The following is a 72,089-nucleotide window of genomic DNA, read 5'->3' as shown; positions in this document are numbered from 1 at the left end:
TCAGCTTCAAGAGGTGAAGCATTTTCCAACTCTGCCATAACCAAAGAGCTTCCAACTGTTGTCTCAAACCATAGGGCATGCAATTCAAATCCTGCAACACATAACTCAGAAAATATGTATTCTGCACCACCAAAAGGATATGGAAAAATATGACAGTCTTCTTGTTTTGCATTTTTTTTAAAGTTGCAGTAAAACAAATCGTCCCATTTCCAAAGAATGGGTTATACTCTGCAATGTGCATTGATCAGAAAGCATGCGATCTAATTAACGAAAATTAACAAGTTCTAATGAGAGATGAAAAGCCAGATAAATGGTCCTCAGTTTGCATCAACAGAAGCTTCACATGAATGTTCTCACTTATAAATCAAGACCACATGTCCAAGGGCAGTAACATAAAACATGACCATTGTAGCAATTAACTATGAAAATATCTCAGATAAATTTACCCTTTATTGGGTCCTCAGCTGTGTACCACTCACTCCAAGGGCAATCATCATCCCACTGTGTTTTACTATGACTGTTGCTTTTGGGGCTCCCATCAGATCCCAGTACTTCAGCATCAACTTCTTGGATATCATCCTCATCATCGATGGGAAGTGATTTGTAGGTCAGCTTCATCTTGAAGTTCACTTTGAAAAGATGCATTGACAAGTCCACTAAATTGAAGGCCTTGAGCATAGAGTTTAGGAGCAAACAGGGCACAAAGAATGGTATATCGTCAATATTAATTTACATGCATATAAGCCAATAAATGTATCCACTAGAAAAAAGAACAGATGAAGACACAAGAAATGCATATACAATTCGGGACAAGTTAAGTGGAAATTGGAAAACATTATGGACACATGAAATCATGCAAAATTTTCGGACTGTCAACTGAGACTGCCTGGAAAAGAATTTCAGGCTCAGGTCTAACATAATCTCAACTTCATGCTAAGGCTAGTTTAGTCATTTTAGATGCCATATACAGAGCACACACTAATACACTTGCATATAGATTGTACACATATATCCATTTGAATTTTAGGTGTTATTTTGATAATGAATGATTGCAATTTAAGAGGTTTTTCTTTATTTTTATTATTTTTAATTTGACAAGAGTTTTGAGAAAAAGAAATGCATCTATTAGAAAGAATTATGTATTATTTCTTTTTTGAGCTGAGGGGTGACCCATCCTAAGTTCAGGTCATAGAGCCCAATTGTGACTACCAATTTATCTAACATAGCGGACATCTTTAGCAAAACTACAGATACAGTACAAGATATATGCTTAAAATAGCAAAGGAAGGATAGAGCTAGAGATTAGGCTGTTCATGACCATCATTTTAGAACCCCATAATTCAAAGTAGATAACAAAATGGACTGCTATCCAAATTCTTGCTACAAGTGAAAGGAAGAAAAGAATAGATCTCAGAAGGCCAGAGTGAAAAGGAGTTACCATGAAACAAAATAAATAAAGCATTAATATCATGATGAAGCCTCAGAAATGGAAGAATGCAACTTACTTTTTAAGTTCAACAACAAACCAAAAGTTTAAACCTAAAACCAATTTTAAATTTCAGAATGGAGAGCTACGTACAAATTTAGAAACAAATAGCTCAAATAATCCCTCCAAGTGCATAAGCTTCACAGGAACCTGACTACCAATACGATCAGCCTCAAATCTTCTTGTAAAGAGTGTACCCATATTCTGAATACCTATGTAAGCTTTACGTGATGGATCATGCACTGGAACAAAAGCGGGCCACAAACTGCATAGTACAACTGAAAAAATCATCTTCCTTATAAAATGTTACATTCTTGGAAAATATTCTTAAACTAAAGGTAAAGCATAAGTTAGAATTTGGCCTCCTTGAATTTCCCCCCAAACTAGGTAGCTCCCATTGGATATATATTGTGTTGAGAGCATAATTCATGTGATAAACAATTTTCTTTCTTCTATAATTCAGCTAATTTTTTCTTCTTTGCTTTTCTTTTGAGGGAGTTAAGAACCAGAGAAATTCAATTATATATAACAAGGAAGAAGATAAAGTGGTGAAACTCCATGAAGTAAGGTTTGTGACTGTGATGTTTAATGCTTATTTTCATCTTGAAAATTTGTATTTCTACAAACAAAAGAATAAATTTGCACCTGTAAAAGTTATTAGGACCTGAAAAATATTTTTTCCTTCTGGATATGTGGTCAAGTAAAGAAGATTGATTACCTTTGAGTATAGTCTCGACTCTCAAGTTCAAACCTTACGAATAGAGAACATGCATTGAGCCCCTTCCCCCTTCCCCCAACAAAAAAAATTAAAATAACAGTAATAAAGAGATCCCATAACAACACAACTGTAGATTTTTCGGAGCCCAATGTGGTTGCAAGATACTGGGGATTCACGGTACCCAAAAAAAAAAGACCCCAAACCTTACACACATCAAGTCATTCCACAGCAACCAACCTGGAACAGTTCGACAATGCAATAGCAACTGCACTTAATAGCTTGGTTGCCTCTGGTCTATCAAGAAGCACGCCACTTGCACTTTGTGGAGCAATCACCTGAAGATAGCATATCATTGCCTCCTTAAGTTCAAGAAATGACATGCAAAGAGTGAGTTTGGAGGTATGGATGAGAGAAGTTAAGACAGAGATACCAGAAAGTCTTTCACCCCAAAGGAGAGCTGCAAATCATGCAACTCATTAGTCCAATAACTCCAATCACTCATTTTTCCTGGACCAAGTCAAATTTAAGTGAAGATAGAAGAGCAGGAATGAAATCATTTGAGCTGGGTATCATAATGGAATGTGTTCATACCATCATTATTTGTTTCAAAATAGTACTCCATCAAATAGCCTTTACTAGCATACTTAAGGTCAGATTTGACCCTATAAAGGCCTTCAGGGGCATCCAAGCAGACAGCACCCTTCTTCTATTACAATGTAATAAAAAGAAAAAGGATAAACATAATAAATAGAAAAGAATAATGCATAAAAAAAAAATTTAAAAAAAAATAATAAAAATAAAAAAAAAAAACAACAACAACAACAGTAGCAACAACAACTAATCTAAGAAGTCTAACTTGAGCTATCAAAAATAAATACTCCGTATAAATTTAAAACATGCACCTTTGGAGTCAACAATTGCAAAGAAGATTCTATGAATAGGTTATTTTAAAAAGCTACACAAACTAAGCCATTAAAGGCATGGTAAAATCCTCTTACTTTATTTGTAAAGGTAATGTAATACTTCCTCCATATTTATACACACACATACATGGACTTCCCAAAATAATGATCTTTTTTTCTTAAAGCACAATATCTTATCATTCACTACACTTAGAATTTATGAAAACTATCTATACAACATAGAAATGGTTACACCGGGCCAACTTTTTCACTTCATGAATTCATTTGTACACTTGAGTCCTTATAAAAATTAAAATAAAATCAAATAAAATTAAAATTAAAAAAAAAATGGATGCAGTGTCAGGAAGTGCTCCTCCAGAAAAAAGGAAGAGAGTACCTTTATCTTAGTGGTATGTATAGACAAACTGAAATTCTGATGAGAAACTCTAAAAATGTTTTAGAACCTACGAACTAAATAAAAAGTCTAACAAACATTGTCAATTCAGAACTGCATCACATTAGCTAACCACCTTCGGCTTCACCAATGTGAAAAGAAGAAGAAACATTAAGTGATGAATTAAGAATTGTTCCAATGTTCCATATCAACTAAACTGTATCACTGTCAGTTAATAAAAAGGAGCAAAAAGAAAAACAAACTACTAAAATGCCATCAATATATATATTTTAAATGTTTGTAGAGTTGATTTAGATGATTATTACTCTGCAATTAACTGAACAAGTCTTTAATAAGCAGGCCCTGTGGAAAGGTCAAAAACATTAACTATAACAATCATACCAATAAATTTCTAGGGCCATCTGCCAACCATTGCCTGCAAACTGCCTCTATCTCAGATATAAACCTGTATCAAAGTAAAGTTGGATTCCTCAACACCTCACAACAGAACCAGACTCAGCACATTCCGCACTAAAAATTAGTAAATAATTTAAAGAAACACAATACCTTTCCCATGTAGAAGCCAAAGTAAAATCATCAAAATGCTCAAACTGCAAAATAATCGGTAAAATCATATTAACGACCATGATCGACTTGCACTCTATAATCAACTTCCCCCAACAACAACAGCAAATTATCACTTATTCCAGTGGACTCGCAGTCCTCTATATATGGTGACATGATAGTAAATTATTTAACGTTTCCGAGAACGAAATCCAGCTATCCTGAAGCATTCACTACTACAAATCAATGTATGAAGACAAATTGAAGCTTATATTTAACAATAAGAGAAAAAAATGGTAAAAAGAGAATTATCTACCTCCTCTTCCTGATTATCGTCCTCTGGAGGGGTCGGTCCTTTGCTTGTGGATGCCATGAAACCGCAGCGAAGCTCAAATTGAAACAATTGAAAGCAACAAATCGAACGATTCGGACATTACAGAATGCAGATATTTCTCGCGATCTGTGAATCTATCGGGAGAGTGTTAAAAGGCGAGAAACGTCGAAGATCATAGATGCGTTGAGTTCCGTCGACGGTGCGGTGACTGCGGTCTTAATGGGGCGGAAATGATGAGAAGTGAATAACGGAGTAATAATAACTAATAAACTTCCGAGTTCTAATCTCTGAAGCCTGAAGGTATATACTCCGTAATATAATTATAAAAAAAATTAAAACGTGAGCGGCAGGATTCGAACCTGCGCGGGCAGAGCCCACATGATTTCTAGTCATGCCCGATAACCACTCCGGCACGCCCACCAATCGATTGTGGAGGGCTGCAGCTATATTAAAATATATATAAGTTTTAAAAATTGTATTTAAATATTACAATACATATTAAAGTAGGCCGGACTAGACCAACATTTTAAAATTGTGGGCTGAGCCAACACAGCCTACATTGGATAATTATGCCATAGATCGAGTCCACCTTGCAAGGTAGATCTAGGTTATATTCATAATTTTTTAACTTTATATTCGTAATTAATAATTTTTTTTTAAATATTAAAGACAACTCAGCGAGTAAAGATTCAGTTATGAATTGTGAATATAAAGTTCAAAAATTATGAATATAAAGTTATATAATTGTGAATATTGAGTTCTGTAATTTTATGTATTAAGATCTAAAATTGTGAATATTCAGTTCTAAAATTGTGAATATAGAGTTCAAGAATTGTAAATATAGAGTTCAAAAATTTTGAATATAACCCGGATCCACCTTGCAAGGTGGACACAGGTCCACACCATAATTTGCCGCCTACATTAGTATCAGCTCATGTAGAGGTAAGGTGGGTTAGCACGACACAACCCACTTGTCATCACTACTTGAAGGAGTACACCAAAACAGAACACAAATTAAAAGCTTAGCATATACTCAAAAGAATTCTCTGTTGTCACAATACACCAAGTTCGTCTTCACACAAAGTTTGATAAATGTAGGAACGAGGGATTTTACCAAATACAACCCCAAAGTTAGCTAAGTATAGTATTTGCCACAAATTATTTTGTTGGATTCTACTCATTAAAAATGTCTTATTTGGACATTCTAATGCCTTACTAGTTTCCACTTTCATGTCTCTGCAATGTTACTAATGGAGTCACGAGGCTTGTCTTGCTCCCCTCAGCAATGCAATGACCTTCTCCAATAAACTATCAAATTCAATTTGACAATAACCATGTCCCTAAACAAGCTGATACCCATTAACAATAACCTAAATTTTAACTTCTGCTACTATACATGCCCCCAATATACAAAAGTCAAAAAACACGAACATAACCTTATTAGGTTACACAATAATTAAGAATGGAGTTAGGAACGCTAAGTCTAGACTAAATGAGAAACGACAAAAGTGTTCATCGGCAATAACTTGAAGTACAAATGAATTTGGATTTAATTACCTCAGTTATAGAGATTTTCTACATCGTCTAAATTTCTATATTTATCTTTCATATGTCTTTAATTTTGAGATTATGTTTATTGTCTTTATAAATAGAAATTTCTATTTCTATTTCTATGTATCATTATAGCGAAATCTTAAATAAAAAAAAAAAAAAAAAAAAAAAAAAAAAAAAAAAAAAACCTCCCCCTATGTTCTTGTACATCTCTCTACTATTATTTTTGTCTTTTTCATTTTATTCTATTATATTTATATTGCATCTCGAAACAAAAACGATGAAGGTCCAAATTAAATTATTAGATATGACCCTTATTTATAATGGAACGATCCTGAGTGCAATTTATTTTTTATGTGTGTTTTTGCAATTTATTACATAAGAGTGATGTTAACTTAGCGTATCCTTTAATAATGATCGGAGGTTTCCTGATTAGTCTCACCAAAAAAATGCAATAGTATTAACATGATACTGTCATCATATATCCCTCCTTAACCAAAGGTCAAGGGTTCGATCCTTGACTTTGGGAATGAAGCAACCTTAAATCTTCAGACTATTTGGCTATTTGTCCCACCCAAAAGAGGTGTCTACAATTTAGCGAGGAAATTAATCACTATGTTCGTGGTGAAAACTCTGAGCATACCCAACAAAAAAAAAAAGTAGACAAGCCAGCAGCTAAAACATGAACTAGATAAGCAACTAAAACATGAACTAGATAAGGAAAATAATGGACTTAGCTCAATGGTTTAGTTGCCCTATCATCATTAGCTTTGCTGTTCTTTGTTCATCACCACTCGTAGGTACTCATTTCCATTCATTTCGGTTTGAATGCAAAAATTTCATATCGTTGTGAGTGGTAAATCATATTTGAATTTTTAAAATGTATCAATAATTTCACTTGAACAAATCATATTTTTTGAATGCTACTGACTCTATTCACCTACTAAAACACAAACAGCTAATAACACCTTCACCGAAACTTGAACTCACAACCTTCCAAATGAAAATTCAACCCGCATACCATTAGACCATATAATATTGGTGAACCAATTATATTTAATTCCACTCAAAAGTAGTAATTGTTATATCATGGACTAGCTCCACATTACATCTTGAACGAACGCTAGTCTAAAAACTACATCTCTACAATTAACATATTATGTGTCTTTCATTTAATAAATTACGGAGTATATATCTTCCTATATATTAAAGCGAAAAGATTTCGGCCAATGAAATGGCTTCATTTTCCCGCTCAAACTATACTACGCCGTTTTGGCATTAGATCCATAGTTGGTGCAACCTTGGAGCTCATATGAAGAAGAGAGCTGAATGGTAAGTAACAAATTGCCTAAATGTAATCTGTAATTTCATAATTTTGTTTTCTTGATTTTAATTGGTTAGTTGTATAAGTGATCCGACATTGATATGGTAGTCCATCCCATATCCCTGCCTTTCAGTTAGGCAATTGTATAACTAATTGCCTTTCAGTTTTTCACTTTGAAACAAAGTACAAATCTGATGTGGTAGTCACTTAACATGACTATTTCAATTTTGAATTGAGTATTCAAAATATTGTTGAGTTTCTGCCTAGAATAGATTTCTATAATAGCTTAAAATTACATAAGTAGTCATGTACAAATTTACAATTGGTGAAATTTAGACAAAAATTTTATTAGTTGCTTCTTTCTGGCTAACATTTTGTATGTGACTATTCAGAGTAGAGTAAATAGATTATTACAAAAAAAAAAAAAAAAAAAAAAAAAAAAAAAAAAAAAAAAAAACAGATTAAATTAATTTATTAAAACAGAAAATAGATTATTTAGTATACAATTAGTTAGTATAATAAATAAACATATTACGGTTTTCAAAAAAAAAAAAACAGATTAGTATAAAGAATAAATAAATAAAAAGATTATTAACCAAATCACTGAAAACAGACTATTAACAATTCAAGAAACTGATTTCTTTAGAGTATCAATTTTTTTCTACATTGTGCAATCTATATACATATAAAGGAAGCCGCTTCTTATCAAAAAAAAAATATCAAAAACATTTTTCAGCCACAATATTCTACGGCGTCGTTTTCCTTTAGCTTATAATAAAGTCTGATTTCAAAAATTTTGTTTCTCCCGCCTATTTAGATTGTGATAAGATAGTTGTGATCTTACTCCTACAATTTAGAGTAGTGGGCTATTATCTACTACATATTGAGTGTTGTAGTCAGATTGGGTTGCGTGTAGAAGTAGTGTGGATGGTATGGGATTGCTTACAAGTACATGCACTCTATTATTATTTATACATTGCTCACGCTCACTTCCTCGGCTATAAATACATGCTTATTGTGAGTGTTGAGCTTCATTGCAAAAACAAAGCTAAGTGTGATAAATTACAAGGTTGAGATTGCTGATCCCTTATGCAATTCAAATAGAAATCTAAGCTGTCAAAGATCCTGTTTAATGCTCTGTTTTCTGCCTTGCAGTGTCATCATGTCTGGCCAGTTTATTGTGGGGAGTCAGCTTCATCCTCAGCAAACTTCAAAGGCTATAAGGTTGCGTTGTGTGCGTTCTTACGTTGTTATTGAAAACAAAGGTGAAAAGTTAATAAGAAGTCAAGAATGTATATTTCATGATCAAGAGGTTTGTCAATTATATATATAGATATCTACCATTGTTTGAATTCTTATTCTTATGTTTGGCACCTCTTATATTTTTAATATCTAACTTTGTTGTTTACCACTTTTGTTCTAAATACAGGGCCTGTTCATCCATGTCCATATACCTAAGGATGTTGTGGCAAAATATAAGAACATATTCAAGGAGGGTAAAGTGTATGGCATTAGAAACTTCCTATGCATCACTAACTTCTTCAAGTATAAAACAAGCCCTCATCGTTACATGATGAAGATCAAACATGATACACTTGTGAAGGAATATAAGCGTGTGAATTTCCCCAAAACAATGTTTCGCTTCAAGAGTTTTGAAGACATACTTTCAAAGCAGGGAATTGATGAGAAAGTCTTGATAGGTTATATTAAAAAAAAATATTCTAAAGTCAATATGATTTATTACCTCTATTGTGATGTTATGTTTTATTTAACTACTATGCTATTTTTTCTAAATTCAGATGTCCTTGGTCGTATTGTGGAGATATATTCTCCATTGGAGAAACTAATAGCAGGGAAGAAGGCTAGACTAATTGACTTTGTGCTTGAAGATTCTAGGTATGAATCCTAATTCTGATTTGTCTCTCTAATTTTGATTTGAAACTTCTATCTTATGCTTTTTCTGCTGGTTTTAAAATGGTATGTAGTCAGAGGCAGATTAAGTGTACATTGTGGGATGAGCATGTGGATCAACTAATTCCATACTTCAACTCAGTTGCTAAGGATCCAGTTATACTGTTGATTCAGCTCTGCAGAGCTAAATTCATGGACAGTGAGTTATATCTCTATTTACTTCTTCTATGTTTTTGGTTTATCCATTTCCCTCTATTTTACATTATTAGTAATAGTTATTAGTAATTACTAATGAGTAAACTAAATGAAAACTGGCTCTGAATATTTAAAAAAAAAAAAAAAAACAAGCACATGAGACTGTTGCAGTCATTAGTAAACAGCCATTAATAAACAGTGATACATAAGTAAACAGTCATTTATAATATGCCCAAAACAGTTGGAAATAAACAGTTTTGAATAAATAGGCAAAACCAGTCATTTTGCAGTCAAAATTATGTCCTATTCACTACTTTTAATTTTCAGATGGTGAAGTGCGCATTTGTAGTTCATTTGATGCTACTCAATTGTTTTTCACACACTCATGCAAAGAATTCCGTGAGTTAAGGAGCAGGTTAGTTTTTCTAATCTATTTTTAGTGTTCTGCTTAATAACTCAATTGTGTTACTAATTTTTATTTACATGTTCTCTATTATTAGCTTTACCAGTAATCATACACCTCTACGGTGTATAGATTCTGAAACCAGATTGTCTGATGGTAGTTTCGGCATTGCTGCGCATCCTAAAAATGTGTTGGTCAGTTCTATTCAAGATATATACTCCAAAAAACAGGTAATCTCTCTTTTTTTTTTTTTTTTCTTTTTGTATTCTCTACTGGCCTTTTTTTCCTACTTTATTTATTTAACTCAATCTTACTTGCAGCTAGGGGAGTATTGGGTGGTAGGTATAATTGTTGATGTAGAGAGTTTAAGTGACTGGTATTACATTTCTTGCAAGAGTAATTCTTGCAAGAAAAAGCTTGCTTCTGATGGTGGTATGATGTATTGTGCTGGGTGTAAGAGTTCTTGGCATGAGGGAGTTGTGAGGTATAGGCTTATTGTCCGTGTTGCTGATCATACGGGGGATGCTCCTATGCTGATGTGGGATCGTGAATGTGCGGAATTGGTTGGTTTGTCAGCTGGTGAATTAAAGGCTAAGTATGCAGTGGTAGGTATTTCTATGTCACATACCTATGTGCTTAAATGGTGAATTCACTAAATAGGTTGTGCATGTGTTTTCTGTTTTTAAAACTTTATAGGGGAATGGCTGTATTCCATCTGAGTTAGGGTGTTTGCGTGGCATGTCAATGTTGTTTCGGATTGCTATGAAGAAAGAGCAGGTTGAGAGTTACTATTCCGCATTCACAGTACTTAGGATTTGCAAGGATGAAACATCTCTTACACAGTACTGCTCGAGTCTATCAGCTGGCATTTCACAACCAACCATTGGTCCGTGTGATGTAGGTGGTTTTCTGGATGAGGATGAGGATGGTGATGTCAGTTCTGAGGTATATTCTTCTATCATTATTTGGTTAACTTTGCCAATATGGTCTTATTCATTGGCTCTAATGTTATTTCCTACAGGAAAGCTTTGGTACTGATAATGAAGAATGTGTTGAGGTGGATGGTGGTTCTCAAGGTGTCAAGGTGGACAAGTTTCGTGGCTTAGATGCCATTGAACCTGGTGTAGGTGTTAGTGGTGCTGTTTTGCCTCTTAAGAGGTCTTTATTTAAAGACTTTGTGGATGTTGGGGCTTCAAAGAAGGGTAAGGAAGTGGTGGTTAAGGAAGAAAAGTAATAGGTTATTCTATCTTTTTAAATGTAATGTTGAAGGACTAAGTGTTGACTGGCTGCTGTTTTTTGCTATTCCTTTTTGGTGTTTAAGGCTAGAAAACTGCTTAAGCTACAATGTACTCTTAGAAAATAGATATAGTCTATTTTCCTATTTTGTGATTGCTCTTTTGGAAGTTGTATTAGCAAGAGTACCTAATGTACTTATCCTTAGTAGCAGCCAGTAAGGTCTTTGTAATCTACTTAGTTTTCTAATATAAAATTACCTACTTATGATTAGAAGCGAATCATTGCAGTTAACTTATACAGTGAGAAGTATTCAAATAAATAATCCAAACACATAATGGAGCTTTGCATCAAAGTATACAAGTAATCGAATCTGGAAAGGGAAGAAGAATTGTAATGTTTTTTTAAAAAGAACTCTATAAAGAAAAAAACAATATTGGAAAATTATATATACATATAGTTGTTCACAAGTAATTGGGAAAAAAGTATCAAATACTCTTTTTTCGTATAAAATTTAATGTTTAATTTCAAATTGTTAGGAGTAGATTAAAAAAAAAAACAAAAAAAAAAACTTTTAAAATTTGTCTAGCATTAATTCCATTTGTCTAGAATCCAGAAATATATAATTCCATTTTTCTTGCTGCTGATTATACTGGGATGCTCCTATGCTTATGTGGGATCGTGAATGTGCGGAATTGGTTGGTTTGTCAGTTGGTGAATTAAAGGCTAAGTATGCAGTGGTAGGTATTTCTATGTAACATACCTATGTGCCTAAATGGTGAATTCACTAATTTAAATGCACATGTGTTTTCTGTTTTTAAATCTTTGTAGGGGAATGGATGTATTCCAACTGAGTTAGGGTGTTTGAGTGGCATGTCATTGCTGTTTCGTATTGCTATGAAGAAAGAGCAGGTTGAGAGTTACTATTCTGCATTCACAGTCCTTAGGATTTACAGGGATGAAGCAGCTCTTACACAGTACTCTTGAGTCTGTCGACTGGCATTTTACAACCAGCCATTGGTTCAGGTGATGTAGGTGTGGTTTTCTGGATGAGGATGAAGATGGTGATGTCGGTTCTGAGGTAGTGAGGTATATTTGTCTATCATTGTTTGGTTAATTTTGCAACTATGGTCTTACTTATTGGCTCTAATGTTATTTCCTTCAGGAATGCTATGGTACTGATGATGAAGAATGTGTTGAGGTGGATGGTGGTTCTCAAGGTGTCAAGGTGGACAAGTTTCGTGGCTTAGATGACACTAAAGATGATTTAGGTGTTAGTGGTTCTGTTTTGCCTCTTAAGAGGTCTCTATTTAAAGACTTTGTGGTTGTTGTGACATCAAAGAAGGCTAAGGAAGTGGTGGTTAAGGAAGAAAAGTAATAGGTTATTCTACGTTTTTAAATGGGATGTAGTACTAATAAGTGTTTACTGGTTGTTGTTTTTTTGTAGTGGTTTTTGGTGTTTAAGGCTAGAAAATTGCTTATGGTGCAATGTACTCCTAGAAAGTAGAAATGGTCTATTTTCCTATTTTGTGATTGATTTTTTGGAAGCTGTATTAGCAAGAGTACCTAATGTACTTATCCTTAGTAGCAGCCAGTAATGTCTTTGTAATCTACTTAGTTTTCTACTGTGAAATTATCTACTTATGATTAGAAGCTAATAATTCCAGTTAACATATACAGGGAAAAGCATCCAAATACATAATCCAAACACATAATGGAGCTATGCATCAAAGTATACAAGTACACGTATTTGAAAAGGGAAAAAGAATTGTAATATTTTTTAAAAAGAGGTCTATAAAGAAAAAAAAAAAAAAGGTGTGGAAAATTATATTTTCGTATCAAGTTCAATGTTTAATTTGAAATTGTTAGTAGGGGTAGATTGTAAAAAAATGCTTTTAAGATTTGTCTAGAAATAAAAAAGTTTAATTCCAGTTTCCAAAAAAAAAAAAAAAGTTTAATTCCAAATTCTGAATATCATGAAATAGTTGTAAATTTAAAAATAAATTAACAACTAATGCGTCTTAGTGTTGATTTAAGAAAATTTAAATTTGCAGTTACATTAAATGCTTCACATAATTTAGTGTACATTTAGAAAAAAACTAATGTCCTTCCAAAATAAATATCAGAAATTATATTTATAATCATAATCATATATATTTAATAAATGAACTTTGGAATAATTTTGACTGCAAATTCCTCATAAAATTACCTAAAATATATTAAGTAGTAGTATAAAAGAATTTAATTGTTGTCTTTATAAAACAATGGCATCAGATTCTTTTTTCATCATTTGCCTCTATTTTAAAGTATTAGTAATGGGTAAAATAAATGAAAACTGTCTCATAATATTAAAAAATAATAATAATAATAATAATAATAATAAAATAAAACAAACAAACAAACACATGAAAATTTTGCAGTCAAATTCAAGTTGCACAGTACTCAATACAGGTACAAATTCTTTTTAAATACACCTATAGCTTCTATCAAGCATTAATTGTTGATGGTAAGGTTTGACTAATGTGACTATTTGTTGATAGTGACTTCTTTTCATCTCTCTAACTCCCTAACTATATATACATAGCATTTAAACAACCAAATACATGCATTAAATTCATTCCCTACCAAAATTTTGCAGGTCTGCAACAAACAATTGGAAGAATAATGAAAAAGTTGAAAGGCTCAACTACCATATGTGGAAAAAGAAAATTGCAGGAAGAAAATAAAGGTAATATTTTATCATACCTGTTTTCCTTCACTGTAATTTTAGCAAATAAATACTTAAGAACTTTGAAAACTTTGCTTCAACTTTTCTACCTTTATGTTCCTATCTGCAATATAAATTGCCATAAGATTTAATATATATATATATATATATATATATATATATATATATATATATATATATATATATTAAATACTAAAAGCAATTAAGGGAAATATTACCATTTGAACAGAGTGTTGGCCGTGTGTGTTTGAATGTTCTGTGAGTATCCACAATTTGGAAGTCCAGTGCTATGGATTATTGACCAATCAAATGGCTACATCACTGTAAACAAATAATACAAAGCCCATATTAGTCATACCAGTGAAAGTTAAGTAATTAAAGAAACCATAAACCAAATTCCTCTTGGCTATGAATTCTTGGAATTTTTTACAAATGTGTTCAGATATATTTATTTATGAAGTGCTGCTTCATAGCATGTTTATTAAAAACAAAGTTTATTTCAATGTACATTAAAAAAAAAGTATTAAGAACATGGGCGTAATTACTATTTTTGCGAATCAAACAGTTTTTCAGACATTTTTAATTTCTTCATGTTTAAAAATTATGCATGTATACTAAATGGCTGATATTTGAAGCTAGGTTTTCGTAGATATTAAATAAAGTATGAAAAAAAAAGTAGAAAGTTGTTAAAAGTGCGTTTTATCATACGGATATTGTAGATCTATGGTAGATCGGTGCTGCTTCTTGCTTTGTGTGGTATGAATTTCGCCTTTGGTGTTTAGTATAGGAGAAGTCGACGGCTTGTAGATTAGGGTTTTTGTTTTTTGTAAATCTGGTCTGAATTTTCAACTGAGTAGTTTAAAGGCTGAAATTTCGTGTTTATGGAAGGTAGTATTGTAGAAGATGAGAGTAGGGGAACACAGATCGCGAAGCTTGGCCTATGTTGTACACTGTAAGTTTACATCTGAAACTAGAGTAATAGATGTTAAGTTTTTTGGCCATTTAATCGCTGGGTTATCGTCGACCATAACGATTTTATGGTGAAGAAGGAAAGCTTTGTTGATAATGGTGATGAGGAGTTAGATCTGGAACTGGAGTTTCTAGAATGAGAGTTTGTGGTAGAGAGAAGGGGGAAGAAAGAAGCAGACAACGTCGAATGGTCTTCCAGATCTAAGCTATTTGTTTTTTTTTTTTTTTAAATAATAATAATTCGTTGGGCTTTGTATTAGTTTTTGGACTTCATTTTAATCTGAGAAATGAATTTAGCAATGACCTTTTCTTAGTATATTTAAGTATATTTAAATTTAAATGGTGTTAGTGTGAAATTACATTTTGATTTATTTTTAATGTGTACATGACAAAATTATGTTTAGTGTTGTTGTTAATTGAATATATTGTATTTGAAATTTTGTTATTATATTGAAATGTATTTCTTATTTAATATTTGTAATAAATTGATGTGTGTGTTTTTGATTGAATTTGTATATATGATTTTGTGTATTTTATTGAATTCTAAAATCAAATTTTTTAAAGCTTTCCGTCTAAAATTATTTATATTAATGTAATCATATGTATGTGTTATATTGGATTCAATGTTTGGGCCCTTTAGTCGGTGGGTTCTGGCCGACGGTAAGGATTCAATGGTGGGAGACGGAAAGCTTGGTTGATAATGGTGATGGGGTGTTAGGTCTGAACTGGAGTTTCTAGAATGAGAGGTGCGATAGAGAGAAGGGAAGACGGAGGTGAATGGTGAACGCTTACCATCTACTTTCCATTTTAATTTTTTTATTTAAAATTATTTATTAATGACTGTTATAATTGTTGGACTTTTTAATAAATACAATAATACCAATGGACAAGCTTATTTAAATATATTTAGCCATGACTTTTTCTTGGTGTATTTAAATGGTGTTATTGTGCAATTAAATTTAGATTTATTTGTAATGTGTTGATGTCAACATTATGTTGTTGCAAATTAAATATATTTATTTCTGCGTGTTCTTTTTATTGAATATGTATATATGATTTTGTGTATTTTATTGAATTTTAAAATCAAAATTTTTTAAAGCTTTCCGTACATATTTTTTATATTACTGTAATCATATGTATCTGTAATAAATAGTAAAAAACTAAGTATTAGAATGATAATTAAACGAATTTAATTTAACACTTAGTTTATTATATCCACAAATGTTATGATTAAAATATTGTGACCATATATGTTAATATCTACTAATTTTGTGAAATTTATATTCTGGAAGTCTGATGTCAAAATTTTAAAGATTAAATTTAAATTATATACAAGATATATCATATATAATTTTAACATTTATGGGTCATAAATTTAATAGAGTCAAATTTAAATTAATAATTATGCAAAGTAATTTATTGTTTAAATTTGTTTCTATTGAGCTTTAAGTTTGTTAATATATATTGTTCATTTATATACTTATATATATATATATATATATATATATATATATATATATATATATATATATATATATATTTATTTATTTATTTATTTATTTATACGTGTGTGTGTCTGTGTGTATATGTGTGTGTGTGTCAGAGATTTTAAAATAAATGAATTTAATAATTTAGTTAAATTAGTTTAAAATATTTATTCTTTTAATGGGTCTAATCAATATTATATTATTAGGTGCTTATTTGGTTTTTTTTTTTTGTTCATTATTCTGTTGATTTGTATATCTTAATTATTTATTAATTGATTTATTCTATTGTAGAGTTGTATATTGACCTTGGAGATCCGGTTTTTAAGTGTACTCATTGTAGTGCATTTTTTTGGTTGGAAGAGAGATTGAAGAAGGTAAAAGTGGATGGTGGCCCAAGATTTTCAGTTTGTTGCTCTAATGGAAAAATTAAGTTGCCGATGTTAAATGTTCCACCAAAAACAATTCTTGACTTATTTTTCAAACCGTGTGCACGAAGCAAGCATTTTTTGCAGCATATAAGATCGTATAATAACATGTTTAGCTTCACATCTCTGGGAGGTCGTATTGACAAAGAAGTGAATACAGGGAGGGCACCTCCAATTTTTAGGTTGAATGGACAAAATTTTCATTTATTGGGTAGTTTGTTACCTATTGAAGGAAATCGACCTAAATTTGCACAATTATACATTCATGACCCTGAAAATGAGATGTGTAATCGATTGAACTCTGTCAGGTATATTATGTCTTATTAATGAATATTATTTCTTTTAATTATACATACATAATTATCAAGTGATATCAATATCTTTTGAATTTTAGGGGTAATAATGATCTCAACAAACTAGATGAAGATATTGTTTCTGAACTTCAATTAACATTGGATGAAAATAATGTTCTGGTAAAATCATTTCGGATGGCTCGCGATGCAATAGTTACCAATCCGACTATGGAAGTTAGGATGAAATTGATAGGGAAGCGTAGCCAAGATGCCAAAACATATAATTTGCCAACAGTGTCTGAGGTTGCAGCTATAATTGTTGGTGATCTGGATCCCACGTTGGGTCAGCGAGATATATTGATAGAGACAAGATCAGGTGTGCTAAAAAGAATTAGTGAGCTTAATCCAGCATATCTCCCTCTTCAGTATCCAATTCTGTTTCCATATGGTGAAGATGGTTATAGAGAAGATATTCCTTTTAATGTTGAACAAAATATTCATACAGGAAGAAGGCATAGTATTTCTCTTCGTGAATACCTATCATTTCGTATTCATGAACGATGTGGTGAGATTTCAACATTTTTGTTTGCGAAAAGATTGTTCCAACAATTTTTAGTCGATGGGTATACGATGGTGGAATCTGGGAGATTGTTGTATGTCCGTACGCATCAACAGAGTCTGCGTTGTGGATCTTATAGAGGTTTGTTTGATGCATTGACTCGTGGGGAAATTGAACCTGGAACTCAAGGTCGACGAATTGTTTTACCTTCTAGCTTTACGGGTGGTGCACGGTATATGGTTCAAAATTATCAAGATGCAATGGCAATTTGTGCTTGGATTGGTTATCCAAATTTATTCATTACATTTACATGTAATCCAAAATAGCTAGAAATACAACGCTTTTTAGAGCAAAGGCTATTAAAACCAGAAGACCGGCCCGATATTTTGTGCCGCGTTTTTAAAATGAAATTGGATTGCTTAATAAGAGAGCTTCGTTCGGGAACTGTTTTCGGTAAAATTTTGGCAGGTTTGTAATCTACAATCCGCTAGCGATGTATTAACTTTTCTAATCACTTTCTTATCTTTCTGCTTTTGTTTGCAGTGATTTATACTGTTGAATTTCAGAAGCGCGGGTTACCACATGCACACATACTATTGTTCCTTGATCGTGTTGATGCTAACGCGCTCAGTGATGATATCGATTCCATTATTTCAGCCGAGATTCCAAGTATGGATGATGATTTAGAATATTACCAAGCTGTTGAGGAGTTTATGATACACGGTCCATGTGGTGTTGCCAACAAAAAATCTCCGTGCATGGTTAAAGGCCGTTGTTCAAAACACTTCCCAAAGAAATTTATAAAATCTTCAGTTATTGATTCCAGTGGTTACCCTATTTACAGGCGTAAGGATGATGGCAGGACAATTCTGAAAAGTGGTGTTGAGCTGGATAATAGATTTGTTGTGCCCCACAATAGATATTTGCTGCTGAAGTATAGAGCACACATTAATGTTGAGTGGTGTAGTCAATCTCGGTCAATAAAATATTTGTTTAAATATGTCAACAAAGGCAACGACCGAGTTACTGCACAGTTTTATAAGAGCTCTAATTTTGAAGATAGTAGCGAAGTTATTGATGAGATTAATATGTATTATGATTGCCGATATATTTCTCCGTGTGAAGCTGTGTGGCGTTTGTTCAGCTATGACATCCAGTTCCGTAATCCCTCTGTAGAACGGTTAAGCTTCCATCTGCCGAATGAACAAAGCATTGTTTTTTATGATGACTTATCTATTGAGAATGTGCTTGAAAGACAAACAATTAAGAGTAGTATGTTTTTAGCATGGTTTGAAGCTAATAAGATGTATCCCCGAGCTAGGGAATTGACCTATAGAGAAATGCCTCATTGTTTTGTGTGGAAAAGAAAAGAACGCCAATGGCAACCAAGAAGATGTGGTTTTGCTATAGGCCGTATGTTTTATGTGCCACCTGGTACTGGTGAGATCTTCTATCTTAGGTGTTTATTGAATTTAGTTCGTGGTCTAATATCTTTTGAAGAGATTTGCAATGTTGATGGAATTCAATATTCATGTTTCCGTGATGCGTGTTATGCTCGTGGTTTGATTTGTGATGAGAAGGAATATGTTGATGCAATACTTGAAGCAAACCATTGGTCCACTGCCTCAGCTCTTCGTCATTTATTTGTGACTTTGTTAACGTCTAATTGTTTATGCCAACCTGAAAAAATTTGGGATGTTGTTTGGCCACTTCTGTGTGATGATGCAGAGTTCAATCAGCGACGAGAGTTACAAAATCCAGGTAAATTTGTATTCACGAAATGCCTAATTAAAGTATCTATTGTATGATATAATTATTGATTATAACATTTTTTATACTACTAAACATTAATATTAGTTTTTTTCAATATTATATATAGATTTATTATTATCAGACGATGTGAAGAAGGAATATGGTCTGCTTGAATTAGAGAAACTTTTGTCGACATGGAGTAAGAGTTTGGGTGATTACCCGTGTATGCCCGTTCCTGAATTGTCTAGCTTGGCTAATTCTCATAATCGATTATTGTTAGAAGAATTGTCATATGATTGTGCATTGCTAAGTAATGAACATGATGACATGGTAGCAAAGCTAACTACCGAGCAGAGAGATGTTTATGACACAGTTATCGGAGCTGTTTCTGGTACAATAGGTGGTTTGTTTTTTGTTTACGGTTATGGAGGTACTGGGAAGACATTTGTGTGGCGCACTTTGTCGGCTGCACTTCGATCACAGCGCAAGATAGTTCTAAATGTGGCATCCAGTGGTATTGCATCATTATTAATGACTGGAGGGCGCACTGCGCATTCACGATTTGCAATACCGATTGTTGTGAATGAGGATTCCACGTGTAATATATCACAGGGGAGTGATTTAGCTGAACTGATCATCAAATGTAGTTTAATTATTTGGGATGAAGCTCCTATGATGCATAAACACTGTTTTGAAGCGTTAGATAGAACGATGCGAGATTTGTTACGATTTACAAATCCATTGTGTCCTAATTTACCATTTGGAGGGAAGACTGTTGTACTAGGAGGTGATTTTCGCCAAATATTGCCAGTGATACCAAGGGGTGGTAGACAGGATATTGTTGGTGCTGCTATTAATTCTTCGTATTTGTGGGCTCATTGTACGGTTTTGAGATTGACACAGAATTTGAGATTGCAGAGTGTTGGTACTGATGATGAAAGGCAAGAGTTATCTACTTTTGCTAATTGGATTGCTTCAATCGGTGATGGTGAAGCTGGTGGACCAAATGATGGTGACGTAGAGGTTCCCATTCCACATGAGAATTTGTTGCATACAAATGGTGATCCAATCCAAGGAATTGTGGAAAGTACATTTCCTATGTTTCGAGAACAACAACATGACGCTGATTATTTAATTAGTTGAGCAATTTTGGCCCCAACTCTTGAAGTTGTAGACGAAGTTAATGCGTACATGACCAACTTGAATGTTGCCGATTGTAGGACCTATTTTAGTTCTGATTCGGTCTGCCCCACTGAGAGTACCTTTGATGTTGTGGCTGGGTTACACACTCCGGAGTTATTGAACGGGCTAAAATGTTCTGGGTTACCAAATCATTGCTTAACATTGAAGATTGGGTCTCCTGCTATGTTGTTGCGAAATATTGACCCTTCAGCTGGGTTGTGTAATGGTACACGATTAATTATTACAAGATTAGCAGACCACGTTGTTGAAGCAAAGCTCTTATTTGGCAATGCAGCAGGCTCCAAAGTTCTGATCCCGCATCTGTCCCTAACACCATCTGACAATACATTGCCCTTCAAATTTCAAAGGAGGCAGTTCCCGCTTATGCTGTCCTATGCAATGACAATAAATAAAAGTCAAGGACAAACGCTTTCTACTGTTGGCCTACTTCTGAGAAAACCTGTTTTTGTACATGGCCAGCTATATGTTGCATTGTCTAGAGTCAGTTCACCAAGAGGGCTTAAGTTACTCATTTGCAACGAAGATGGAAAGTGTGCTTCTTCAACGATGAATGTTGTGTACAAAGAAGTGTTTAATAATTTATAACAACTACATATTATTAAATCTTTGTTATAAATTGCATGTTATTTTGGTGACCTTAGTACTTATTTACTATTTTTGCAATCTTATATGTACAATTATGTGTAACTATATAACTGTCTATGTGTGTGTGTGTGTGTGTGTATATATATATATATATATATATATATATATATATATATATATATATATATATATATATATATATATATAAACTATTTATGAATTTCTTTATTTATTTTCATACCGTGCAACGCACGGGTGGAGTACTAGTTCAATATAATAGAAAACTAAAATGAATACATGATATATATTGAGTGTCCCCTTGCTATTGAAACCCTTCAGAAAAGGATTTCTATACTGTATAAATATTAAAAATGAAGGAAGTTCATATAGTAAAACTTATACTGCATAAATATTAAAAATGGAGGAAGTTCATATAGTAAAAGTTTTACAATTATTTCAATTCTTCATGAAATAAAGCTGCTTTAAAATGATATAAAAGAAAATAATGATAATCACCTCCTGTTTGTGGATCTTTCTTTTGAGCTTCAATGTAGATGTAGAGGAAAAATTGAGAAATTTCAAATTTGAAAAAAAAATAACTTTCAGGTACCGTAGATATTCATTTTGAATCTTGAGTTCATTTGAGATGCAAGCACAAATTGCTCAACATAAAGGCATGCAAAACTGCTGATTGTAGCATCAACAACAAAATTAATAGGTACTCTAGGTTACATGCCACTTTTCATCATCCTCTTTGAAGAATTTCTGCAAACATTTTCCAAATTAGAGATTATATTCCATTTAAAACAATAACAATTAATTATAGATTAGAATTATATTTAGTTAGAAACCTTACATCATCAGTGTCATGTTGATCTTCTGGCTGTAGGATCTTTGAGCAGTAGATCCCTACTTTGGGAATTAGGCAATTCTGAACAGTGAATTGCAAGTAATGAGGAATGTAGATGTCCTCAATGAGGAATGCAGGTTTGTAAAGAAAACATTACCTCAATGGCGTAAAGGACACATTCTTGACTCTTATTCAGATTTGTAAAGAAAACATTACCTCAATGGCGTAAAGGACACATTCTTGACTCTTTATGGCAGGCACAATACATGTTTTTAACCTAATAGCTTTCTTATATGTAGTTGGGCAGATGTCTTTTCGAAAGATGCATAGTGGAGCCATTTTTTGGTTATATCAGGTGGATGGCATAATCTAAGCTGAGAAGAACAAACACGTTGAGGATTAATGCAAATTGTGAATTGTTTGTGTATAGAAGGATTTATAGAAGAGGTTGAAGGCTCTAGAGTTCCAAAAATAATCAGCTTCCAAGGATTTAGAGTTCCAAGCAGCACTGGATACTGAAACGTCCGCCCAGAGTTTATATCTTCTAGATTTTTAATTTATTTGAATTTACAGTGATGTATTTATTAATGCAAACGGTTGCCAGCAAATTTAAAATTATGTGGAACAACTTCCCACAAAATGGGGAAACCAAAAAGGTGGCTGAGCATAAATGTAGTATTTTTATGTATTTAATTAATAATAATACAAAATTAATAAATAATCTTTGACTGTAATCTTCTATCTTCTAATGCCAAAACGGTGTAGTATAGTTTGAGTGGGAAAATGAAGCCATTTCATTGGCCGAAATCTTATGGCATTAATATATAGGAAGATTTGTAGATATGAAAATCGTTGCATGTGTAAAATCTTCTTAAAATCAAAATAAAGAAATCTGTCAAAACAATTTTATACACATAAATGCAAAATTATAAAATTGTAGTTTTACCTGCCGCTACCAGAATATTTTGCTGACTGCAAATCTACACCGCCAAACGCACTGCGGGAAAGTTGAGGTTTTCCGTCTCTTCATTGTTGGTTTCCGCACGACGAAGAACCGCAGCACCAACGCCGGAATCTAACGTAGCTTGGAATGAGGTTTGTTCTGAATGATTTGGCTTGGTTTCTATTCCTGTTGAGGGGACGAGGGTTTTTGGGCAGCAGAGCGAAGAAGCCGACGCGAAAATGGGGGAGGGAGTTTGGGTTGAGTCGGGTGGGTTTGGTATTTATATGGGGGATGGTTGGGTCGGGTTTGGGCTCTGGTTTTGGGCCATTGTTGTGGGATATATATAAATAAATATATATATATATATATATATATATATATATATATATATATATATTTTTTTTTTTTAATATGATATAAATGTTGGGTTAAGAAAATTTTATTAAAGATTTGTTTTAATGTAATTTTACTTTTTAAAGATTTATATTTCATTTTATTGTATTGAGTTATAATATTACATTTGTTCTGTAATTTATATTATTATTTAATATTTTATTTTATTGTATTGAGTTGTAATATTACATTTGTATTCATTCAAGTGATAAATAAATAGTTAGAATGTTTTAAGACGTGTTCAAATAATTATATATTTATTATTTACATATAATAAAATCTTTTATAAAAGTCAAATGGTGATCCAATACAAGCTATTGTTGATAATTCTATGTTTTGAAGTGGAGAATTTGATTGTAACAATTTAATTGGTAAAGATATTTTGGAACATTGATGTTGTTGATGAAATTAATGAATGCATGAATAGTTTGAATGTATTCGGGGGTAAAATGTATTTAAGCTCTAATGTTGATTGTGAGTCATATTATAATACTGTGAATAGTTTTTCAAGCTTGGTTAGGTATTTAGAATATAGAATTTAGAAGCTTTACTATGAGGTTAGGAATTTAGAATTTAGAAGTTTTTTTTTTTTTTTTTTTTTTTTTTTTTTTTTTACAAGCTCTACTCAATCTTAAATTGTATATTAGTCTAATTACTTATGTTTTGTGGACTATAGTTTTAAATTTACTACAAATGCATTATTGATTTAATTACTTATGTTTTGTGGACTATAGTTTTAAATTTACTAAAAATGCATTATTTTTAGTCAAATTATTATTTTTTACTTACATATTTAAGTTGTATATTGGTCTAATTACTTATGTTTTGTGGACTATAGTTTTAAATTTACTAAAAATGTATTATTTTATAATATAAATAAATACCATAATAAACTTTTATTATGGCAATAATGTAAATTCATTATATTAATAGTGTATACTTTATTCATGGTTCACAAATATATGTATCTTTAGTTAATGTAATAATGATTAACTTCTGTAAGATCATGCTAAATTATTATTTCTTAATAATTTTAGTTATATATGTTTTGTATTAAGATTATAATTAAAAGTCCATAAAATCATCCTTTTACCATTTTTTCGCATAAACTTTCGTAGTAAAGCTTATTTGGTAAGTAAATGTCATATTGAAATTAATTTACAAAGAAATCTTTAATAATGTATAATTGTTTTGTTTAGTTAACAATAAAATATTATATTTTGTGTATTTGTGACGCCTATAACCTTATTGACCATATATCACGAATAAAACAATTTTTAATATATTTCGCCATAATAACATGGCCGTGCATCGCACGGGTGCAACTACTAGTTTGTAAGTAAATTGAAGACATATAATATGTTAAAGTGTAGAAACATAATATATTAGTTGCATATTATGTGCATTGTGCATGTAATTAACATATTATGTGTATTCAATTTATTTTACAAACACATAATTTGTTAACGATAAATATATAATTTGAATATTATTTTTGGATCAGGATTCACAATGCAAAGTGGATTATGGTTAATGGTATAATTTCGCAAATTATGCTGTGCAACCGAATGCACCTTGCAAGGTGCATACGGTTGCAAAACGGCGCCGTTTTGGTTAAAAAAACGCGCGTCCCACTTAAAGAAGAAACCAGGTTCGATTCCCGGCAATAACATTTTTATATATCCAGAAATTCATAACTATATAACCACAATTTCATAACTATATATCCACAATTTCATAACTATATATCCACAGTGAATGAATGAAGTAAAAATCCACAATGAATGAATGAATGAAGTAAAAATCCACAATGAATGAACTAAATATCCACAATATATGATTGAACTAAATATCCACAATGAATGAACTAAATATCCATAAATCATAACTATATAACCACAATTTCATAACTATATATCCACAATTTCATAACTATATATCCACAGTGAATGAATGAAGTAAAAATCCACAATGAATGAATGAATGAAGTAAAAATCCACAATGAATGAATGAATGAAGTAAAAATCCACAATGAATGAACTAAATATCCACAATATATGATTGAACTAAATATCCATAATGAATGAACTAAATATCCATAAATTCATAACTATATGACCACAATTTCATGACTATATATCCACAATTTCATAATTATATATCCACAATAATGCTGGGACGCGCGTTTTTAATCAAAACGACGTTGTTTTGAACCGTATGCACCATGCGGTGCGCATGGTACATTCGGTTGCACTGCATAACTATTGGTATAATTTGCTCAAAGTTCAGTGTTGGGCTTTCTTTATTGTGGGCTTAAAAAGATGAACCCTGTTAAGAACAGTTCATTTTGATCGTGTTAGGTTCGGAGCCCAATGAGCAGCCCATGTTGATAAGCCCAATATTTGAGAAATTTGATGAACGAAGAACCAAGAACATATGAAACAAGTTTGAGAGATTTTTTTTTAGACAATTCCAATTAAGTTGATTGAACAATTGACTTGGTAATCACAAGATTTTGAAGGTGTTAGGTAAATAGCTGTTAGCTAATTGGTTAGTGGGTTTGATTAGTTAATTGTAAAAAAGTGTTTTGTAAATTGGTTGTTAGATGATAGCTGATTATGTAGGAACCGTTGGTAGAAAAACAAATAATAATAAAAAAATAAGATTATTATTTTCTGAAAAGAAAGGGAATGAAAAATGGAGAAAATTTGGCTCGTGTTTGGTGTTGGGTTTTTGCAAGAGTCAAGTGAGCACTCTTTCCTTAAAACCTTATTTGACACCTCCCAAAGATGCTAGGAGCGTTGTGGCCCAGACTTCCCAGGATAAAACTTGCTAGTGATTCAATGTTTGAGCACTCAAACAAGGAATCTAGCGAGCAAGACACGGTTATGAACACAGTAAGGCTTGAAGAAGGAGTAGAAGCAGAGAAGTTTTGAGGCTAAAAATGATGAACTTTCGTGTTCTATTTTTCTGTGTGTCAAACTCTACTGGCTCTACCCTCTCTTATATAGGGTTGAAGGAGCCAATAGCCTTTATTATGGCAATTAAAAAATGACATTAAAGCTGCCTTCCAACAGCAGGCCACTACCTGGGAATAGGGGTGTGCATCGGACGGTTCGGGCGGGTTCGGGTAGCGGGAATGGGAATCCGTTCGGTTCTCGGATTACCGATATTGAATCCTATCCGTGTAATTTCTAAGTACAAACTTTTCGGATATGTAAATCTCGGATATCGGGCGGTTTTCCTCGGATTACGGGCTAAATCGGATATGAAATAAAAATTAATAAAAACAACAAATTAACTACTGAATGAGTAAATCAACACTAAATAACTAAATAAGTTGTAACTTGTTAACTTCTAAGTAGTTAACAATTTACAACTTCAAAATTACAAGTTCACAAATCACAAGTACAAACTAGCTTGTTACAAGTTAATGAAGCTAACAACTTTACAGCTTTGTACTTACAAATTACAATTCAAAAACAGTTTATAGATTCAATTTCTCCAAAAAAAAAAACTGTTAAAAGTGTTAAGGCACCATTCAAAAACCAAATGCAGCAACATCCAACAGCAATCACTCCAACCAGCAACTCAGGCATCATCAGCATTCCTCATCTTCCTGCTTAAGTTGCAAATTTAAATAGCAAATAACAAAAACAAAAAAAAATGGAAAGAATAACAGTTTAATATTATTTGCTAAAAAATCCAAAATAGGCTCAGATTGTTGTTGTTTCATATCATTAAGATTTGAGGGAAATTGCTTCTAAAGTTTTGGAACTAAATCCAAATCTTGAGCAACATACCAACCCCAAGTCCTTTGATTCAGACAAAGGTGGAAGCATCATCATAGCCCATACTACTACACATACCTGTAACCTGATGTTCAAATGTTCAATCAAGTGGAACTGTGGATAGGGGCTGAGGCACTAAAATGCAATTACATAATTGAATTCATAAGCTATAAATAAAAACAGAATGGTAATCTAATTTTCTAAGAGAACAGAATAAGTGAATAACAACTAAATATAAAGCTGAGAGCAGAATGAATGAACATTACTACAATGGTTGGTAGGGAAGTTCCAGCAGTCCTAATTCCAGTTGGCAACTCTGCAAAAAAAAAAAAAAAAAACACGTTAATTATCATACAAATAATGAAATAAATACACAATAATGAAAGTATTTAAGTAAACTACTATTACCTTTCTCAAGCCTTTCACAATCATCAATATTTTCTTCAATTTGAATAGGTTGATTTGGTAATCTCAACCAATCCTGTGTACAAATTAAAGCTTCCACAATCTTAGGAGTTAAGGAACTCCTAAATGGATCCAACACTCTACCACTGGTTGAAAAAGCACTTTCAGAAGCCACAGTGGATATTGGAACTGCAAGAATATCCCTTGCCATTTTAGAGAGAATTGGCAGTCTTTCAGAGTTCACCTTCCACCATTTGAGGATATCAAAATCAACCTTATCTTCCACAATGGCCTCACTCAAATATATTTGCAGGTCAGTCTGTTTTAGGCTTCCACCACTCTCCATCCTTTGCCTTTTCAATTGAGATTTCAGCTTACCTTGTGGCCTACCAACAGTTACAGCACTAGGCTGCACACTCACAGAGACAGTTTGAGAAGGTTGGCCAACAGCAGCTGGTTCAGGGTTCACATCCACAGAGTAAGTGGCAGCATAATCATTGTACAGCTCAAGAAGTGCAGATTGGATCTTCTCAAAACAGGATTTTCCTTTTTCATCACCATATAGTTGAGTTAACTGGGCAGACATGTACTCAACCTTATCTCTAGGATCCAAAATAGTGCCAAAGAAGATCACACAGTTCATTTTTTCAGGGTCCCCCCAATATTTCAAAAACTTAGTTTTCATTTGGGTGCCCATTACCTGTAAATAAACAAATAAATAACATTAGTTAATAATTTAATATACACATTTGTTAAGCATTAAACATTTTATTTAAGGGATGTAATTTACCTTTTTAGGACCAGCTTCATCACAAGTCATGTCATCTAACATGCAACTAAGATCAGAGATCTCACTGAAGAAAGTGTTAGATGTAACATATAAAGAACCAGAGATTCTCACAGTCATGTCATAGAAAGTTTTTAGCAGAGTTACCAAACTTTTCACATTAAACCAATCCATAAAAGTAGGCACAGAGGCACCCAGGTCATCAGAAAATGAGGGATCATTTCCCAGATAGGCATCAAAGACTGCCTGGTACTGGATTGCAGTGTTCAACATCATATATGTGCTATTCCATCTTGTAGGAACATCCAACTGCAAAGCTGATTTGGCTTCCACCCCAATAAGTTCAGCAAGATCTCTAAATTTTTTTAGCCTTGCAGGGGAATTCCTAACCCATCTAACTGCTTCCCTAACCCTCTTAACTGAAGTATCAGCAAACTTCAACCCATCTTGCACCACTAGATTCAGAATGTGGGCTATACACCTCATGTGCATGTACTTAGACCTTACAGAAGTGGTACCCCAAGACATCAACTTACTCTTAAAAAATCCCATGGCAGTATCATTGGAAGAGGCATTGTCAACTGTGACAGTAAAAACATTTTTAATACCCCACTCAACCAGACAAGTCTCCAAGGCCTTGGCTATATACTCTCCCCTATGAGATGAAACAGGGACAAAGGCTATGATTTTTTTGTTCAGCTTCCACTGATCATCAATGAAATGTGCAGTAATGCACATGTAGTTTATCCTCTGTACAGAGGTCCATGTGTCAGTGGTTAAGCTCACTCTTTGGGAGCAACCCTTAAAGATTTGTTTAAGGACTGATCTCTCATCTATGTATCTTTGGAAAATATCCCTTGAAACTGTCCACCTAGAAGGAATTTGGAACCTTGGGCAGGCAACTAGAATAAATCTCCTAAACCCTATCCCATCAACAAACCTAAAGGGCAACTCATCTATTATAATCATCTCACACAAAGCCCTCCTAATGGCTTCCTGATTAAACACCCATGTGCCTAATTCCCCCATTACCCCTTCAGAACCCCCTGGTGCAGAAGATGAGACAGCATTGAAAGTCAGAAGTGACTGCCTTGTATCCTTCGAGTGAGGATTTTTAAGACAGGCCTTCATATGATTTCTTAAAGATGAAGTGCCATGTTTTTTTGGCTCAGCACAAAAGATCTTAGCACAATAATTGCACCTCCCCTCAATCACATTATGCTCTTCATCATATATCTTTACAAAGTGCAACCACACCCTGGATCTGGACTCAACCTCTTTTCTCTTTTTCTTTGGAACTACAGGAGTCACCTGAGGCTGCTGAGGTATCTCAGTGCCTTGGGGTTGTCCTTGTCCCTCTTGAGTTGAAGGTTGGGGTCCAGAACTAGGTTGACTGATGCTCTCCATCTAAAAAGATGGGCATCAACATTCATATTTCAAACAATTGTTTGTCATACAGATTAACAGACCAAGCATTCAAGCATTGAAAGAAATCCAGATTCAGACACTTCTTTGTGTCATCATCTATCAAGATTTCATATATAACTATATAACATTACATTTACATATTTACATTATGCACAAACAGTTGAGAACATTTAAGGGTCATACATCCATAAACAAATTCACAAACAAATCCAGATTCAGACACTTCTTCCAGTTCATCACTATCTGGATTTCAGTTAAGGGCTTCCACCTTTCACATTTAAGCCTTTAACTGTTTAAGGGTCATCAGAATTCAGATTCCAACAAAATACATCAGCATATATCACATAAATCACAAATATAGAACTAGGGTTTGGGATTAAAACAGCTTCCACTGAAATACATCAGCATATATCACATAAATCACAAATATAGAACTAGGGTTTGGGATTAAAACAGCTTCCACCGAAATACATCAGCATATATCACATAAATCACAAATATAGAACTAGGGTTTGGGTTTAAACAGCTTCCACCAAAATACATCAGCATATATCACTGTAAGCACAAATATAGAACTAGGGTTTGGGTTTAAAACAGCTTTCACCAAAATACATCATCATATATCACATAAATCACAAATATAGAACTAGGGTTTGGGTTTAAAATAGCTTTCACCAAAATAGATCACACTATAACACATATATCATCATATAACACAAATACAGTGAATAATCATAAATATAAACACTAGGGTTAGCGATTTACTTGTTTTCCCCAAATACTCCCCGGAGAACAAGGGTCTCTAACCAGTAATCACCAGAGAGAAGGGCTTCCACCACTGTAAGCCTCCAACGGTCACCGGAGAATTAGACACAGCCGGACAGTGCACAGGTCTCAACGACTCAACGAGTAAGTGAGTCACTGAGAATCTGAGATTAGAGAAGAAGAGAGGACTCTGAGAGACTGAGATTCTCAGAGATTGAGAGATTGAGACTTGAGAGTATGAGAGTCTCACAGAGTCACAGAGAGAATCGGAGATTCGGAGACATCGGAGTAGAGAGAAGTCAGAGAGAATGAGAGGTTGAGAGAATTAATGCGAAGGGTCTCAGCGAGGAGTGGAGCGTATGGCTGCGCAGTACGCAAAGGGATGCATATATAACAGCCTAATACGACGTCGTACCATACTAAGCTTTAGTAAACCCTAGGAAAGATCGGATATTTCGGGCGGGTCGGATGTGGTTTTTGTCTACCCTATCCGACCCCGTAATCCGGCGTCGTTTCAGGACCCGGATCGAATTTCTGATGTCGGTTTCGGCCCGGGTTCGGAAACGTTGCATCGGATCTCGGGTCGGGCGGGTATTTCGGATGGGGTCGGTTTTGCACAGCCCTACCTGGGAATTGAATTCAGAATTCAAAAATTGGAGTTAATAGGATATTAATTCTGTAACAGATGAGTTCAATCCCCATAACAGTCAGAACTTTCGACCTTACCCAGTTTCGGCCCTTGCACCTTTCGTGGTCTCTGTTGCACGAGAGTTGTGCTCTCGGTGCACCACAACCTCCAGACGACATTCGTGCCCCCAGGTGCCGGCGCACACGAGCTCGGGCTTGAATCAAGCCTTTTTCCAATCTCATCTAGTTGGAATTTGATTTGCACCCCCCCCCCCCCTCCGCGCGAGAGAGCCTCTATGCTATACAATTCTACAAGCTTCAAAAGAGCTCTTGTATATAAGGGGGGAAAATCTTCATTCCAAAGCAATGTGGGACAAAAAGCTCACTTTTTCCCTTCATTTTCCAACTCAAATGGGTCTACTTTGAGAATCAATATCTCATTCACCCATTATCCGTTTTGAGCGTACAATATATCGATCTCTTCGTCTCACTACGAAGAATCCGAATCCACTTTGACCCGACCCAAATCGGAAGTGGACCCTACTGATACCACAAAATAGCCACTTAACATGCCATTTTATGCCATTTTAAGCTATTTTTTCTAACAGATTACATGCAAAATGACTTTCTCAAAAAGTTGATTGAAAAAACTGATTTGAGCAACTTTTTGAATTTTAGCATTTTGGAGCAATAAATCGTTACAAAAAACTAATTAATCAAATACTCATATTGATTTTTTAATCAAGTCAAATAGTTAATAGTGATCAAATAAGTCAAAATTAGGTGATAAAGCTAATTATGTTACCAAATATGGCCTTTAAGTATTCATCATGAAAACTATTTATTGATTTTCTTAGTTTAAGGTGGCCATTTATGATTAATTTATACTGATTTATCACATTGTGATCTTTTAGTGGCTAGGGTTATAAGGTTAGCTTCACTTAAAATGCATTTTAAATTGAGAGTGCATAATTTCCTATAAATCAAAGTTTCAAAAATTTTTTTTTAGACAGTCATAATTGGTCGAATTGATAACCATAATTTTTAAAGTTTAACTATTTATAAGAATAACCTTTTGACTGATACACAAACTAAGCTGATTTAGGTAACAATTGAGAACCTTTCCTAAATGTTTCAGAGACTTTTTTTATTATTATTTTTTTTGAAAGAACTATTTATTTATTTATGCAGTTGAATCACATGTATCATTTTTTCTAGAACCTACTCGCCTTTTGTAGAATGAATTATTTGATTTTTTTTTTCCCCAACAAACACGTACTTACCAGTTACCAAATTGTGTGTAACCCCTTCACTAGTGATGCAATGTTTTATTTATATAAGCTATGGGTTCCAACAATGTTACCTGGTCCACTACAATCATGATAAGTATACTTTTTTGAACACTCATGATAAGTATACAAATATAAGCAGTTTGATAGATTTGGCCATCTACCTTAAAATTAGTGATAATGTTTTTTTATGATCCGTTGATAAAAAATTGAACACTTAGTCAATTGATACAATTCTAAAATTCTGGTCTCGATATGGTACTAGTAAATAATAACATTTAATCTTCTTTGTATTGATACATTTGATCTCTTTGGATCTGCTTCAATAGGTCAAAAGTAATAACTCTACAAATAATATTCACAAGTATATGGTCTTAAACCAACTCATCCAAACACAATTTAAAATATGAATATACACAAATAAGAAAATGGCACTTTCATCCTTAAGTTATAGCGGTATATCTTATTCCCTCCCTCAATTACAGGTACATTCACTCCCTCCCCTTCCGGCCTTCCCTCAATTATCTTCAAAGTGGTTACTTTTACCTAAATTCACTACCTATTCACAGTAAACTTTCAAAATCCAAAAAAAAAAAAAAAAAAAAAAAAAGAGAGGTTTTCTTCTTTTATTTATTTATTTATTATTATTATTAGGAATAAGGTTCAAATTGGTCACTGAACGTAACCTTAAAATGCAATTAGGCCATTGAACGAAAAAAAAGTGCAATTAGGCCACAGAACACTCCAAACCCGTGCAATTAGGCCACTAAGCACTCCAAATGTATGTAATTTTACCGGATAGCAAGTTACCATCAATTAAAGGTTACTTGCTTACGTGGCAGTTGAGTTGACATTTTTAAATAATTTTTAATAAATTTTAATAATAAATTTTTAAAAAATTAAAATAAATAAATAAATAAAAATAAATAAAAGGACAGGGTGGTCGTCCTCCTTTTTTTTTTGTAATATTTTTTTAAATTATTATTAAAATTTATTAAAAAATATTAAAAATGCCAACTCAACTGTCACGTAAGCAGGTAACCTGCTAAAATTGATGTTAACCTGCTATCAGGTGAAATTGCATACATTTGAAATGTTCAGTGGCCTAATTGCACTTTTTTTCTCGTTCAGTGGCCTAATTGCATTTTCTTGTTACGTTCAGTGACCAATTTGAACCTTATTATCATCACCACCACCACCACCACCACCACCACCACCACCACCACAACCACCACCACCACCACCACCACCATCATCACCATCATTAATATTATAGGAATATCATTAAATATGTTAATGTCATTGTTCTTTTAATTCAAGTGCATGTACATGATAAATAAGTTATATATATTTAGGTGACAAGGAAAACCCGCGATCACTACTCAATATATGTTCTAAATAAATCATATTTATGTGTAATAAATCATAAACCACAGAAGAGGATTAAACTTTACTCATATGTAAATTATATATATATTTGCATCTTCACTTTAGTATAGGCATCACACTCAACCTATAATATGAACAAAGGAAGAAAGAATGGGCAAAAGCAAAGGAACTAGACAACAACAAACCCCACGCCCGAGTGGTATCAATTCATGCCTTTTTGTGAGAGGTTGCTAACTGGCAACTGCAATCCGATAAAAGAAGGAAACAATATATTATAAAAGTACAAAATTACAATAAAATATTTGTAAGACACTAAGAAAAAAAATAAAGAAACAGGAGAGTGGATGTCACGTGGAACATACTTACAATGCTTCAAGTCATTAAAAATAAGACAACTATTATATAATGTTACACTTTTCGCCATCAAAACACTCTCTAGTTTGTTGTTGTTGTTGTTTTTTGTTTTCTTTATTTCTTTTTAGTGTATAAACCTCAAAAAAAAAAAAAAAAAAAACTTTATAATGATATCACATTAGACAAATTTGAACTCCAACTTTAAGGTTCTCCACTGCTTTGGTCTTAATTAAAGACTAATGGAGGATATAAAATTGTGAAATGTATCTCAACTAGAAGAGCACATGAGATATTTACCAAAACTAGTAGAGAAGGTCATTGAGCGAACCCCACATTAGCCTCGAAGATGCTTTGATTAGTGTCTATAATGATAGCTTAAACTAGAAGTCGTAAATTTGAATTTTGATTCCTATTGTTACTGATTGTGTTCAAATTGGTACAATATTTAGTTACAAAGTGAAAGAAAAGTCGGTACCTACCTTATTGTGGTTAATTAATTAATGTTAGATGTACTATTTTTTTAAAAGCGTATAATATAATTAGTGTTTATTATAAATTGTTATACATATTTTTATTATTTATTATTACTCTAAAACTAAATCTTTATGAATAAAATTAGTACAAGTTGAATTAAATGTTGAAATTATAGATTATTATAATATTGATCCAACTATTTATCAAGTCATATTCTAAGTACTAGTTTTTATGGCACATATGACTATTAGTGCTCTCACACAACCGGCATGGGGTAGGGTTCTTTTCATGGCTGTAGCCACTAGGTGGTGGGTCAATCATTGTTAAATTGTAGCCCTAAGAATATGGATTAATATATTGAATTGTCATCCATGCCCAAAAAAGTTGTCGAATATCATATTTAAAGATTATGAATTTAATTTAAATTTATTGAGAGATGATGAATTTAATTTTCTAGAATGTCATTTTGTAAATAATTATCACTCTATTCAAAAAAATGTTATTATTCTTTTAAATCATGTAGATATAGTGAATTATACCAGTTATCATATAATCTATATTAAAATACCTGATACAACCTGTTATACTTGTATGGTTTTACCAAGTACAACACAGCACTAATACTGTTATGTATGGTAGAAGTTTTTAATAATTAGACTAAGATGAAATTTGTGGCCGGACTGTTACATATGAGCAAATTTAGAGTTGTTATACCATAGATCAGGAAGGTGTACCCTAATAATAAATGACGTATAAATTGTATATTTTTAGTATTAGAATTGTGTACTTCTAGAATATAAATTGTGTTTCTAAGTTAAAACATATAACATTGTAGAATGGAATTTGTGAATACAATACAGGGTAATCAAATCCTAATATGTTAATATTGTGTAACTGCAGTATTTGAAAGGAACTTATGAATACAAAATAAGGTAATCAATTACATATATGTTAACATTGTGTGTTTGTAGTATACAAATTGTGAATGAATTTTTAAAAGGTAAATTGTGAACATTTGATAGTAGCGGTGTGTTTTTATGGTGAATAAAAAGAAATTGGGGGTGTTTTTATAAATTATAACAAATAGAAGAGAGAGAAATCTGCAGCACCGTAGTTTAGCAGTTGGCATTTCCATATTCCACTTTTCTCTTCTTTTCGTTTTTATGTTTTCTCTGATTTTTCATTTTTCTTTTCCTCTCCCACCATTAATATGAAGAAGGGATAATAAAAGGAAAGAATCGCTGACTTCATATACACTCACCGCGTTTGCAGCGTCTTTTCTCTCTTTCCCCATCGTCTCTGTTCTTCCGCCATTAATTCTGTTAAAGAAACAGCAAAAAAAAAAAAAAAAAGTTTTGGATTTCTGGGATTTCTTGGATTTCCTCGATTGGGTCGTGTTCTTTCTCGCCGGAAAATTCCTGGGTATTGGATTTCTGAACCCATGTGGCTAACTCGAACCAAATCAAAGACCGGGATTCATCGAACCACCTCCGCCAATTTCTCCTGTTCTTCCTTCAAAGATATTCAGACCCTCTGCGCCGACGAGCCCGTATCGGATAATCAGACCCCGACCCAGACCCAGACCAAGAAATCTACTAATATCTTCCATCGGGTCCGCCGAGCAAACTCCGTTCTCCGCGTTTTCTCGGGGTCCGATTCTCAGCCCAAGCCGCAACCCGGACCCGGACCCGAACCCGAACCGAAACCGCAATCTTTGCCGGTACAGGTACAGAAGTATGTCGCCGATAAACCGGAGCCGTCGATCTCTCTCCCGGGATCTGAGAATCGAATAGTGGTGTACCTGACGAGCCTGCGCGTGGTGCGCCGGACGTTCGAGGACTGCAAGGACGTCCAGGCCATCCTGCGGAGCTTCCGGGTGTCGATCGACGAGCGGGATCTGTCGATGGACTGTAGGTTCATGGACGAGCTACGGGCGATCATGGGCGTCCGGGAAAAGCGGAAACTGACATTGCCGCGGGTTTTCATCGGCGGGAGGTACATTGGCGGCGCGGAAGAGATCAGGCAGATGCACGAGGCCGGCGAGCTGAAGCCGTACGTGGAAGGGCTACCGCCGGCGAAGCCCGGCATTTGCGAGGTCTGCGGCGGTCACAGATTCATCCTCTGCACCGACTGCGACGGCAGCCGGAAATACTACAGCGAAAAAAGCGGCTTCCGGGTCTGCAAGACGTGCAACGAGAATGGCCTCATCAGGTGCTCTACTTGCTCCGTTGAGCCCGCGCCCCCCCTTTGAACCGTTTTAGATTCTTAGCGAATTTCTATCCATGGCGACTATAATTAGAAGAAGACGAGGACTCCATGAATTAGAAGATGAAGAAAATTTTTACACTTTGTTTTTTTTTTTTTTTTTTTTTTTTTTTTTTTTTGGGTTTTTTTTTTTTTTTTTTTTTTTCCTTTCTTTTTTCCTATATGACAGCTTTGTAACTCCCAAAAATGCTATCTTTTTTGGTTCCACTGAGTGAGTGATCTTTCATTGGCAGGGAGAAAATGGCAGTTCTGAGTTAGATGCAAATGCAAGAAACTCTGTGCCACTCTTATTTTTTCTTGAAGTTTAACATAGCTGTGTAAATTAGTGAATGAAATCCTGAGAAAGTAGGAGAATAGCACTCTGGGTTTTTGCTTCTGGTGGTCAATGGTCATCAATGAAATTAATTGCCAAGAAAGCAAGCTTATATAAGTTTCAATTCCCACTTTCTTGATATTTTCTTTGTCATTTTGCTTGGCCTCTCATTTTCCATTGATTTTGTTTGAAATATTTGCTAAATCTGTTTCTGTGACTGGAAATTTGAAGGGCTAAAACTAGATTGTGAATTGTCTTTGAAGATATGAAAAGCAACAGTTTCTTGTTTTAGGGAAGAAAAGGAAGAATGTCTACCATCTTCTCTTTTTTGGGAGGCATGAATGGGAAGGTGAGGGATTGGAGGTCTAATTTGATAGTGTTGAATTAGAAGCCACTGGGAAGGGTTGTAGGAATGTATGAATTAATAATTGGTGATTTGTTGGCTGACATTATGTTGATCCTCTTTGAGATTTGTGGTGATTAAGAAAAGAGTGAGATGTTATGTTCTTCTTTCTTCAAAAAAGAAAAGAGTGAGATGTTATGTTCTTCTTTCTTCTTTCTTCAAAAAAGAAAAGAGTGAGATGTTAATAAAGTATGGTTGTTGTATGATATAGATCAGTTTGGGTTACATACATTATTGAAACTGCATGAATGTCAGAAAGTGAAACATGTGTATTCTGTAAATCTGTATCTGTACAGAAAGGTATAGCTTGGGCAGTAAGGCGTTTTGGTGTACCCAAAATTCTACTGAAATCTTTGGTGTGAGGTAAAAAAAAAAAAATGTACTGTGATCTGTGGTTGATCTGAGCACTGCAGTGATGTGCATTGAGCCACTGCTTACACGTGAAGTCCTTCTGGGAAATTTATGTGAACTCCAGGTTCTCTCTTTCTTCAGCATGAATTCTTTCCAATGATGGAGTCAGGGCTGGTCCGAGTGGGAATTGACATAAAGGATTGAGTGGTTGTTCGTTGAGGCCAAGTGATGTGTGTCTGTCTTTGGTAAATACTTCATTGTATCCTTACTGTTAATGCTTAATAGTAATAATAATGAATGATGCAAACTGCTGGAAATGCCTTGGCATGTGCACTTTTTGTTTAGATCTGGGTGAAAGGGTGCTGTCATTTCCTGAAAATGATCAGCTACAAAGACTTAAAGTTGATGGTAGAAGATGGGAACATGAACATAGTCAACAGTAATCTGTAGCATGTGGGGTGTTGCAACAATTTGTGTTGTTTAAACTTTTCTTCATTGTTGTGGTTGAGTATCAAACACAAGAAGTTTAGGGAAACTAAAGGCAGCCACAGAACATATGGTCTACACTCTACTAGTCTAGAATATTAGAGAGTACAAATTTCATTTCAATACTACGTTGCCAACTGTTTTAACAAGTTGATTGACTCATTGCCTATGAGGAAATATTAACCAGCAGCAGCTACAACTGGATACATTGGATGGGGTAGGTAGGTTGATGGTCCATCATATCATGCAGCGCCATTACTGTTGAGGAGCATCTGATCGAAATGCCAAACACCTGAGAATTCACAATTCAAACATGAGGGAGTTAGAAGAAATAAATCAAATTAATAACAATGAGGGTTGGAAAAAAAAAAAAAAAAAAAAAAAAAAAAAAAAAAAAAAAAAGTTCCCCATATACCATGGCCATTGCCCACTCGACGCAGCTGGGCTACATATTCAGAAATCTTCTTGATGGATTCCACCTACAAATCAAAACCATTTTGTTGTGTGAACAATCACTACTCTAAATGCAGATTAAACAACTCATTTCAGGAAGGGAAGGAGGGAAAAAAAAAAAAAAAAGTATAAAATGCTTTTACCTGCCCAGCCAAGAATTCCTCTTCAACAAAGTCCGTCAGTTGTGCATCATTGTGCTCATCAGCAACCTAAGGATCATATATATAATGCATTACAAACTCCATATATTATTTCAGTCCCATTTCTAGGAAGGATAGTATTGGAGGGCACGAGGCATGCATGACTACTATGAGAATAGGAGGCAGCTACCTTGTGCAAGTTCAACAGTTTTTCATTTGTTAACTTTTCAAGTGACAGAGCAAGCTCCATTGCTGAAATTGAGGAGCAAACAAGTAGTATCACTAAACCTTGTTATAATGGAAAAAAAAAAAAAAAAAAAGTAGACTACAAGATAGAAACTCCTGAATATTAAATTAATATCATTAGAGGAAAAAACAAAACAAATAAATAAATAAATTCAAGTAGCTCAACATACTCATAGAATTCAAATATAAGAAAATTCTAAGGTAGAGATCTACCAATTTGCATCGAGTACAATAAAAAAGTAAGTACAATGTTCACATACTATTTGGTGTAACCAAAAACTTTTTAGTGCGAATTGGCATAGTGCAATAGCGTTTCCTTATAAATGTACACCATAAATTAGCTAAACACCATAAGTGTAAGCAACATGCCACCGCAAGATTGCCTTAGTTACACGAGAAATGGGATATTGAATTACGTTTCCTGCAATTAGCCCATAGCTTTGCACAGTCATTATAAGAATTAACATCATTTGCTTTGACAAGAGTCCATGTCTATTATATTCCAATGTGACAACAATAATTGAAGGCATGTAGATTGTAGAATAGATGCTGAAAGTAGCCAAGAAATGGACATCTAATTATTGTGCAAGCATAACCTAGAACAATATGATAGAAAACAGAACAATTGACCATTGATGCAATAACAACTTCTCTAATAGAATTTAGAGACATTATTATCAATAGAAATGGGATGTTAGACCTACCATATAATGCATCTCCTTTCTCCTGATGGTCAAAATCAGAGTCAGGCATCAGTATAGTATGCAGCACAACTTTTCCACCTCGCATATTCTGATTATTAACAAGAGAAAGCAGAATTTAAGTAATAGAGGCCAACTGTTTATCTTACTTAGACATTGACATGAGCAAAGCTAAACCAGACCAAAATATTGCAAATCACCTGATAATCCATCAATTTCTCAGCGTGTTGCCTCTCCTCTTCACTTGAGTCCTTGAAAAACCTGTTTGCAACCCGATATTTAGTAATGGTGTAAAACAGAACGAGTAAAAAAATGAAATAATCTGAAAAGACAGCCCATCAATACGTTGCCTACTTTGCAATGCCTTTGAGAGCAATATTGTCCCTGTCGAAGTAGGCATACATTGCATGATACACGTAGGAAATGTTGTACTCCACACTGCAATTCATTAAGTGGAACAGAACATCAATGAATCAGAATCTCAACCAGCAATAGAAAATGAGAAGAAACGAATAGTATATATCATGTTGTTTTTCTAATCCACACATGACGAAACACATTATTTTTATCTCTTTGCTATGTATACACAGCGCAATGTACATTAAAAAGAAGAAGAAGAAGAAGAAGAAGAAATCATATTCTCTACGAAAATCTGACGGAAATTGGAATATCTTGTGTTAGGAAACTCGTTATACTCAAACTAATTTATGCCACGAGATTCATACAGAAAAAGTACTAGCTTAGCATGCATTTCACAAGCACAACCTCACATAAACATAAATGCTTATAAAATAACAGATATGGAAGGAATGATACTTGATCTGTTCATTGATGGCTTCCTCGCAGGCATCCTTGAAGTGGTGGCGAGCGAGCGACGCATGAGAATCGGTGGAGACGAGGCCGGGGAACTCCTTCACTTCTTCAAACGGATTGAAAGGAACTGCATGGAGAGGATCCTGCTTCGATGCATTGACGATCACCAAACCACCACCACCGCCGACGGCGGCGCCAGGTCCAGCGCGCCTCTCCAGGAACCTCGCGGGCGCAGCGTTGAAGCTCCTCCGCAAATCGAAGGAAGCGAGGGAGTGAATGCGGCTAGCATTGTCAAACTTCAGGGCTTGGAGAGAGTTGGAAGGGGAGAATTTGAGCGACATTGTTGTTGGATTCAGTGAAGGCGATGATGGGATTGTAGTCTGTAGATTGTTTATAAATTCGGAAGGGGGTGGAGCTTAGCTGGAAGGTGGGAAAGGCACACGTGGACGGTCCAGATTGTTAGGGATGGAAGGGGCGTGTGTTGTGCTCGTGCTTCGTGCACGATATTCATGGTTGGTAGTTACGTTGCCGGTTTGGTTTCCCGGGAACTTCGGTATATTTATCTTTTTAAATTTCAAAATATTATTTGCTACAAAATTTGTAACCACTAATTTAGAAAGTGTGTAATGATTTACAAATTATATCAAAAGAGTAAGGGTTTATACGTTTAAACACCATGAATAAGAATTGAAATTATAATTAGTATTTGATTAACAATTTTTTTATAACACAACTAAAAAATTTGATTATTCCTTCAATTAAAAATCTCATTATCTAATTAAAAAAAGTGTATCATTTCATCTTATTGGTAATTTATTTTTTAAGTTTGGATTAATACTTTTAGATTTTTTATTTGATTTTTTTGTTCATATTGGTGTTTTTGATGCCATTATATTACGATTAATTGTATTGATTTTTAGTTTTTGTATTTTTAAAACATTTATTCCCATTATAGGGTCATACATAACCAAACATCAATTTGATAATCATTTCAATTCCACCATACTACCAAACATGTAAAATACTTTCACCAAAAAACTCACCACCATTACCGTGTATCTGATTTCAATTCCCATGTACAAACTAAACACACCCTAAATCCCATTAAAAATCATATACACCAAGCCAGATTGAGAATATATTGGTAAGATAGAATTTAATTCGTGACCGTGAGAGATAAATAAATATTATTCTTAATTTTGTGGTCTATTGACCCAAATATGGACCAATATAACTAACTAGCTGCAAAGAGATAGAGTGTGTGTATTTTTGTAAAATAATGAATTGCTTGCCTTTTGCAGGCCGGGTTTGTATATGTACTAGCAATACACGCAGGAAACTAATTTATTATAAAATTTTGCATCAAAATTGGTAAATATAAACCTTCATATATAACTAGTGCTTAGCTTTCTTAAATATAAGTCTTTTTAAACTCTTTCCCCAAATGCCTTTTTAAACTCAATTCACTATAATTGCTAGGGAAAAAGACAAAAATATGCGGTCAACAAGGATAAATTTCCAAAATGTGTCGTATTTTTTTTTGGACAAAAATATGCAAAACTCCATTCGTAGTTGCGTTTTTGATGTATTTCGTATTTTTCTTGTATTCGTGGAAAACGCAAGAGGCAATTGCGTTTACGTATTTGTATACGTAAAACGCAATAGGCTCTTGCGTTTTTGGGCAATACCGTATCCCACAAAACGCAACTATGTTTTGCGTTTTACGTATTATACGTAAAACGCAAAACGAAGTTGCGTTTTTGAGAAGTATTTGTACTCCTCGTCGCCGGCGAAGTCGAAGACCGGCGAGGCATACAAAACGCAATTCGCAAGTGAGTTTTTGGCGAATCGGTTAAACGCAAGTTGTTAATGCGTTTATGAAACGTTAAATTTTCCCGCCGGCGTTTTTGTACACTTTTCCGGCGACGTACGGAACTCGTTTTTGCGTTTTTGTACTCAAAAAACGCAACTCGTTTTACGAAGTACTAAAAAAACGCAACTCGTTTTTGCGTTTTTGTACACTTTTTCGGCGACGTACGGCGGTAAAAAAAACGCATTTGGGTCTTGCGTTTTACGTATTCACAGGTACAATACGTAAAACGCAAGACCCAAATGCGTTTTATCGTATTCCCTACGTATTTTGAAAACGCAACTGGTGGTTGCGTTTTTCGTATTGAATACGAAAAACGCAACCACCAGTTGCGTTTTCTGTATTTAACAAAAAAAAAAAAATACGGATGAAATACGTTCAAAAACGCAACTCTCAATAGAGTTTTGCATATTACTGTCAAAAAAAAAAGTCATTGCATATTTTGGCTAATTCCCAAGCTTTTCTACACATTTTTGTCTTTTTCCCTAATTGCTATATCCGTCTTCAAATTCCGGCGGCTCGCCCCGGAGCCTCAATGCACTTGGCGTTAGATAATTCCGACGCTCCATGAGTGCAAAGTGCAAAGCTTCGAATTATATAGGGATTCAAATTATATATTTGTAATTAATATGTTATATATCTCCAATTAACAGATTATGCATGCTACGTGCAATTATTGTGCAGTTAATTTATTATGTTTTTATTTTAATTTATTTAAATGTATATAATTTGGACAAAACTCATTTTTGTGAAAGATTAATGTTTTCCAGGAAGAAGATCGATAAGTATGAATAATGTGATACCTTCCTCTTTGAACTTCGTTGCGCATTGTATCGATCTCAGCTTTGATCGCCTGAAACTGCTTCACCTCCGGGAGAATCCTCATCTGCTCATCTCCGATCTCCTTCATCTGAGCAACGAGCTCTGTACGCCGGGCGTTCAGTTTCTCAACATCGGCGGCGGCGAGCTCCCGCCTCAGCCCGACGTTCGAGACGGCGAGGCGATCGTTCTCGCGAAACAGGGTTTCGATATCGCGTTGCTGGGAAGCTATGCGGCGGTCCTCCATCATGAGCCCCGCCGCCGGGTGAAATCCGGCATGGGGTGCTGGGACGAGGCGGATATTCCGACGGTCTTCGAATTCCGGCGGGTCGCCCCGGAGCCTCAATGCACTTGGCGGTAGAAAATTCCGACGCTCCATGAGTGCAAACTGCAAAGCTTCGAAGGTTTTGTGTACGGTGGAGTGTGTAATTTGTTATATACGTGGCGAATCCCTTTGTGGCTTTGCCATAAAACCTTATCAGTGCATATTGTGGGGAGAATTTGGTTTGCAAAAGTTAAAAATAATGTCAGAAAAGTAAAATGAAGAGAGAAAGGTGCTGTGCGCGTGCAATGCATGTGCTCGAGGACACGTCAGGCAAGCTTTGACACTTTTTTTATATTACTATTTTTAGAAAAAATCAATTTTGGCTTATTGATTTTTTCTTTTTTTTTTTTCTCTCCCCTCCCATCTTCTTATTCCTAATCACTTTTACAATAACTCCTCAAATAATTCCACCATTGTGGATGCTAACGCCTGTCCAAATTACTATTTTTGTCGGTCTCATTTTATTTGTCTGATTTAGTTAACGTGATTTGACTGGATTTATTTTTAATTTAATTTTTTATAATATTAAATTTAATATTAGATATAAAATTTATATGTTTAAAAGTTACATTAAAAGTAATATTAAGCCCAAAATATCAAATTTAAAACTAACTAAGAATAATAAATAATGAAGAAAGAGTTAGTTTGACCAATGAATAGTAAGTATGACAGACAAAATGTGACAAATAGAGTACATATTTTATAATTAGAATAATTGGTACTCTCATTTTCTAATCCCTATGACATGCTTTGATTGCTTAGGGAGGTCGTGATGTTTATCCATTCGCTTTTTTTTTTTTTCCCTCCAATAAAATTTGAACACAAGTATGAGTAAAAATTGGGACTAGGTTTTTTGAGTTCAAATAGTATTTTTCTTGTAATTAATATATGTCTATAATTAATTGATTATGAACGAGCAATTAATTTATTATATATTTTTATTTTTTTTTAGAATGTAGGGAAGGGTGCTACCCAGATTACAGACTTGAACTATCTATTTGGCGCCATATCGTTACTCCGAATCTATCATCTTCTAGTATCTGGTTGAGCATATCCGGGGCAACTTCTAAGACTTTGAGTCCTGTATTGCCAACAGCTGATTTGGCCAATAAGTCTGCGGCACTGTTGTTTTCTCTTGGTACGTATGCTACCACCCAGCTTCGGATGCTACTCAGCTCCCGCTTACATGCTTAGGTTAAATTGGCTGCAACATTGTCGACCATTCCGTTCTGGTTGATGGCTTTTACTATGCTCATGGAGTCGCTTTCAAAGCAGACATTCTTCAATCTGAGAGAAGTAGCTAATTGTATACCTTTCAATAATGCCCAGGCTTCCGCAGCTTCATTCGAGCAAGACCCAACTGCATATACGAAGCCTTTTATCCAAGTACCTTGGCCGTTTCTGATTAGCCCACCACAACCTGCCTGGTTTGTGATGGGGTTGTGTGAACCATCGACATTGACTTTCACCCACCCAGGTGGGGGTTTAGACCAGTTGATTAGTTTCCAGTTTCTCTTTGATGTACCTAAGCCCACTATAGAAGCTTTGTTGAAGGCCTCATTTATCTCTTTCACTTGCGTGTTTATCCAGTACACTTTTTGCATAACCGTGGGTTCTGTACCATTGAATATTCTATTATTCCTCCACTTCCACAGCCACCAAAGGGAAACGGCGAAGGTCACCTTGTTATTATGTTTACGTCTGTTGCATTTCCAACCTTCAACCCCTGCATCGAACCATTCCAAGAATGATAGGCTCTGCGTGATGTTGGCTAGGTTAGGCATTAAGGCTTCCTAGACAAAGACTAGATTAGATTCCTGAAAATTTTAGTGATGTAGATAGACAAAGACTGCATGCTACTCTTTTAACCACACTGTATTTTTTTTTTTTTTTTTTGTTGTTAAACATGCTTTTTTTTTTCCTATAGTTTTTTTATTAACTTCATTGCAAAACAAAAGCATGTTTACATCTTCATTGTAAATCAGAAGCATGTTTGTAAAACAAAAGCATGTTTCCATCTTCATCTTGCAAAAAGATGCCTGATAAATTTATTTAAGTAGGTAGGCAAAGACTTAATGCTACTCTTTTAAGTATACTGTATTTTCTAAGTCTTTCAGGGAGATTATAAACATGCTAATATTCAGAACAAAGATGTTGTAAAATACAAAGAAGTCTTAAAAGAAGGCCAGCTCTATGAGATAAAGAACTTCTATGCTGTTACAAATTATTACCTGTACAAGGTCACTCAGCACAAGTATATGCTGAAGTTTAATTATAAAACAGAAGTCAAACAAATAAACTCTATAGGCTTTCTCCATTTTATGTTTCTGCTAACAAGTTATGTGTCTTTGAAAGATCCCAAGGAAGTGAATGACAAGGAGCTCATTGGTAATACACTTCTACTATTACTAATACAACTGCTTAGACATATAATAATTGCTTATATTCTTTCAATATGTTTCAGATGTTATAGGTCGTGTGGTGGAGATATATACTCATGTGGACAAGATTGTGGGTGCTAAAGCCACAAAACTGATTGACTTTCAAATCTGCGATAATGCGTAAGTTTTATTCTTAATCATCCGTATACTAATTCTTTGTATATTAGGTATGTTTTGCCTATTTCCTATATATATATTTTGTGTATTTATTCCACTTATTTAGTTTCCTGTTCTACATACCTTGAATAGAAATTGTATTTGTAATAATTTGAAGACTAATTATGTCTTTTAGGTATGTTTTACCTATTTCCTTTATATAAATTTTGTGTATTTACTCAACTTATTTAGTTTCATGTTCTACCTACTCTAAACAGATTTTGTATTTTGAAGTATGTGAAAACTATTTCTTTGTATATTAGGTATGTGATGTCTAATTCGTATATGTATATTTTTATAGTTATTATATTTAATTAGTTTCCTGTTCTACATACCAAAAACAGTGATAATTACTTGATGTGTACCTTGTGGGATTCTCATGTTGAGTCTCTACTGCCATACTACAATTTAAATTCAAATGAACCAGTGATTGTAGTTATTCAATGCTGTAAGACAAATGTGGTTAGTGGTGAGTTTTTTTAACCTTAGACTTATTTCCTCTATTGTATGAATATGTCACCAATACTATGTTTTTGATGTGTACTTTTTTGTAGGTGAGGTGAGAATAACATCTTCATATGATGCAACTAAGCTATGGTTTAATGCTGACTTTGATGAGTTCAAGGACTTCAGATCTAAGTTAGTATATACACTGCTTATACTTAATTAGTTTATGTAATAATTTATAAACAAGTTTAATATTCTGAAAAATCCTTTTTACTTTGTTGTAGGTTAAAAGTTCAAGACACTCCTATTAAAAGTCTGAGCACTGTAACTCTTCACTCACAATCTACAGGGATTGATAGTTTCCAAAAGGGTGAAAGAATTATGTCAACAATCTTTGATCTGTATAAGCTGCAAGGGGTTAGTTTACCATTATGCATGTTTGTTTGAAATCTATGATGTTATATTTAACATATTTTATCTAACTATTTTTCAGGATGGGGATTATTATGTGCCTGCTGAAATTATGGCTATAGAGGCTTCTACAGGGGTGTGGTACTACATGGCCTGCATGACACCTGGTTGTAACAAGAAGCTTAAAAAAGCTGGAGGGTCCCTAATATGTGAAAACTGAAATGTGTGAAAAACCATTTGAGGAAGGTACATCTAGATATAAAGTTTTGGTTAGAGCCTTAGACAAAACTACAGATGCCCCTTTCCTGCTCTGGGATAGGGGGGTGGCAGAATTGGTTGGTATCCCTGCTGCTCTTTTGTATGAAAAGTACAAAAAGGCACTTCTATTTGTTTTTTAATTGTATAATTAAAATCTATAATATCACTTATGTTTTCACTAATACTAGCACTTATCAGGCTGATGTTGACGTCCCCACTGAGCTTGAGGTACTGATTGGTTTAAAAATGATTTTTAAAGTGGGGATTAAAAGAGCTCAAATGAAATTAGAATTCGCGATGCTCTCAAGTTCACCGGAAAACCAAAAGTTGGCCGGCACTACCACGGAGGAATCTGACCTCCTCCATCGCAGCACGAAGAAAACGAAGAGAGGATCGAGTGAGAGAGAGAGTCAACCTATGGAAACAGATGTGATTATGGAAGGGCAGAGGAGTGAAACTCAAAACAGTGAAGTCAACACAGGGGAGAAGAACACCATGGACAACCCCGCTCCGGCGAACCCCCCGATTTCGTTTAGAAGAGCGTTAACCGGCTTGAAAGACACTGTAAATTTGACTGATGACGTCTCGGACGATGAAGCAGGAGAACAAGTTGATGACGACCCGGAGTGTCCGGTGATAAAGCTGACTAGGGAGGAGAAGAGACGGATGCGACAAAGGTGGGAAAATACGCTCATTATCAAGGTTCTTGGGAAGACGGTGGGATACAACTACTTGCTGAGAAGGCTCCGCACCATATGGACTCCAAAATCTGGTATGGACCTCATTGCCATACAAAATGGGTACTTCTTGGTGAGGTTTGCGTCAGTTGCAGACTATGAGCACGCAAGACTTGAAGGGCCATGGACTGTCCTCGACCACTGCCTAGCTGTCAAAGATTGGGAACCGGATTTCGATCCTATGCGGGATGAAACACAACGTCTCCTTGTCTGGGTGAGGTTCCCCTGTCTACCAATTGAATACTATGACTACGCTTTTTTGAGGGCTGTTCGCGAGAGTTTGTGTGGAAATTGACATTTCAAAACCTCTTCTGGCAAGATTCACACTGAAAAACAAAAGGAGAACGATTGAGTACGAGGGACTACACTTGGTTTGTTTCAAGTGTGGAATGGTAGGACATCGTAAAGATGCCTGCAAAGTAAGGGATGAACAAGAAGACGCAGATGTGACAGAGGTGGATGATAAATCACTTGCAGAAGGGGAGAAGGCGGCGGAGAACGCCGCCGGAAGCACGCCGGAGAAGAGAGATGGACCTGTAGGGAAAGATGGAGGAAACAACGCGAAAAATCAGGGATCCATGCGACCGTTGGGAGACAAGTATGGAACGTGGATGATCGCGCAAAGAAAATCTGGGACTTACCAAAACAGAGGCGATCCGAAGCGCTATAAAGGGAAGACCAACGTGGAAAAAGGCGAGTCGTCAAAAAGGAATAGTGGAGGAAATCAAGGAAATCAAGGAAAAAATAAAAATCAGTTTAGTGAAGGGGGCTTTAAGATATGGACTAATGCCAGATTTGGTGCTCTTGAAAACACGAATGAGGAAACAGACACAGAAGCCCAAGAGGAAGAATTCATATGGGAAAGGCCTGACGGCCCAACAGGCGCTTTACTAGCAGGGAAAGGCAAAAGGCCGCAAGTGCAAATCACAGAAGCCCAACTTGTTAATGATAAATCAGAATATCGGAAGGGAATTACTCAAGGAGGAAAATCAACGAACATAAGAGAAGAGGGGCGAAAGGATTTGTCCAGAACAAAGAAGCAAGCAAATCAGGCGGCAGAAAGGGATAGTCACACACTGGTGAGAGCCTACGGGAATGGGAGCAGAGTAACACGGACCATGATTTCAGAAGAGGGGGAGACAATGGAAGAAGTGCATCTCAATGAAGAGGGAGGAGAACATTTTCATGACCCCCCCAACACGCTTCCGTTGGTTCCCGAAGTTGATCCGGGAGACCCCATGATGGACATTTGCATCGAGGATGGCCAGCGCACAGCTGGCGTGTTGGTTGCCCTCCAGTAGGGTTTTTTTTTTTTTTTTTTTTTTGTGTTTTGCTTTGCGCTACTGGTGTTTGCGTCTGTTTCTTTGTTTTTATGAAGATTTTAAGTTGGAATTGTCAAGGAGCTGCCTCAAGCGGGTTTAGACGAGCTCTCTCATCTTTGGTCTGCAAGTTTAAGGTTGACATTGTAGGCTTGGTGGAACCAAGGATTTCTGGCAGTACGGCGGATACGGCATGCAAGAAGTTTGGTTTTGAGAACTGGCTACGTGTAGAAGCTGTCGGTTTCAGCGGCGAAATATGGCTTCTCTGGAACAACAATTTGAATGTGGAAGTTTTAGCAACCACCCCTCAATTCATCCTCACCCGCATTGGTCAGGGAAGCACGAATTTGGGGCTGGTTTCTTTTGTATACGGTAGTCCGTCCCACAATTACAGAAATAAGTTATGGGAGGGACTCTCTAACGACAATTTTGACACAAGGGAAGGTTGGATTTCAGTAGGCGACTATAATTCAGTCACTTGCATGGAGGACGTCAGTAATCAGGAAAACTTCAGGAACAACAGATGTGCAGGTATGAGCCATCGGATTTTTAAGGAAGGATTAATTGATCTTGGTTTTTTTGGTGCCAGGTATACATGGACAAGAGGAAAAGACAAGAGGACTTTCACTGGAGCTCGTCTAGATCGGGCTCTTTGCAATCTGGAGTGGATAACGCATCACCCGGGAACCAAGGTTTCACACCTAACTCGGGTTTGCTCGGATCACTCTCCTCTCCTCATTGAAGTCAGAAATGATAAGGAGATTAGTAGAACGCCGTGCTTTCAGTTCCAAGCTGCCTGGGCACGGCATCCAGACTTCTTAAATATGATCAAGGATAACTGGATGACGAATGGGAGTATCATGGAAAACATTGCGAGTATTCAAGGAAGCTGCGTGGAATGGAAGAAAACAGTTTTTGGAAACATAGAAAAGCGAAAGAAAAAAATTATGGCTCGGCTCGACGGCATTCAGCGCTGCTTGGGATGCCAAAGCAGTAATGGTCTTATAAAGCTTGAAAGAAAACTAAGGAAAGATTTGGAGGAAACTCTTCACCAAGAAGAATTAAATTGGTTTCAGAAGTCAAAGGAAGATTGGATTCGCTCAGGGGATTTGAATACAAAGTTTTACCATGCCGCAACCATGACCCGCCGCATTAGGAACAAGATTTAAGGCCTGAAAAACGAAGATGACGAATGGGTAAGGGACACAGCTTCAATGGAAGCATTGGTTCAAAATTATTACAAGCATCTCTACTCTCGTGAGGATGAGGATTATAACCATGACAGTTTTAGAGGGATGTTTCCGATCATTCAAGAGGAACAATGGAGACAAATAAATAGAAATGTCACTAAAGAAGAAGTCCGGGATGCCCTAATGGAAATGGCACCCCTTAAAGCACCCGGACCTGACGGTTTACATGCAATGTTTTATCAGAAGACTTGGAATATTGTAGGTGATAGTCTTCACCAACTTGTGGAGGGTTTCTTCCAAAATGGCAGTCTCCCGAATGGAATGAACGAAACCAACATTGTTTTAATCCCGAAAGTGCAGCAGCCGGAGAAGGTCACGCAATTACGGCCCATCAGTCTTTGTAACGTGGCTTACAAGTTAGTTACAAAAGTTATGACAAACCGGCTTAAGGTTATTATGTCAGATATCATTAGTCCTAACCAAAGCAGTTTTATCTCCGAAAGACAAATTACAGACAACATAGTAATTTATCAAGAAATTCTCCACACCTTACGTACCGAGAAGAAAATGCCTGGTTATATGGTGATAAAGATTGATCTTGAAAAAGCATACGACAGACTCGATTGGAGATTTATTCGCAGCACCCTTCGGGAAGTGGGTCTAAATAGTGATTGGATCAGAAACATAATGCATTGCGTGGAAACGACAGGAATGTCCATTTTATGGGAAGGAAGGAAACTCGACAGATTCAAGCCGGAAAGAGGGGTTAGACAAGGAGACTCCATGTCACCCTACCTTTTTGTAATGTGCATAGAGCGGCTTGGGCATATAATCACTGAGGCAGTGGCCCAAGGACGTTGGAAAGGCGTCAAAGCATCAAGGAATGGCCCGAGCATATCACACCTTTTTTTCGCCGACGACATGGTCCTGTTCGCGGAGGCAACCGAGAATCAGATACACACAATCATGGAGTGCCTTGAAAGGTTCTGTAAGTCCTCTGGCCAAAATATTAATAAGCTTAAATCAAATATTTTTTTTTCCAATAGTGTTTGCAGGGAAAACGCAAGTAGATTGGCCACCATTGCGGGCATTCCAGCAACGGATGATCTAGGACGATACCTAGGTGTCCCCTCGCTCCATGGAAGAATTACAAAGGATCATTGCAAAAGCATCCTTGATAGAGTGCAAAGCAAGTTAGAAGGATGGAAAACCCGCTTCCTTAGTTTGGCAGGAAGACAAGTCATGGCTCAAGCGGTCATCAATGCCATCCCTTCATTTGCCATGCAAACCATGTTGATTCCCAAAGGGGTATGTGACGCAATCGACAAGACGACGAGGAATTTCATTTGGGGTGGAGATGGGATCAAACGTAAAACTAGTCTTGTAAACTGGGATACAGTAACGAGATCAAAAGCTGGAGGAGGACTTGGTATAAAATCCATGCGACACATGAATCTTTCCCTTCTAGCCAAACTAGGATGGCGAGTTCTGAAGGAGGAGAAAGGCACATGGTCTCAGGTCATTTCTGCCAAGTATATGAAAGCAGGAAGGAACATCGTCAATATGACTCGGAAACGCAATGACTCGAATATTTGGAAGGGAATATGCGCTGCTGCCCCAACCATTGAAAAAGGAATTATTAAGGTGGTACGAAATGGAAGGGATACCCTTTTCTGGAATGAACGATGGATTGGTAAGGAACCTCTCCGGAATTTCTTAATAGGGCCAATGCATAAAGACATGGAGAACATCAAAGTAGCGGAGCTTTGGGAGGAGAGGGGATGCTGGGATTGGAGTCGAATAGATATTGGTCTTCACCCAGACAAAAGAAGGGAATTGGCTGCCAAAGCTATCCTTAGAGATGAGAATAACAGAGATAGCATGGGTTGGGGCCCGAGTGAAAACAGAATTTTCACAACCAAGTCCGCATATAGCTTAACGACGCAAATGAGAGAGCAGCCGGACAACGCAGACTGGAATTCAATATGGAAAATCCGTGTTCCAAATCGAATCCGGGCGTTTATCTGGCTAGTAATGCATGGGCGAATCATGTGCAATTCTGAGCGAAGAAAAAGGGGCTTCACAGCGGATGAGCGTTGTAATATTTGCGGAGCAGAGAAAGAGGATGTGGAGCACACTATCAGGAGTTGTCCGGCAGCGGAGGCTGTCTGGAAGAGGATAAACATCGGCAATAATCCAGGTACACTACCTTCCTCTAACTTTAATCAATGGTTGAGTGGTAATGTGACAGGAAATCAAAATAGCCAAAGAAGCAAGCAGAGATGTGCAAGGTTCGCCATTACGGCATGGTGGATTTGGAAGTGGAGGAACAACAACGTGTTTAATGGAGCTGAAAAAGACATAAACGAGAAGATTGATTGGCTACAACAACAGTTCAAAGAAATAGAAACTGTGCTGGAGAGGGCTTCTGGACCGGACGGCAGACAACGAAGGGATAGCAGGCGCAACCAGCCTTGGAGGCCGCCGAATACGGGATGGATAAAAATCAATACGGATGGCTGTGCTCGGGACAACGAGGATGCAGCCTGTGGCGGCGTTTTAAGAGACGAGGAAGGCCATTTTCTAGGAGCTTTTTCTAAGAGAATCGGAACTTGCAGCGCACTGGAGGCAGAAATATGGGGAATTTACACTGGGCTTGAGAAGGCTTGGGAAAAAGGCTACCGCAAGGTAGTGATCGAAACAGATTGTGCAAGAGCTACCACACTCATTAATGGGGCTGAGAACTATGAAGGACCAGCAACAAATCTAATCCAGTTGTGCCACGCGATAAGAAGGCGAAGTTGGGAGGTTGACATTATCCATGCTCCCAGAGAACACAATAGAGCAGCTGATATGATGTCTAAGCACGCTTATAACCTTACTGAGGATTTCAAGTGGTTCGTGAGACCACCTACCGCGATGTTAAGAGTCCTGCGTGAAGATGAATTGGGCTTCTTGGGTGCTGAGCATTCTGTGAGAATCGCATAATGATTCCTGGGTGTCCCCCTCCTTTCCCTCCAAAAAAAAAAAAAAAAAAAAAAAAAGAGCTCAAATGAAAGGGACTAATCCAGCTTTCAATGTAATGAGGGTCCTAAGGGATGAGGAGTTATTAGATGCTTATTGTGCCAGATTATTTGAAGATCAAGACAAAGATCTCATGTCACAGCAAATAGAAGAGGATGAGAACACTTCTGAACATTCTGAGGTGAATTCTGTTGACCTAAACCCTATTTTTTATGGAAATACATTTAGCATTTTTTAATTTTTTTTATACCTATTGTTTTGCAGGGAGCCTCTAAAGAAGAAGATGTCAATAGTCCTGCTAACACACAACCAACAGAATCCCAAGTTAATGCTAAACCTGATTCACCTACTACTAAAAAGTCACTGCTGGATCAGTTTTCATCTTTAAAAGGGAGCAAAAGGTCTAAGGGGGCAGTCATTAAGAAAGAAAAGATGAACTGAAGTGTTTCAAAAACATTTGTAAAGAACATTTTAAGCTTTTGAGCTGTGCTTTGTTTTCTTATTCTGAATTGCACTTAACTTTTTGTTGACTATTTGGTTTTAATGATGATGTGGTATTTACCAAAGCACTTTATTATTGTTATATTATTTAATTGTTAGTTGCTATTATTTTCTAAGTTTTGTTATCTGTTTAAGTCAAAAAATTGTTGATAATTATGTATGTTTTATTCTGTTATTTACTATGTTTTATTTTCTCTGATTTATTTACTATTACTTTAGGATACTATTGTCTCTGATTTATTTTCTATATTATTCACTGGAATGACTTTAAGACAAATAACATATACTATAGTGCTTATAATGTGTCTTGCTCTGTATAAACAATGCTAATGCTTTAGAACATGTTGTTTGCCTTTAATAAGGTCAACTAAGACAATTGAACTGAAGTTCTAATTCATTTATGAGCTATAATGTACTATGTGTGTTTCAATCACATGCCTATTTCCTTATTTATGTCTTCTTCCTGTCTAATGCCTATATATCTTCAAATAGATAGATATTTTTCAAACTTAGGATGGAAAAAACCAAGGATAACACTTCTGCGGTTCTGCCAGGTCACTGACTTAAAAATAAACAAACAGTTCACATGTCAAATAAACACTCGCAATTTATAAGATAAATAGCAATCACTTTGGTTGGACAAATAACTCATCTAGGCAAATACTTATAAAAAAAAAAAATCAGCTCCTTCAATGTTAAAAACGAATGCATCACATTTATCTATAATTACTTTAGTTGAACGGAAACTAAAAACAGTATTTGCTATACTGTAGTGTTTAAAAAGTTGGATTTTGATATGAAAGTTAGAGATAGTATTATAAAGTTATGTTGTTGCTTACTTAAACAAAAAAAAAAAAAAAAAAAAAAAATTCAGCTCCTTCAATAATTAACAAAAACAAATTTCAAATTCCTCAATTTTAAGAATAATGCAGCACAGTTATTTATAATCTCATATTTTAGTTGAAGTTGAACTTAAAACAAGTATTGATTATAGTATACATGCATAACCTGCATAAAACCAACACTAAACCGACCAATATCACCAAGTAAGTATTAGCAGAAACAACACAATTTTAATACATCAATTAATTAATATTCAACAAGCTAGAACAACTGTTTGAGCTGTATTTCATCCCCAAAACCTACTTTTTTCTGTCACTAATTAAACAACACGATCGGCTCGCAACATATCGATCTGGAACTCGCAGCAGCACTACCATTGAACTGGAATAGGAAAATTTAAGAGTCAGCCATTGTTAATTGGGCAATCTAGGTGAAGCAAGCTATATTATGTACGTAATATATATATATATATATATATATATATATATATATATATATATATATATATATATATATATATATATATATATATATATATATATGTGTGTGTGTGTGTGTGTGTGTGTGTGTGTGTGTGTGTGTGTGTGTGAGTGTGTTGCTTCATTCTCATGGTATAGTAACTAGAAAGCTGATCATTGAAATTTTTGGGAGTAGATCAACAAGGCTACCAGGCAACAATAAATAAACCTAAACAAAGCTAAGACAATATATGTTGATCCCGACAATATTGATAAGATTGTTGACTTGGTAATCAGAATGTTACAAGTTCAACTCCCACCGGTAAGCTATGGACAACCTAGTTTGGGGTTTACGTACCCCGTGTTAGAACTAGAGATGGACACCAAAGTGGTTATTGACAATGAGTTTGGACCATATATATATATATATATATATATATATATATATATATATATATAAAAGGTTAGGTTCGCGTGCAGCGGTGCGGTCACTCGGCAAGTATAAATATATGCACCACAAAATGTTCAGAAATGCATCATTAGGTGTATTGCAATATGGTGTGATGCATTAGTGCATTTTCGAACAATGTGTGGTACATTTTTGAATACCTAATGGTGAATCTACTCCGGTTGCACGGGAAACACTGTACGCATTTGAACTGATAATATACCTGCAGTGTATATATATATATATGACATTATACCTGGTAAACCTGCAAGAGCAGCAGCTGCCCTTTCTCTACTCTTTGCATGTTCAAGTTGAATGTGCAGCCTTTCTATTTCAGCGTCCATAGAAGCTATATGCCTCTCCATTACCTGGCTCTGTTGAAGGTGAGTGGCGTACATCTTCCTCTCATTTTCAACAGCAGCCCTGTCCTTGTCCAAACCAGAAGAATATAATGCAGCTATTGAAACAAATTAAAAGCAGAAGAACAGACTCGAGTCTCAAGGAATTGAATAAGCTAAGGGAGATATATAAAAAGTAAAATGAAGAACAAAACTATATCTATAAATCTGTATTATCATTCAAGTTTCACACATTGATCTGGGTATCTAATTAAACATGGCTCGCTGTCCAGTATTTATATATGAACTCAAACTTAGAATATAATCATTCACTGCATACTGTTAAAGGAAGAATCAAAGAAACTTAACCCATAATTGGTTTAATTTTGTGAAAGAAACAAGGGAAATGTGGCATTGAGGTTTTTGTGTGGCAAAATAGCAAATGCCTCAATTAAGTTGGCAAACACTACTCAAATTATTATCTCTCAGGCTAGGGCTCTCTTTTCTTCTTGTTTTAATTTGATCTTCTCAAATTGTTGATCAACTAGTTTAGCATTTTCTCTGCAACTTTAACATATATAATTGCCAATCATCTATAAAGTACCCATTTTTCTGAAAGATTAATGTTTTCCATGAAGAAGATATGTGATACCTTCCTCTTTGAACTTCATTGCGCATGGTATCGATCTCAGCTTTGATCGCCTGAAACTGCTTCACCTCCGGGAGAATCCTCATCTGCTCATCGCCGATCTCCTTCATCTGAGCAACGAGCTCTGTACGCCGGGCGTTCAGTTTCTCAACATCGGCGGTCACCTGGGCCCACTGATTTCGGAGCTCGTCGTCGGCGGCGCGGATATCCAAGTCCATTATAAGCGACTTCTCGTACACCTCGCTCACCTGAGCATCCGCCTCGGCCTTGACGGCGGAGGCGGTGGAAGAGAGGTGCCGGAGCTCCTGCTCGGCGGCGGCGAGCTCCCGCCTCAGCCCGACGTTCGAGACGGCGAGGCGATCGTTCTCGCGAAACAGGGTTTCGATATGGCGTTGCTGGGAAGCTATGCGGTGGTCCTCCATCATGAGCCCCGCCGCCGGGTGAACTCCGGCATGGGGTGGTGGGACGCGGAGGATATTCCGACGGTCTTCGAATTCCGGCGGGTCGCCCCGGAGCCTCAATGCACTTGGCGGTAGATAATTCCGACGCTCCATGAGTGCAAACTGCAAAAAAGCTTCGAAGCTTGAATTATTATGAAAAGGGAAACCCAGCTGTTGTTTTATGTGCGTTATGAACGAATTTGGATAATAATTTACTTTCTTATAAATATGAAAAATGCAACACTAGATTCATTGTCAATTTCTCGTGTAGCTCCCAAATAATATAATTACATAAATACTATGTAAATAAAGATTATATAAATTTCTTCGTGAGTAATTTTATCAATAACCATTAAGAATCACTTTATGATTTCACATAATAAAAAATATCAAAGATTTTTTTTTTCTTCAAATTTTCAAACTACAAAACAAATGTAATTTTATTTATAATCATAATCATTATTACAACATATTACCTATATATTTATTTCTACAACGTCCACCTACCAATTCTATTATCGCTCTTATTTGCTTACCTAACTCCGATCACTTCACTACGTTACTTTTACTATGTATCTACACGTCACCGCTACTATGACTACATTCGTTTCTATTTTCTCTTATTTTTATATTATTTACTCAATTCTTCATTTACTTATTCCAATGTAACATGCTTACATCCACTCATAATTAGAATTTACTTATATTATTAGAATTAAATTCAATTTCAACCCAAATTTTAAATTTTGGATAAATTTCATAAATTATTGAGTTCAAAATTATAACTATAATATATGTAGATATAAATTTAACTCAAATATTGAATGCCAAAATTTTATATATTCTTAACTTATTGATACGCGATATATTTTTTCTTCATTTTTAGTTTCTCGAATATTATATTGTATATCTTCTGAATTTGGTTATTAACTATGATTTTTAGTCTCACGACTATTATGCCACTTTCACATTTAGTCGTAACGTATTATTTTTACTTCATTTAGCATGCGAATTTTATTTTTTTGCCATACTTGGTCCTTTGACCAAGTCTTTGGTAGAAAACAATAAAGATGTGGCCAAAATCATACATTTATATGCAACAATAATATCGAGATATTTAAGTTGGTATTGTGAGCATATAGCCATTAACGTGCAATTCAACTACTAGCTTAGGTTTTTAGTTGAGATGGAGCACATGCTTCAATTTGGTATCAGACCAAAGGTCATGGGTTCGAAACCCAACGCCACTCGTAAGCGACAACGGTTTACCGGTCCACGTGTGTCCCAACGCCACTCGTAAACCGTTACGTGTGTCCCAACGCCACGCGACAACAGTCGGTTTACCGGTCCACATTTTGGTTGGAACCCACCGTACATGTGAGGGTCGACGCCACTCGTAACGGTTTACCGGTCCACGTGTTGACGGTGAAAATTCTGGATATACCAATAAATAAATAAATAATATAAAAAACAAGAGAAAATAGAAACGAATATAGTCATATTTACAAGAAAGTGAATTATTATGCAAATTGGTTATAAGAAATGTAAAAGTAAATTTTGGATCCACTGACATGATAAATTGTTGTAAAAAAAATTGACATGATAAATTAATTACTATAAATAAATTACTTTAATATTTATTTTGGGTCCACTATATCATGTCTATAGTGAACCCAAAATAAATATTTAGGTAATTTATTTAGTCTACTATAGACATGATAAAATACATACTTATATGGTAAAATATAATAATGATTATTACGTCACTTTCACATTTAGTCATAAAGTATTATTTTTACTTTATTTAGTGTGTGGATTTTTTATTTTTTATTTTTGCCATACTTGGTCCTTTGACCAAATTTTCTTTTAAAAAAATAATGAAAAATTGTGGCCGAAATCATACATTTGCATGCAACAATATTGAGATATTTAAGTTAGTATGATTTTAAGTTGAGAATGTAATAAATTATTAAATTGAAAATGTAATAAATCACTATAGACAATAAATAAATTAAGAAATGAGTAAATAATATAAAAACAAAAAACAAAAAAAAAAACAAAAAACAAAAAAACAAAAAAAAAAAAAACAAAACAAAACAAAAAAAAAAACGAATGTAGTCATATTTATAAGAAAGTAAATTTTATGCAAATTGGTTATAAGAAATGGAAAAGTAAATTTTGGGTCCACTATAGACATAATAATCAATATAAATAAATTACTTAAATATTTATTTTGGGTCCCCTATAGATATGATAAATTACTTATAAGCTAAAGTATAATATTTTTGATGAAAAAAATAATAATTTCACATCAAAATGTAAAAATATTACATTTATCTTTAAAAATATTACATTTTTTCTTATAAGTAATAAACATTTTATTCATGATTTAGTATTACATTTGCTAGTATAATAAGTATTATGGAAATTTCTTTGTGGCATTTTATGAACAACCATTAAAGAGTCACTTTATGATTTAACATAATAAATATAAAAGAATAGTCATAATTATTATCGCATATTTACCTACCTATTTATCTCTATCACGTCCACCTACCTATAAAAATAAAGATTACGTAAATTTCTTTGTGAGTAATTTTATTAACAACCATTAAAGAATCGGGTTATGATTTCATCACATAATAAATATAAAACACTTTTATTTTTTCAAAATTTCAAATTATAAAGATACACATAATTTTATTTATAATCATAAATATTACTCCGTGCTACATATTTACTTACCTACCTATCTCTAGTCTCTACCATGTCCACCTAGCAATTCTACCGCCACTCTTATTTGCTTACTTAACTTCCCTTCCCTACTATTACTTTTTCTCTGTATCTAACGCCATTATGACTATATTCGTTACTATTTTCTCTTGTTTAATATATAGTATTTTCTTCTTCTTTTTTTTTTCTTTTTTTTTTTTTTTTTTGGGTTTAATAGTATTTTCTTGATTCTTCATTTACTTATTCCAATATAACATGCTTACACATACTCATAATTAGATTTTATTTATATTATTAGAATTTACTCAAATTCAATCCAAATTTTAAATATTGGATAAATTTGATAAGTTATTGGGTTCAAAATTCGTAACTATAATGTATGTAGATATAAATTTAACTCAAATATAGAATGCCAAAATTTTATATATACTTAACTTATTGATACTATATATAATTTTTTTTCTTCACTTCTAATCTATTGACTATGGTACATCTTTCAAATTTGGTTATTAACTATAAATTTTTCTATATTTAGTGAATGACTATTGAATTTCAATCAGACTTATTTCTATGTTTGGTCTCAACACTATTATGTCATTTCCACATTTAGTCATTAAATATTATTTTATTATTTTTGGTGCACAAGTTTAATGTTTTTTTTTTTTATATATATACTTGGTCCTTTTAACCAAATATTCGGTAGAAAAAAAATGCATCACATATTCACATTTCTAGTTCAAAATTATACAATTAAACACCAAAGCATAGAGATATTTAAGTTTGTATGATTTTGAGTTGAAAATGTAATAAATTGTAGTAATTTTCTATCAAAACTTTGGCCAGATAGAGTAAATGTTGATAAAAAAAAAAAAGAAAAAGAAAAAAAGAAATGCACTAAATATGACAAAAATAATACATGCTAACCAAATATAGAAGTAACCTAGTTGTATGACAAAAAATGGAAATAACTCATTATTGCTACATTTGATCATCCTAATAAATTGTTCCATCAATTTTATTTTATTTTCACCAACACTAGCCCCAAGATCACTGTATTTCACTACGCAGTCGACACGTTACTTAAATTTGAATAACTCACATGATTGTCATGTTATAGATTTCTGATGAGGTAAATATAGAGATTATTCACAAATACGTAAGGGTATTAGGGTCGAATCATATGGAGATCCTTAAATAGTCTGGTTGTTGGTTTAAGTCCTAAGCTCGGGTAATGGCACAAGGTCAGAGAGTTCGGAGCTGTAGTGTAGTAAGTGAAGATGCCAAAAGTCCCCCTTTCTAGTATTTAATGCGCTATTTATAGGAGATAAGAGAAGACACATGTCGAGCTCTCGGCATGCCTGACACGTGTTATGCATGCAGATGGTGAGCTAGGTGGCGGTGCAGTGACGCCGACATGTTGTGATGTTCCTGACTTGCCACTAAGCTGTGTGGCCTGGTCAAGGTAGAGAATCTAGGTTTATTCTCCAAGCTAGTGAACTTGGTCGGACTGGCCGTTTCGACCTAAATAGGTCGTGACGGATCCTTTTAGGCTGGGCGAAGACTACTGCTAGTCAAGCATTTGCTCGGTCTTTACACCATGCTCGGGTCAATTACCATCGAGAACAGTTCCTCACGGTAATTTGACTTGATACCGAACAGGTATACAGTACATATAACTGCATAAGTAGGTATACTTGGAAAATATTACTTATCAATTTCAATTAAGGTTTTGCCAAAATTTTGATTGAAAGGATGAAATGCGAATGGAATTTGAAAGTAATATATCAAATGTGAAAAAAATAAATTAAATTAAATGTGAAAGATATACCATACTTAAAGGATCAAAAGTGAAAAAAAAAAAAAAAAAAAAAAAAAACTCATATAAAATATTTTTGTAAGAAAACAATGGGTCAACGGCTTATGGAATTATGGATGATTGGATGGGACAAACGAGCTCCTTCCTTAATTATCCTGTTGGGCTTAGTTTTCGGGCCCATGTCTGCTGCAATATATTTAGCGGGTGTTTGGTTGACGGAGTATTAAATCAATAGTTATGCTGTGCAACCGAATGCACCATGCGCATGGTGCATACGATGTAAAATGATGTCGTTTTGACTAAAAACGTGCGTTCCACTTAAAAATGTTATTGCCGGAAATCGAACCTGATTTTTTCTTTAAGTGTGACGCAAGTTTTTTAACTAAAACGACGTCGTTTTGGACCGAATGCACCATGCGCATGGTGCATTCGGTTGCACAGCATAATTTGCGGTGTTAAATTGTCACGAGAAATGTTAAATTTTTTTGTTTGATTAAAATGAAGTATGTAATATAAACTTGTTTGGTTGAGATTATCTTTTATGTTATAATATAATTATTTTACTTTTATACCTTTAATCTATTTTCATTTACGTCAGTAAATTTCAAAATTAAAATAATTAAATAAGCAATGATAAAATATATAAGTAAATAATTTAAAAATAATTAACTAACTAACACACATGCAATAAACTTTTATACCTTTAATCTATTTTCATGTATGTCAGTAAACTTCAAAATTAAAATAATTATTTTACTTTTATACTTTTAATCTATTTTCATGTGTGTGCGTGTGTGTATGTACGTGATTTTTTTCGTTGGGGTAAATTGTATTTAATTATTTGTATATATATATATATATATATATATATATATATATATATATATATATATATATATAAACATTATATATTGTTAAAAGGGCATAAAGAGTACAAATGTAAGAGGATCTCGTATAACCTAAGACAAGTAATTAAAGGAATAATATTTCCCTCAAAATCCTATGTGTAGGGTAAGTCACGTTCCTTGGAAAAATAATATAACTTAAGCCAATTAAACATAGCAATCTAACATTCCAAAGCACATATTACCTTGGTTATCTTGCATACCTTTAACCAAACACCCCCTTATATTTGACAGATACCTAGCCTAATCGTTATACCATCAATCATAATCCACACATTTATTTGGATCATAAATAAAAAGTACATTTTTTTTTTTATATTATCAAATAATAATGTACATTCAGTACACAAATACATTGAAGGTTTTTATTCAAGTAAAGGGTACGTGTTTTTTGGTAGAGAAAAAAAAAAGAATGTGTATAAACACCGCCTCAAAAACGCACACCATAAACGCATTAATGTGGCCGCCAACTAACAGCCACCTTGATTTGATTTCAATTGCCGTTGCTAGCAACGACTCGACAATTTTTGTCCCCGAGGTCAGTATTGATGAGTGAAATGGTAAGAAATTAACGTAATAACATAGAGAGGTTCAGCCAAATCATTTTAAATATATCAATCCGGGCTGATTATCAGAGCAGAAAGAATCTCTTAGCTTGTTAAAAGAGGCCGGGGACACATATTCAGCAAAATTAAATTACGTACAAAAACTGTTATTGAAGATATATAGGTAAAAGTATACTAAAAAATACGGAGTACAAATTTTATAAGTGTATCAATTGTACAAATTTGATTTTACCCTTGCTTTTTATTTATTTATTATTATTATTTTTAAATATTCATAATTATTTACAAAGTAGTATTTGTGGTTAGTTCGATCTTTGACCATCATCAAGAGCGTGTTGAGTACAACCAATGCAACTTAAACCACCTAGAACTAACGTGCGTTGTCAATTCGTCCAAGTACCCCTCGAGAAGGGGATCAGATGTATGCGGTGGCGCTCATTATAGACGATTCACACTCCACCGCAAACACTAGCTTATAAATGAAAAGTCGATAAGGGATCGTATCAGACTAGCTTCGTATAAATGATTAAATGTAGGAAAGGTCGGATTTACATTTTATAGATGATGGAATAATTACGAGTGAGTCCAGAGCGGAACAGTACGAAGCGAATCAAACCCGGAGAACCGGACCCGACCGAGCAAACCCGCGACAAAGTAGCCCACGCGGTGACCCGGGGTCGGCCTCCTTGGGCTCGGCCACCCCGGGGTCGGCCTCCTTGGGCTCGGCCGCCCGGTGACGGGCTACTTCGCCGAGCTCCGTGCTCCGCCAAGGCTCGGGGTCCTCGCGTTGTCTGAGTCGTCCGGCGTTCGTTGCGGTCCAAGGCGATTGAAGAACCCTCGCCGATCTCTCCGAGTTGTTGGGGCGACATGGGGTATAAAAACTCTCATTTGTGTCTTGTTTGGACATCTTGTGTCCTAATTACACACTTGTCTTGTTATTACATAAGTCCTATCTTTGTAATAGCACTTTATATACGATTAATACAATATTCGTCCCCGTGACGTCTATTCGTTCATTATTATCGTTGTTACATTCTTTATTCGTTCAATCCTTACTTGTCACATTGATATTCATATATTCGGGTTATATAATTCGAATCCCTGAATTAATTTAATCCATCAGTAGTAGAAGCAGAAGCTCGGGGAAGCCCGAAGCAAGAGGCCACCCAAGCTAGCTCAGGTACGTGGGCTGCTGCTCTCTTAATATATATAAACTACTAATTACTCATCACCATTCATGCATGGAAGCTGTCAAAATGTAGATAGATAGGTACGTGGTTTTTATAATTCGAAAAGATTAATAAAAACATCATCCATATATTGTCCCAATAATCGAATCTTCCATTTCACCAAAGCCCGCATTTAATGTTTGCATTGGACCTCGCTCGCTCGCATGTTTTTTATATTTTCTCTAAAACGCTCAAAATGTCTGTTTTTCCTTGAAGCGTGCTGCGCTCACTACCTTAAACAAATGCACGTTACCACATATTTGTATATTGAAAAATAATATGTTTAGTGTTCCAAAAAGGGTAGTCAATTCATATCAGAATATGATTCTTGTATCGTGTTATACCTAACTGCTAAGTATATATAGAAATAAAGTTGTATTTTTATTTGGCCTTATAAACTTTTGTCCAATAATATAATTCTCTTTCTAGCACCTGCCAACCTCAACTGTCGATCATGCAACTTACTCTGATACCATTTATTACGTTGTTAGTATTAGGACTATTAGGACTCTATTATCCATATTAGACTATGACTATATTATTCGTGTTAGACTAGGATTCTATCTAGCATCTCTATATATTCGCTCCATGTACTCTCTGACATTATCATTGAATACAACACAATTATATTCCAATCTGGTATCAGTTAGCCAGGGTTTTCTTTTCCAACATCCATGTTCCTCACTTCGTAGCAGTAGCCGATGGCATCAAACCAAGATACATTGTATCAGAAGCGGTCCGGTCAACGACGTGACGTTGATGATCCGTGTCAAATTTGTAACGGTTTCGGCCACACGGGAGCCAATTGTGTTTGGCGTTATGATGATCCGTGTCAAATTTGTGACCGTTTTGGCCACACGGGGGGAGCCAATTGTTTTTGGCGCTATAATGATCCGTGTCAAATTTGTGACCGTTTTGGTCACACGGGAGCCAACTGTTTTCGAAGTTATTCAGGGGCTTCGGGTTTTCAGGCTAATGTGGCCGTCTCTGGTGATAATGGTGATTCCAATGGTCCTCATCAGTGGTTCCCTGAGACTGGTGCTACAAATCATGCAACGCCTGATTCTTCTTTGATGACTTCTGCGACAAGTTATGATGGCCCGGAAACTCTGCGAGTCGGCAATGGTACAGGTTTGCCTATTGTTAATGTTGGTTCTGCTTCGTTAGCCACTGATTCTATGTCTTTTAAGTTACATGATGTTTTGCATGTCCCTGGTCTCTCTTCTTCTCTATTATCTGTCCAGCGTTTTGCAAAGGACAATAATGTTTTCTTTGAGTTCCGCCCTCTTTGTTTCTATGTGAAAGACATTTTGACCAAGAAGGTTCTTTTTAAGGGACATGCGTTTGGGGTCTCTACACATGGTCTGCGTCTTCTGCTTCCCCTGCTGCATTTGTTGCTGCACGGTCCTCTTACGTTTGGCACATGCGGTTGGGGCATCCTCATTCTCGAGTCTTACGTAAAATTTTAGCGTCTTCATCTGTTGGTACATTTAATTCTAGTGATCTTCCCAATGTCTGTTCCTCTTGTCAATTAGGAAAATCTTCTCGTTTTCCTTTGTCTCGTGTTGAAACTACTAGTACGCATCCTTTGGAATTAATTTATTCAAATATTTGGGGCCCTGCGCCATTACTTTCTGCGTCTAGCTTTAAATATTTTGTGTTGTTTGTGGATGATTACACTCGTTATATGTGGTATTATCCCATGCGTGCTAAATCTGATTTGTATGCTATATTTGATAAGTTTCGGTCACTAGTTGAACGCTCCTTTTCTCGCAAGATTATTTCTTTTCAATCTGATTTAGGGGGAGAATATAAAAAGCTTGGTTCCACTCTTGCGTCCTTAGGTATTCGTCACAGGCAATCATGTGCGTATACTCATGAACAAAATGGCAGGGTAGAACGTAAGCATAGGCATGTTGTTGAAACGGGACTAGCATTAATGGCTCAATCCTCTGTTCCGTCTCGTTTTTGGGATTATGCTTTTGAAACTGCGGTTTATCTAATCAATAAAATGCCCACTCCTGTCTTATCTAATAAATCTCCTCATTATCTTTTGCATCGGTCTCTTCCATCTTATTCATATCTGCGTGTTTTTGGGTGTTTATGCTTTCCAAATCTACGTCCCTATAATCGCAACAAACTACAGTTTCGGTCATCCCCTTGTGTCTTTCTAGGATATCCTCCATCTTTTCGTGGCTATCGTTGTTTAGACACTAACTCTAACAAGGTTTTTATCTGTCGCCATGTGCGATTCGATGAGGCTGTCTTTCCTTTTGTTGCTTCTATGGATTCGCAGGTTCCAAAACCACGCCCGGAGCCGTGGGGTGTTGCACCAATTGTTTCTGGTGGTGATCCGACTATTGTCACGGCTCGTGACCCTCCTGTCGCGCCCATAGCCGCTTCTGACCACCACCGCCAGCAGCCTGTTACTGCCGAGCCCGTGACCGAGTCCGAGCGGACAGTCACGGACCAGCCGGCTCCTCGGCCAAGAGGCCGGCCTCGTGGTCGGTCTCGTCACGCGCCCTCACCCGTTCGCTCTCATGGAATGAATACGAGAAGTTCGGGACCACATGATCATGTTGCTTTATCTGCTGCTGCTGTTACTCCTGAACCTACATGTTTTACTCAAGCGGTTAAATTTCCTGAATGGCGGGATGCAATGGATTTGGAATTTAATGCCTTGGTGCACAACAATACATGGAGGCCTGTTCCCTTTAAATCAGGTATGAATGTAGTTGGATGTAAGTGGGTGTTTAGAACCAAGGGAAAGGTTGATGGTTCAATTGAGCGTTACAAGGCTCGGTTAGTTGCCAAGGGTTTCAATCAAATTGCCGGCGAGGATTTCTTTGAGACCTTTAGTCCCGTTGTTAAACCGACTACGGTACGTCTTCTTTTATCCTTAGTTATTTCTCGTGGATGGACTATTCAACAGTTGGACATACACAATGCTTTTATAAATGGCAATCTCGCTGAGACGGTTTATATGCGCCAGCCCCCTGGTTATGAAGACAAAACGATGCCCGGGCACGTTTGTCTCCTTCAACGTTCTTTATATGGGCTTAAGCAAGCTCCCCGTGTTTGGTTCACTCGTTTGCATGATTTTTTGGTTTCTGCTGGTTTCTCACCTTCCAAGACGGATGTCTCTCTATTTATATATTCACATGGCAATACTCGTTTATATTTTTTGGTTTATGTGGATGATATTTTGGTTATGGGATCTGATCCGGCTCATGTGACTGCTCTTATTGACAAGTTGGCTCTTGAGTTTAAAGTTCGTGATATGGGTGTGCCCTCGTTCTTTATGGTATTGAGACCATTCCGTTGTCTGATGGCATGCTTCTGTCTCAACAACGGTACATGAAGGATATTCTAAAACGAGCAAGTATGGTTGATTGCAAGCCCGTGGCTACTCCTGTTTCAACCACGAAGGCCGAGACTGATGCCGTGGTACCATACGCTGATCCCACTCAATATCGCAGCTTTGCAGGTGCTCTGCAATATCTTACGGTAACTCGGCCTGATCTTTCCTATGCAGTCAATCGTTTATGTCAACACATGCACTCTCCCTCTACTGCGGATTGGGCGGCTCTCAAGAGGGTGTTACGGTATGTAAATGGGACACTACATCTTGGTCTTAAGATTACGTCTTCTCCTTCTCTAGATATTCATGCATATTCTGATTCGGATTGGGCTCGCAATCCTGATGATCGCAAATCTACTAGTGGTTTTGCTGTATTTTTGGGGACCAATCTTGTCTCATGGGTTTGTCGAAAACAACGTATTGTGGCTCGTTCATCAACTGAGGCTGAATATAAAGGACTGGCTGATGTCTCTGCAGAGGTTACTTGACTCGTCTCTCTGATGAAGGAAATCGGGTTTGCGCCACCTTTTGTGCCCAAACTCTGGTGTGAGAATCTGGGAGCTATTTATCTGTGTGCTATCCGGTGTTTCATGCTCGCACCAAGCACATTGAGATCGACTACCACTTTGTTCGTGATAAAGTCGCGAAGAAGGAATTACAAGTCAATTTTATTTCTACCAAAGATCAGATAGCGGATATTTTTATTAAGTCTCTTTCGTATGTACGTTTTAATTTACTCCGTTGCAAGCTCAATGTTTTGGCTGACCAACCTTGTGCTTGAGGGGGAGTATTAGGACTATTAGGACTCTATTATCCATATTAGACTAGGACTATATTATTCGTGTTAGACTAGGATTCTATCTAGCATCTCTATATATTCGCTCCTTGTACTCTCTGACATTATCATTGAATACAACACAATTATATTCTCATCGTTAGGATGAAATGCTTTAACACTAAGTCAAATGTTATAGCTAATAACAAATGTGTAAATTTATTTCTTTATATTTATATACTGGTCCCATTTCAACAATATGAATAATATTATGTTACACTCGATCCTCTAAACCTTCACTAAACACGATTATATCATTAAACATATATGTTCTATTGAAGTTTAGAGGGATAAGTACAGTTTAGCATTTGTCTACAATATAATAAGATAAAAGATAAATTACATTCAAGAACATATTTTTTGTGGGCATCAGACAATAGTTTAATCACCTAATAAGCTATTGAGTTATCATAATGTATTCTATATTATTATGTAGGATCAGAGTGTGGAGTTCTAATAGCGATAAATTTTGCTTTTGTTGGCAATAATAAGATAAATTAATAGGGAGTGGAGTATAAAGAATGCCTAAGCTACTAGGGAAAGAGAGCTGTTTTCCTCGGAATAGAAGAGTAGAAGTTTGGAATCATGTGGAAGGCATTAAATGATTGAAGAAGAGTGAGAATCAATCCATCTTATATTAGTGCTTATAATTTAATAATAATAATGGTCTTATATTAATATATTAACTTAGGAGAATCACTTCAGAAGCCTCGTGATACATACATTTATTAATTACACCTTGCAAAGCCACAACAGTTGTGGAATCTTTTCATTTAATTAATTTCTTCCCAACCAAATCCTTAAATTAAATTTCTTTTGCATGTGATTACTGGCTTATGGAATTACATATATACTATACATTTCTGTGTTTTCTCAACTTGAAACTTGCATTCTTTGTTGCTAGTAGTCAACATTTAACAACCTATAAACTAGTTGAGATATATCATGCGATTTACTTTTTTCGTCATTTTTTATGTCCAGAGCAATAAAAAGCCTTTAATGTTGGAGTAGTTTTCAAACAATTGCGCACAAGTTTGAAGGATCAAGTATATATCTATCATCGATTTGAATTTAAGACATGCAATTAGTTACCATGTAATAATTAGGATTAAGTATCGATCTTGCCTCATTTAACCTTAGTTTCCAGACTATTGAGTAAAGGTTTGGAGGATAAGTATATCTTATCATCGATGTACATTTAAGACATACAATTAGTTACTATGCAAATATTAAAAAAAATTAATTGTTTCTTTGCTACAAGTTATAACTTTTGAACTGACGTTGTGGTGAACGCTTTATTTGAACAATGAGTAATTAAGCTTTGTGGTCAAGGCTATCAAGTGTTGGCTTGAAGGATCATTATTATGTTGCTGATGTGCATTCGAGACATGTTGGATTGTTAATTAGTTACTATCCAAGTATACGCAAATATAATTGTATTTTTGAATTCTTGATGATTTGCACTTTTATATTATGATGCACAAAAAACTTTTCAGGAGTGTTTTAATTTTATGTTTTAATTTCTTTCCAAAACTTCAAGGAAACTCTTGTTTTTTTTTTTTTGTTTTTTGTTTTCCTGAGAATGTATTTATTAAAAGAAATTAGTAGATAATTGAGGAAGATAATATATCCTTGTCGTTGAAGATTTCATTGACCATTGAGCCACAAAAAGAAAAATGCAAACACTATAAGGAAAGGACAAAAGTTGAGATAGGAAGTCCAGAATCTCAAAAGTAGCATTGCCAGTTGACTTTATACAATCTCATTTTAGGTACCACTTCTAACTAATAAAAAACTAAATAAAGTTTCATCTTGAGTAATAATTATAAATCTTTTTACCATTCAAAAAAAAAAAAAAGAACTAACTATAAATATGGTTAGCATTTTCCATTCGGACTACAATCAACTACTTTTAATATTAACTCAACCATTTGTTACAGTTAATAGGTGAATTGTTAATATTACTACTGCAAAATTTATCGAATGCTATATACAAAAAAGAAAAGTATTTTTTATTATTAATTATATTATTTCATGCAATCATGCATTTTACATTTAATAATATTTTCTTGATTAACATAATAACATTGCTTCTCATATCTTCAACTAACTTCATTTTCATTTGTTATTATAAGTTCTTGAAGGTAACTCCAATAATATAGGTTTCAAAGTTCATATAATAATAATAATAATAATAATAATAATAATAATAATAATAATAATAATAATAATAATAATAATTTTATATGCATGTTGCCGAATAAAAAATAAAAAACTCACAACTAAGTCCATTTAATATGTTGGTGACCCTTGTTAGATGGTAGCATGTGAGCTAAACCACCACCCCACCCCCTCACCTCCCCCACCCCCGGAAAAAAGTCCCAAAAAGGATGAAAGGACGGTATGATTCTTGTACTAGAATGCATTTACGAACTATTACACCGAAACATAATTTACCAAGTACACATCTTCAAATAATGATTACAAATTTCTAGATCTCGTCACTCAAAAAAATAAAAATCTTACTAATTTGTATCTACGAAAAATTTGATGTTTCCATGTGAATGTCGCCAACAAACATTCATGTCGAGAACATCTATCCTTTCTCTTGCTCGGGGCTAGGTTTCCACATCGTTTCACGTCCCCTCTTCTTGTTCACTAAACCCTAACCCTAGATGCTTAGTCATGAATTTATTGCCCTTGTCTTATCCAATTTTTTAATTCAATTACTATAAACTAACAATATTTTTTTTTATATCATTTAAATAATGACAAACTTTAGATAAGATTTCATAGCCTGAAATAATAATAAATCCAAATAAACTTAATTAAATTATCACAACAAAATATAGACATTTCAGTATAATTAAAAAATATTGCAACCTAGTCTCAAAGACCTGACTCATATAGTGACCCACATAAGATTAGCCTTGGCTTGGCTTTGAGGATCCTACTTGGGTAGAATCTTACCAATGACGAAAACAGAAGGTATATGAAAGTACATTTTGTGATTTATCTCTTTCATCGGTCTTATATAATATTTTGATTGACAGGGCCAAATATAATGTCGATGCATACAAGAGATCTGTCTATTTTGAGCATAATTCCTACACCATCGTGTCGCTGCTGAAGTTCGAACATTGGTCTCTTCTCCAAAATATTGTCTATTGAACAATGAGCTAAACTTGCTCGTGCATGTTGGTTTCTATTTTTTGCCACCCTGAAAGGACGTAATTTCCATTTATGGTTAGTTTCATATTGCCATCATTTTAAGTAGGAGAGTATGCG

The 72,089-nt window shown here is 35.0% G+C and overlaps 5 protein-coding genes, 1 long non-coding RNA gene, 1 other non-coding gene and 1 pseudogene across 10 annotated transcripts in view; 3 read left to right on the top strand and 5 right to left on the bottom strand.

Moving 5' to 3' along the window:
• LOC109173814 (rab3 GTPase-activating protein catalytic subunit) overlaps positions 1-4,656 on the bottom strand; it is a 14,406-nt gene extending 9,750 nt beyond the window's left edge. For 2 of the 4 annotated variants that reach the window (XM_019323118.1, XM_019323121.1), the window contains exons 1-9: positions 4,381-4,656; positions 4,068-4,111; positions 3,903-3,966; positions 2,796-2,910; positions 2,635-2,711; positions 2,442-2,539; positions 1,580-1,751; positions 447-669; positions 1-91 (exon numbers count right to left, since the gene is read on the bottom strand). The exon at positions 1-91 is cut by the window's left edge and continues 36 nt beyond it. In XM_019323118.1, coding sequence (XP_019178663.1) covers positions 1-91; positions 447-669; positions 1,580-1,751; positions 2,442-2,539; positions 2,635-2,711; positions 2,796-2,910; positions 3,903-3,966; positions 4,068-4,111; positions 4,381-4,437 — 941 coding nt within the window. In that variant the 5' untranslated portion in view covers positions 4,438-4,656. Of the gene's footprint in view, positions 92-446; positions 670-1,579; positions 1,752-2,441; positions 2,540-2,634; positions 2,712-2,795; positions 2,911-3,902; positions 3,967-4,067; positions 4,112-4,380 lie in introns of those variants that run through there. The other 2 variants (XM_019323120.1, XM_019323122.1) reach the window with 2 other exon arrangements.
• Positions 1-12,623, top strand: part of LOC109173815 — an 18,033-nt gene extending 5,410 nt beyond the window's left edge. The window contains exons 2-3 of the long non-coding RNA XR_002052966.1: positions 11,052-11,057; positions 12,611-12,623. This is a non-coding gene — a long non-coding RNA (uncharacterized LOC109173815). The remainder of the gene's footprint in view (positions 1-11,051; positions 11,058-12,610) is intronic.
• On the bottom strand, positions 4,737-4,818 carry TRNAS-AGA. Its single transcript has one exon. It is a non-coding gene; the product is annotated as a tRNA-Ser (tRNA).
• Positions 12,624-16,732: 4,109 nt separating the features above from the next.
• LOC109173519 lies at positions 16,733-21,016 on the top strand (annotated as a pseudogene).
• Positions 21,017-26,803: 5,787 nt separating this feature from the next.
• Positions 26,804-35,805, bottom strand: LOC109173518 (zinc finger BED domain-containing protein RICESLEEPER 2-like). Its single transcript, XM_019322759.1, has 9 exons — positions 35,773-35,805; positions 30,629-30,741; positions 30,421-30,542; positions 29,943-30,004; positions 28,189-29,592; positions 27,402-28,098; positions 27,260-27,309; positions 27,072-27,128; positions 26,804-26,821 (listed from the first exon to the last, which is right to left on the bottom strand). The coding sequence occupies exons 1-9, from the start codon at positions 35,803-35,805 to the stop codon at positions 26,804-26,806; spliced, it is 2,556 nt and encodes an 851-aa protein (XP_019178304.1).
• Positions 35,622-37,193, top strand: LOC109173698 (uncharacterized protein At5g39865-like). Its single transcript, XM_019322981.1, has 2 exons — positions 35,622-36,862; positions 36,904-37,193. Exon 1 carries the CDS (start codon positions 35,953-35,955, stop codon positions 36,760-36,762), a length of 810 nt encoding a protein of 269 aa, XP_019178526.1. The 5' UTR covers positions 35,622-35,952; the 3' UTR covers positions 36,763-36,862; positions 36,904-37,193.
• A 1,120-nt stretch (positions 37,194-38,313) lies between these two features.
• On the bottom strand, positions 38,314-41,158 carry LOC109173697 (ferritin-3, chloroplastic-like). The gene is made up of 8 exons (XM_019322980.1): positions 40,686-41,158; positions 40,224-40,307; positions 40,070-40,130; positions 39,873-39,960; positions 39,113-39,174; positions 38,926-38,991; positions 38,745-38,808; positions 38,314-38,621 (listed from the first exon to the last, which is right to left on the bottom strand). The coding sequence occupies exons 1-8, from the start codon at positions 41,021-41,023 to the stop codon at positions 38,572-38,574; spliced, it is 813 nt and encodes a 270-aa protein (XP_019178525.1). The 5' UTR covers positions 41,024-41,158; the 3' UTR covers positions 38,314-38,571.
• A 14,235-nt stretch (positions 41,159-55,393) lies between these two features.
• LOC109173517 (protein FLC EXPRESSOR-like) lies at positions 55,394-57,470 on the bottom strand. The gene is made up of 3 exons (XM_019322757.1): positions 56,920-57,470; positions 56,186-56,352; positions 55,394-55,404 (listed from the first exon to the last, which is right to left on the bottom strand). Exons 1-3 carry the CDS (start codon positions 57,468-57,470, stop codon positions 55,394-55,396), a joined length of 729 nt encoding a protein of 242 aa, XP_019178302.1.
• Positions 57,471-72,089: the final 14,619 nt, after the last annotated feature.

Source organism: Ipomoea nil, unplaced genomic scaffold (assembly GCF_001879475.1).
Source record: "Ipomoea nil cultivar Tokyo-kokei standard unplaced genomic scaffold, Asagao_1.1 scaffold0482, whole genome shotgun sequence".
In the NCBI taxonomy this organism is placed as follows: Eukaryota; Viridiplantae; Streptophyta; class Magnoliopsida; order Solanales; family Convolvulaceae; genus Ipomoea; species Ipomoea nil.
Note: the sequence above shows the minus strand (reverse complement) of the source record. Positions and strands in the feature narration are given on the sequence as shown.

What these genes read in the sequence shown, in the direction of transcription:
- LOC109173517 (XM_019322757.1), bottom strand. Translation starts at nt 57,470, where the DNA reads ATGGAGCGTCGGAATTATCTACCGCCAAGTGCATTGAGGCTCCGGGGC. An exon ending in AATGAAGTTCAAAGAGGAAG is followed by an intron (nt 56,353 to 56,919) that starts GTATCACATATC and finishes GGACAAGGACAG; the next exon opens with GGCTGCTGTTGAAAATGAGA.
- LOC109173698 (XM_019322981.1), top strand. Translation starts at nt 35,953, where the DNA reads ATGTGGCTAACTCGAACCAAATCAAAGACCGGGATTCATCGAACCACC.
- LOC109173697 (XM_019322980.1), bottom strand. Translation starts at nt 41,023, where the DNA reads ATGTCGCTCAAATTCTCCCCTTCCAACTCTCTCCAAGCCCTGAAGTTT. An exon ending in AACTGTTGAACTTGCACAAG is followed by an intron (nt 38,992 to 39,112) that starts GTAGCTGCCTCC and finishes TATGATCCTTAG; the next exon opens with GTTGCTGATGAGCACAATGA. An exon ending in TCGAGTGGGCAATGGCCATG is followed by an intron (nt 38,622 to 38,744) that starts GTATATGGGGAA and finishes GTGAATTCTCAG; the next exon opens with GTGTTTGGCATTTCGATCAG.
- LOC109173518 (XM_019322759.1), bottom strand. Translation starts at nt 35,805, where the DNA reads ATGGGGAAAGAGAGAAAAGACGCTGCAAACGCG. An exon ending in ATGAAGCTGGTCCTAAAAAG is followed by an intron (nt 28,099 to 28,188) that starts GTAAATTACATC and finishes GTTTATTTACAG; the next exon opens with GTAATGGGCACCCAAATGAA. An exon ending in CTTCCCTACCAACCATTGTA is followed by an intron (nt 27,129 to 27,259) that starts GTAATGTTCATT and finishes ATTGCATTTTAG; the next exon opens with TGCCTCAGCCCCTATCCACA.